The 72,089-nt window shown below is 35.4% G+C and overlaps 1 pseudogene; it reads left to right on the forward strand.

Moving 5' to 3' along the window:
* Positions 1-15,567: 15,567 nt before the first annotated feature.
* Positions 15,568-52,572, forward strand: LOC149569403 (uncharacterized; annotated as a pseudogene).
* The last annotated feature ends 19,517 nt before the right edge of the window (positions 52,573-72,089 follow it).

Consider the following 72,089-nt stretch of genomic DNA (forward strand, 5'->3'; position numbering starts at 1 on the left):
ACAAGCCATGATGCTTTGTGAAGTAACTAAATAGAAGAAGACAACTATTGAAGATAAAGCTATGATAGAAGATGATAAGAGAAACTTTGCCAATAGACTAGAGAAAAAGCCAATTGAGTTTGCAAGAGTTTCCAACATCCAGCTAGACAGCCTAAACCAAATGATGAATTCCCATCATGAGCTGAATGTTAAGGGCATTGAGATCTCCACACTGAAGATGCAAAATGAACAACTGCAAAATGACTTGAGAAGAGAGAAGGAAATTGTAGAAAGCTTCAACAAACCTAATGAAGCTATCAGGTACTTTGAACAGCTACTGAAATCACCAAAATCTAGCAATGAAACTTCAAGACTAGGATACACCAACACTGAAAAAAGAGAGTCATCTAAGACTGCAGAAGAAAGAAGTGACAAAGGTAAGAACTCAAAACCCACTTGTCATTTTTGTGGTAAAAAGGGACATACCTCTAAAATGTGTAGGAGCAAGAATGCCAATCAACATGACAAACCTAAAAACATGGGTCACTATCACAAGTACAATAAGCAAGGTTATCAGACACATGACTGCAAGACTAGAACCACCAGAATACCAAGAATTGAAGGTCACTGCTACAATTGCAAGAAGTATGGACATAGAGAAATTGAATGCAGATCTAATCCTATGTGGACACCAAACCAACCAGCTAAATCAAAAAGTCATGGACATCACTACAATTGGGACTACAACGCTAGGTAGAGTTGTCACTAGTGTCAGGAATATGGACACATTCTAGAAAACTACATAAGAACACACTTTAGTGGCAACTACTATAGGTGGCTAAGTCAAACCACTGATTTCAGATGCCTAGACAGGACACATCAGCAAGTATTGCCCAACAAGATCAAAGGCACCCAACTCTGAGTTCAACAAAGGAAAAGGAAAAGTTGATGTTGAACACATTAGAGGAGAGATGAATAAAAAATGGAAGAAGAAAGATGGAAGCAACACATCCAATGGAGGGATCACTTCACCTAAAAGGTCAAGTGGTCACACTTCATCCAACTAAGCAAAAGAAGGTATTCAAGACTGATATTTAAATATTTTATCATACATCAGTTCCAAGACTAAATCAATATTGAAAAGGATAGATCAGCATAAATAAAGATGCAAAGTTAAAACTTCAAAATTTTCACATTGTTGTCGAGTAAGGAAAGTTGCCTTCAGCTGTTGAGTCGTCTGCCAAAGTCAGTAGAAGCCAAGTTAGTAGTGGATGCTGAGTGAAGGGAAATTCCTGTTAAAGCTGAGTAAGGGAAACTTCAGTGTATGCCAAGTATTGGAAAATCAATGGAAGCCAAATGAAACAAAATTGTATAAGGAACTAAGTGGACAGTTGTATATGCACTAAGCATTAAATGCTATGAAATTAAGGGTATAAGGTTGAGTTTTCAATCATTTTTTCATCATCACAAACATAGAGCAAGAGCAAGAAGAGCGCAGAAAAGGTTTCCAAGCAGAGATTCAAGCTTTTGTGCAGATTCAAGCCAAGATTTAGCATCCTTTCGTCGATTTAAGGTATTTACACTAGTGTCGAGCTATGCAGTTAAGCCATTTTTACATTTTGAAACCCTAGTTTAAAGAAATGGCATCTAGCTCTAGGAAACCCTAGGATAAAGAGTCCTTTGAAGTGCAATTGGTCAGTAATAAAGTGAAACAACTTGACTTTAGACCAATTCCCAAAGTTGCTTATAAGAATGACCCTGTTAGAGCTTTATCTGTGATTCCACCTAAAGTTGTGATTGTGCAAGATGTTAGGAGATGTTATAGCTATTGGTGATATGGAGATTAGGGAAGCATACAATAAACTATGTGAGAATGGAGTTTTGAAGGAAGAATTTCAAATTGTTGAGAAGAACGACTTAACCCGTGCCTTAGATTTCCCTACAGTATTCAAAATGGAATGGGTAAGAATTGTGCTCAGCAAAACCCATGATGGACACTTATGGTTGGAAGATGGACCCATTAAATTGTCTAAAAGAATTATACATAGAGTAATTGGGTTCCCAACCCTAGAATGGCCAAAAACCCTAAGGAGTGATTCTAAAGAGGCCATAGAGAAGAACACTGGTGCAAAGTGGAATAAGAGAGGGATAAAAATTGATACCATCAAGGATCCTCTTGTAGAATTTTCTATTAGAGTCATATCTCATAAATTCTACTAGTCAAGCAGACTCAATAGTGTACCTTGTATTGCAGTAGATGTAAGATACAAAATTGTTAAGAAAGATCATATTTATGATCTAGCTGAACTGCAATTATAACAGATCATGGAGAATTTGGGAGCTATAAGAAGGTCCAAGGGAGCCCAATGCAAATTTGGAGCAATTTTGATATGTTAATTTTTCTATGTTCAGAAAAAATTCCCCTCTTTTGGAAAGGTAAGCTGGAAAACAAATAGGTCAATAGTAGTACAAGTGAATGAATACATAGAATAGATGGGGGCAAATTTTGAAACTATAATGACTAGCTACTTTGAAGATTTTAAAAAGTCAATGAAACAGAGACTCGGAATACCTGTCTCTCTTGTTGAACAACACATCAATGACATATGTTTCTTAGTAAACATTGATTTCACATACATCCAAGTAGCAGTACCAAGGGTCAAATGGCTAAGGCCACTTGGATATGAGATCAATATTGATGAGGCATCAGTAGCAATCACAACATTGCTAGTAGAAGACATTGACAAAAGTGCTCAACCCTTTGGCACTTATGATGTTGTCAAATCAAAGGTGGACATGGAACTGAAACCAGTTTCAATTTTGAAAAAGAAAGATAAACTAGTGAAGAATTTTAAGGCTAAATTTGGTGAAGGCAATACAGAAGGTGTGGAAAATGATGAAGAGGAAGATGAGGAAGAGGAAGAGCAGGATCAATGGCCACTTGCATCAACCCAAGGCATGGGAGAAGATGCAGAAGAGGTAGAAGGTGTCGAGGAGGAAGAGGAAACCAAGGAAGCACCTACCAAACTAGAGGCAAAGAAAAGAAAAGCCACCACCAAACCAGCTGCCAACTCAAGAAGGTTGCCAAGCCTAGCCCAATGAAGCCTACCACAAGGGCCAGTACAAGATCCACATCAAAGAAGGCTAAGGAGAAAGAAAAGAAGAAGGCCATTGAATAGGGAGCTCCAGCCCAAAAGAAGCTGAGAAGAAAATATGTTGCACCCCCTAAATCAGATGAAGAAAGAATAGAATCTGATGATAATGGATAATTCAGAGTGGTAAGTCACACCACTAAATTTGATTTAGAAAACATATGTGATAACATTAGAGATAATGCATATTTGTTAGATTTAAAAAGTATTGATTCTAATAAGTTGAATAGAGAAGAACATAACAAAGTGGAAGAGTTAGTCTACACAATGATGGCCAAGTTCAAGAACACTCCACTTGAACTTGACAATTCAATGCCTAAGGAGTTATATTCAATTATAGAAAATAAACGTCATTATTGCCTCAATATGGAAAAAGAAATAAGACAGTCAACATTGGCTCGAGTAATGCCTGAACTCACTAAAGGGAAAATTAGTAAAGAAAATAAGAAGCATGGGAGAAAACTTGTACCCAAGTATAGAGCTTTTAGTATTCTACAAAATAAAATTGAAGATGTTGTGAAGAAGTCCACTCAAATGTGGAAGTTAATTTATGGCCTCAAAACTATGAAAGAAGGAGAAGCAGATCCCTTTGAGGGAAGAAACAATGAAGAAGAAGAGGACAATGATAAGGAGGAAGAAGGAGAAAAAGAAAAGGAAGATGTTATAGTGGAGAAGGAGACACAAAAATTTGATATGGCAACTGTTGAGGAGCAACAACAAGAATAGAGTGTGCAAGACACACAATTGCCACCACCAAATCCTCCACATGTAACTCCCACACCTGCAGATATAGTAACTATTCAAGATGTTCCTAACAATTCTGGTCAAAACGTAAATCCATTGACTGCAAAGGATCTCAAAAAGATTCTTCACAAGAATACACTACAAGCTCAGTTGTGTACAAATCCAGTCTTGGTGAGTGTGAAAGAACTACAAAAGATTGTAGCTGATATCACAAGGGATAAGGTGAATCCACAAGAACCAGCTCCTCATATCCCAACAGCTACAAGTGGACAACCCCAAGTGCAAATAGTAGTAGACTCATCTACAAAGGTTGAGTCCATTATTCAAGTCTTGACAATTGAACAAAAGACACAAAAGATGGAGGAGACAGAGCCTACAAGGATGCAAATAGGAGAGATAGATACATCTATCTCTATAGCACAAGAACAAGGTGCACCCCCATAAATCACAATAATTGACAAGAAAAGATTTGAAACTGACAAGGAAAGTCCTAACGAGAAGGAGCAAGAGGCAATACAAACATTGATCAATTTGCCTACAATAGGGACTCCAACTACAACAACACAAAAGCTTAGCACTAAGGCAATACCACTGCAAATATTTGCACTAGGTTCGAGCTCTACAAGAGTAGCAAGGGTACTTCACTATGGAGACCCTACACTAGATGAGGACATAGTCATTCCAAAATATGACTATGAAAATATGAACATTGATCAAATAAATGAAGTGCAAGAGGCACTGGAAAAGAAGAAGAAGCAAGAGATACTCAAAAATGAGCATAAAGAAAGGCAAGCTTTGATTGAAATAAAGGACATCTTTATAGATGCATTTAGCTTGCAGGTACCTAATGAAACCAAGCCAATTATGGAGCAATTATCCAATATAGTGGACCAAGTATAGAATGAAGACCTTGATGCAGATGCAAAACTATTAGAATGGTCTGAAAAGAGGTTTTAAACAAAGGTAAATGAAAGAATATCAAGTGAAATAACACTTTCACAAGTTGAGTTGGCAAAGAAGATTGAAAAGGTAAAAGCAATACTTGAGAACATATTCTCACTGTACTCAAAATTGTGTGACCCATCAATTTTCACAAAAGAGACCAGCCAATGAATAATGAGCTTGGAGAGAAACCTTAAGATATCAAGCATGTAGCTACCTAAGGATCCAACTCAGAGTGAGAAGCATTTTCAAACTACGCTTCACACTTAGAAGGAACTAGTTGTGCTCACAATAGATGAGGAAAATACCTGTTGCGCGGTTGTTTTACACGAGGTTAACGACAAGAATCCATTGCACAATTTCTCTCTTGAAAAGCTAATCTTTTTAGGATCAACTCCAAGGTTTAGTATTTGTCTTGCGACATACCAAAATTCACTTAGTTGAAGATAAATGTGATTGTTCACGAGGAGGCCTTTGCTAGTTCTAATTTAAACTTAGAATGAAGTAAATCTATCATCTGTCTCAAAATCACACACAAAAGAACAATATTTTTGTATTTTCTGATTTTTCAATGAATGCAATCTAACAGTGCAACTAAAATGAGTTCCTATTTTAACAAGGGGTTAGAAAATAAAATAACAAAACTAAAAGCAAATAACATGAAATTGAAATCCTAACAGACATAAGCTACAGAAAATAACATGCTGTGAATTAAAATTTCAAAAAAATCAGTAGAAAACCAATGAAAACAGGAGCAGTGCTTCCTAGAATCCACTGATGCAATCGTCGGTGAGAAACTTGAATAATCATATGATATTTCACCTCTCATCAAATTGTAAGGCTACGAAAAGTGCACTCATGCAAGACAAAAGGCTATGCAGACACAATTTGATGATCTCTTCTCAAGCTCGTTATGTTAGCGAAATTCATAAATCTGTAGCAATCACCAAAACTAAAAGATTGCACAACCAGAAACAATGCAATAAACCTTTGGCTCAATCACAGTCTCATGAATAAAATTCACAAAACAATGACAAATTCAGGCAAGAATGACTACACTCCAAATGCGAGCACCAAAAGCATAATTTTATTGCATTATAACGGCGGCCCTTGTTACATTTTACAACGGGGTATTTATAAGAAATTGTCTCCTTAATTTGTGTTGAGAGTGAGAGATATCTTCATGCAATAAAATGCTTTTAAAACATTAAAAAAAACTAATTATATACAAACTAACAATCTAACTGGTACTAAACAGGACTCCATCCATATTCTATTCATTAATTGGATCATGAGCTTTTATATGTTGAAAAACAAAGAATTATGAGAGAAGAAAGAATGAGAAAGCTCTGAGTCAAAGTGGAAGTGTCAGGAAGTGCCAAAAATAGAAGTTGGTCCTTTACTAGGCATGTCTCAAAGTTAAACTGTCGTCAAAAGGCATTCTCGATGCATGGAAGGAGCTATTTTTGGAACTAGCAGCTAACTGTCGGCGCACCTCTGAATTGCGAACCTACATACCTATGGAGCTATGCACCTCAAAAATGTGGAGCTGCGGACCTCTGGATCTGCACACCTCAAAAATGCGAAGCTACGGACGTACGTACCTACAGAGCTGTGCACCTCGATAGCTCAAATCGCCAAAAAATCAAAGTTGTCAATTTTGAAAATGGTTTCTGGGTTATGCTCAAATGGGGTGTTAGATCACTTTTTGCATACATACTTTGCCCCTTTTTGATGATTTATACCCTCTTTATAGCCAATCACTTTCATAAACTTGAACTCCTGCTTCTTCGATCTAAAATCCCAACGCACCTGCGTTGAATCTTGTCATTAATAACTGGATAAGAGGAGGAATCTATTCTGCTTCATGTGTCCAACCTCTGTATCTTTGACCTTTGTCTTCTCTCCAACTGCCCTATCCTTCCTAGCGAGAAACCAAGTGATCCAGATGTTCAAATGTTTGAAACTTTTTCAATTTTTTTTTACAAGTTTTTCTAGTAAATGGCTTTTTCGGAGGTCTTCTACTCAAAATTTCAAGTTCAAACCTTTTTCGGTCCCTAAAATTGGTCAACCAAAGGCTCACTATTTTAGGGACTAAAATTAGATCTTCAATTCTTCTTTGCAACGGTGTAAACGATTCTGAATTATGAGCTCTGAGTCAAAAGTTATGACACTGACAAGTTAAGGATACCTTTTTTACCTACAAAAAAAAGCAAATATTAGTCCGGAGAGATGAAAATGCTTAATTAAGACAAACATCTCTGAAAGAAAAATTTTGGCACCCCTTGCACACCTCGGAGGTGCATTAGGTGCATCCTTTTATTTTATTTTATAAATTTTTTATCATCATTTTTTTTTTGGTTTTTTGAGAAATGTGTAGGTGTGGCACAAAAGCGCATGTGGAGGAGAGCACGGAGCTCATGGAAAAGGCACGCAGTTTGTTATTATGGGCGCATGCACTAGGAGGGCGCACATGGCACCTTGAAGTGGCGTGCGCAGTGCTGCCACAGAGGGCGCACGCGGCGCCTTTCATGAGGGGCATCGCACGGCATGCCTTCATGAGGGGCACACACGGTGCCTCCATGGAGAGCAAGTGCGGAACCACCACATAGGGTGCGTGCAGCACCTTTCATGAGGGGAATGCGTGGCGCCGCCATGGAGGGCACACGGCACAAGAAATAAAAGAAGGGCACAATTATTCAAACGCACCTTGTGTGCGATGAGCGAAAAACCAAAGTGCAATGAGAGTAAAATGAAATGTTAACAGGGGGGAAAGGGTTTTATAGCCCCTCGAGCATGCGGGGTACGCATTGCACCCTTGCGCATGTGTGTGGGTGTGCGATGCACAGCTCGCGGGCCTCATGCACACTTTTTTTTTACTTTTGATTTTTTTGGGTTTTTTTTCTAATTTTTTAATTTTTTGGGTTTTTTAACTTTTTGAGTCTAATGCTTTCTTGGATCCTGAATTGTGAGTTCAAGAGCTCAAAAAAAGAAAAAAAGTAGGGGGTCCTCATTCCTAGTGAGGAATGGGGCGTGTGTTGTGAGACCGCAGCAATACCAAGGCTAAGTTAATACAAATTCAATCTGCCATCACCCCACACATGAAAATTTTGTAGAAAGAACTGGCCTATGCTGAAAATGTTTTAAAGAAAGACCCCAATCTTTCTACATTGGAAGGCCTAGTTCACCTTGCATCAAAGATAGCCATCTAGCTTAAATCATTGGAAATTGCACTAGATAGTTGGGATGTTGCTCTGAGGATAGTAATGGAGGTAAATAAATCCTTTTTGGCTAAGTATTCACTTAATGTATAGAACCCTTTGACATACGTATCAAAAAAGGGGGAGATAATTATAATAAAAAGGGGGAAATAAAACTAAAGGGGGAGATAAGCAGATAAATTTTGAGGAAGAGAAAAGATAAGGCAAAAGGAAATTATAACTGCAAGGGAAGATGTGTGAAAGGGGGAGTAAAACTAGAGCAGGGCAGATAGAATAGAGTAGAAAGAAAAAGAATGGCAAGGTAAAGATAAAGAGTATCCAAATCAGCATGAGACGTTTTGGTGACAGCTAAGGCACATCAACTCAGGGGGAGATACAAATTTTGAGGTATCTTCACAAAATTTTGATCAATTTTTGAAGTTTTGTATCTATGTTGAACAGATGTATATTATACTCAAAAAGATTAGATTCATCATGTGTAGTTAACTGTTTTTGATACTCATGTCAAAGGGGGAGATTGTTGGTCTTAGATTGGTTTTGGCAATTGAGTCATTCAAATGTCGAGCAAGTTTCAACTACCGAGTAACTAATAGATGTCGAGCCAGTATAGGAGCTGAGTAAAATATAGGTGTCGAGCAAGATAGAATTTATATAGGTGCTGAGCAAGATAGAATTTTTATATGTGTCGAGCATCAGTAATCAACATGCAACCAATTAGAAAAATGGAAAGATTTGAGCAGGAAAGATGGATGAATCTCAATCGTAGATTCATACCTAACCCTAAGTCATGAAACCTTTTTAAGGAGGTCGAAACCCCATAATTCAGTAATGAAGGAGAGAGTGTGCAAGAAGAGAATGCATGCAAGGAGAGAATACTAGCGAAGTTTGAAGGTAGTGAAAGGGTTGAAAAGACTTAGAAGATGAAGGACAGCATTGCAGCATCAGTTAACAGAACAGAGCATCAGCACTTCAAATAGAGTCATATTAGATCAAAGAAGGATCAGATCAAATTGAACAGAACAAGGATCTGAAATCAGTAATTGAAGATTGTAAGTTATCAAGTCAACACATTCTACTTTACTTGCTAGCCATTGTATTAGGAGAATGAAAATCCTATGAAGATAGGTTGGTTTAATAGCCATATTGGAAATCCTTTAACAAGGTGACATTCCAAGTGAATGTCTATAAATCCTTTAGACAGGTCACTTTTAACAGGGTGTTAGAGCCTTTAATAAGGTAGGCCTTTCACAAGGCAGACCATTGATGATGGTCAAACTTTGTAACCTTAACAAGTTACATATTATTGAAATGATAAGTTGCGGGTGTCATCCCCACCCAAGTTTTACCTTCTCATTTTGGAGGGTTTTTGGGTGATCAAATATTGTGTTGTCTATTTTCATGCATGCCTTTACTTTCCTGCTAATTAGATATGTTTCATTATTGTATTGATTTTACTTCAAAAATTTATAGCTCAAAGTTTGGTACTTCTAATCCACCCCCTTAGAATTATTCTTCCCACTTGTAAATTCCAACAAAAATTGGCCTAAAAGAGTTTGACAATAATAACAAAATGTAAACTAGGGGCAGGCACTACATCAAACTTGCTTGGAGTGGGTAACTTCAGATCAGTCTAAAAAAGGATTTTGAGGGATGGTCAAATAGTTGTCATCAAGACACTTAATTTTTTGAATGAAGAAGTTGATAAGATCTTTACCAAAGAATGTAAAGTATTAGGAGGGATTCAGCACTGTAACCTCATCAAAGTCATCAGTGCATTTTACTCCCCAAGCTTGAAAGGTTTGGTTCTTCAATATGCATCTAATGGAAGTTTGGAAAAGTGTTTGTATCCTAAAACTGATGATAAAAACACTTGTCAATTGTGATTGAGTGAATATTTGAGAATTGCCATAGATGTAGCCAATGGCATGGAATATCTACATCATGATTTTCCTCTTCAACTTGTTCACTATGATTTAAAACCCAGCTACGTACTCCTAGATGCAGATATGACAGCTCTTGTGATTGATTTTGGTATATCCCATTTAATTGCTACAAACTTCATAGATTCATTAACTACAAAAACATTTTTGCTCAGAGGATCTATTGGCTATATTGCTCCAAGTAATTGTTTTTGAGTCTTTTATATTGGCATTGTCATTTTCCTCAATCAATTCTCATGAATAAATTTGATTGCAGAATATGGATTGGGCGGGAATGTTTCTATAAAAGGAGATTTTTATAGTTTCAAAATCCTGATATTAGAAATGGTTACAAGGAAGAGGTCAAGCAATGAGATGTTTGTGGGAGATATGAACTTGTAGAGGTGGGTAAGGTCAGTTTTTTCAGACAAATTGGCAGACTTTGTTGATGGCAAGCTATTCAAAGGTGTGAATGAAAATGTGGAAGACATCAGATGTCTTCTTTCATTCATTAATGTTGGTTTTCTTTGTAGCGGTGAATCACTAAGAGATCGGCCTTTAATGAAAGATGTGGAAAAGGTATTGGAGAACCTCAAGACATCATTGATAGGAGATGCAGTTGCTTCCAATTTAATGCCAACCATATCAAAACTCCTATGCAATACCAATATCAAAGAAACATTGCCCTCTGACAATCAAAGTTCTACATTCTAGATGCTTGTAAGTTCCATTAAGAAGTATTTGTCTTCTTTCTTGTGAAATTCTTGGATCTCCTTCAGCTAAATTATAGCTATTTGAAATTATAAGCTGATCAAAGTCGTGTATGCATCATGTTAGCTTGAGAAAGTATGTCGTCTATATATAATTGATGAAAAGTTGTAAAATGCATAACAAAAGCAACACCTCTCAATCAATGCAGTTGAAAAGGAATTATTTTCCTTGCTTGTCCTGATATTCATTATTTTTTGAGCTCAAAAACATGAGGAGGGAAAACCATGAATAAGAATTTAAAGTTCATTAATATTCAAAGTTGATGTTAGAATATTTTGTAATTTGTCCAATTTGTTAATCCCTTTACAATAGTTACTTCATCTCTTGGACCCAATAGCAGGAAATGCCAATCTTCCTTTTTATAGGACTCTTTCACTCTATTTTAGGAGTCTCGAGCATCTGTCTGCATGTGATCTTTGAAGGAACTCTGGCTCCTGCAGACTCAGCAGTAGCCATTTTATTAAAATAATCAAGGATGTTGTTGCCTTTTCAACCTAGATTTTAGGAGTTTGGGGTTCTTCATTGTGGTATGTTGTGGTATGGGGTTCTTAAAAAATGGATCATAGAGAGCTAGAGATTGGAATGACCAATTCATCCACCTTTTTGTTATCTTTTTCAATTGTTCTATTTTCCTAGGTCCTATCAGTCGTTTCATTGTTAATGGCCATTGTCATTGTAGCCTCCTTTTGAAACTGATAATTTTTTTTGTCTATAATATCTGTAAGGAATTTCAATCGGGATATAACATAAGACTATCAAATAATTTCACTCATATAGACATAAATCTTATCTATAGAGATAGGTTAAGTGATATTTGAGTCAAAGATGATTTCTTGAGGAATCATCCTCATTCCTTCAAATTGTCTTACTTTCTTTTTTTTTCACTTTCTTATAATCAATCACATGATAACACTAACACTATTTCATGAGTCCACATATTTCTAAAGTATATTTTTTATTAGAGGAAACAATCTATTTGTAATGATTAATCATTATTTAAAATAATAAAAATATTTAAAATAAAAAATTATACTTCTTTTAATATATATTATAAATTTAAACATATTTATATCAAATAATTAAATTGTGTATTATTAATTAAGCAATATAAATATGAATGCAAAGTATTTTTCTTTTATGAAGAAATATTCACCAATCTCTAGTTGTGTGTGGGAAAGCATGATAAAAGTCATTTACCCTCTAGCTAAGTAGAAAGTTCTTGACTAGATGCAAGTTATCATAGTGACTTGATACTCCAAGTAGTATTTACATTACTTTTATGAAAGTTTGAAAATTAAAATCAAGTTTTTGTATGGATATGTGTATCATAATTTACACATATATTTAGTGAACTATCATTGGAAGATCTTAGTGTTCTCACATGTTCATGCTATTACATCAAACAATTTGATAGATAACAAAGATAATTCCTATAATATAGGGAAAAATTTCCAAAACTATTTGTAGGACCTCCATATAAATTAAGAGTAGTATATTTCAACCAATAGCACCATATTGTGATTGTTAAGTTGTTGTGTTGTTGTTTCTATCATCAAGGTTCAAATCCCATTGCAGATGAGGTCCCTCCAAGCATTCTAGAAAACATTTGTTCTTTTTTTTATAAATTATATATTTTTCAATTATTTTAGTTAGTTTTCCATTTCCAATAATTTTTTATTTTAAAAGAAATAGATTTTAATTAGAATATATTAGAAAATGTTAAAACAATAATTTGGAAAACTAAATTACAATTTATTTATTTTAAATAATAATTGTTTTTTAATTATTTTTAGCTAATTATATCAATAATTTTTATTTCCTATAATTTTTTAATTATTTTAATTTAAAAAATTAAAACCAGAGGAAAATGTAGAAAATTTTAAACCTTGCGAAAATTTATTTGGAGTGGTTTATTTTTATAGCTTTTAATTATTGTATTATATGAACTTTAAAATTTATTTTTAAAAATATAAATATATTTTTATTTCTTAAATATGTACTTATTGTCTCTTAGACACACACATGCATACTCAATCTCTCTTTTCCCCTTAAGACTCTCTCTCTTTCTAACCCTTAAGACTCTATCAAACCCCTACTTCTCTCTCTCTCTCTCTCTCTCTCTCTCTCTCTCTCTCTCTCTCTCTCTCTCTCTCTCTCTCTCTCTCTCTCTCTCTCTCTCTCTCTCTCTCTCTCTCTCACACACACACACACACACACACACGCACACACACATTTCCTTAACTCTGTCTAACCCCCTTAAGACTCTCTATGTACTCACATTATCGTATGAATTTCCCTTAGTTGTACTATAATGTTAATTGTGTTTGGTTTCACTAATACATGCTTGCATCATCATCACCATACTCCTTATATGTATATAGTGACATTTACATTTGCATCATCATATGAGATCATCATCTCTATATTCATTCACCATATAGAACTGTATTATCATGTTACCATATTCATTATCATTTGCATATAAATTTTAGGATATCATGAATATGTATTCACATCTCATATAAATGTATTCTCAACCATAATATCCTTCATTGTCATATTGTTGTTAAACATCACCTTATGCATAACCAATGCATTGTGCATCACACATGTTATAAACATATCATGATCATAAATGTGTCCTATCATACATCACACATATGCTTGTTTCACAATGATACATTTAAATCATCTCTTCTTATTTCCTTAACTCTCTTACCTGCACTCACCCACCTCTCACCCCCACCCTTCTTATCACTCTCCCCTTTTCCTTCTCATTCTCCTCCATATTTCTTATTCTTTCTTAATCCCATTAAGGCTCTCCTTCGATACCCCCCTTCTTATTTTCTTAACTCTCTCTCACTCACTCTTTGCCTTTTTCTCCATATATCTATCATTTTTATATATACCATTTATAATTATACATGTATAATTTTAGATTTTAATATTAATCTATAGTTAGTGCCATGGTTTTATATCATTTTTTTCCTATTTTGCATGTAGTTGTAATGTGTTTTCTTAATTTTTAACATTTAACACATGTTACCCCTAGATGGCCACACATAATTGGGATGAGCTACCTTAGGGTGATTCAACTCATGGTCACACACCTGATGTCGGCACACACCCTAATTTGGATTGCATTCCAGATATTATTACCATATTTTAGTTCACTACCATAGAAATAAGTCAATTTTGAGATTCTGTTAGTATATCTCAAGAAGTTATGTACATAGATATATGTACAACTATACTAAGGAGTCTCAAGGAGTTGAGTGCATGGATGAGATCTCATAGTTCATTTTAATACCAAGTCATAGATGATATTTATTGACAATTGAGGTCTCTAGTGATGTGTCCTAAGAGATGGTCCAAAGTCATGTATGTAAGAATTTTATCAAATAAGAGGTCTTATCATATTATGAGGGGAAGATCATTGTGAGTGTATATTAGGCCACACAGTGCATATTTTTGAGATAGCATCCAAGATATACCCTTGATTCCTTGTAGCCCATGGTCATTATCCTAATAATGACTAGATTCCTTTATATTTTTCATAAAAGTTGTACACTAAGATCATTTTCGATCTCAACATTAACTATCTAGATCTTATTGGTTATTTTGGTCAAGAGCTCAGTATATTTTCCAATCACAGTTTGTATTGTAGCTTTGATTGAGTTGTACCTTCCCATAGACATTTGGTTGAGGAAAGGATTTTGAAAGTGGCACCATTGATATTTTCTACTATTGATAAAGTTACTATTTCATGCCAGAGGGAAATAGTCTACAGGGTAGGCTAGATTAAGCATCTACTACCACCATCAATACATCTTGACAGATATATTTTGACTAGACCGAGATGACCCAAATCATCTTCTAAGGTATCATCTAGTATTGCAAGCTCGATCAATCAACCATATAGAGTTATTGGTTTTCCTACCTTAAATTATTTACAAGATGTTTTAAGATAGAAAATTCCCTTGGATTTGGCACTTTAGTTTTTGGAGGACTTGCTATTGTCATATTCATATATTACAAATAACTAGAGGATATGAGTATATATTATTAGAGATGTGGTTAAAGTCTCGCAAGGACTTTTAATCCCACCATCCCAAGGCATGCAATTTATTTATACACGTTGTAGTTCATAGTACTATGTGCAACATGACCCACCCATATATCCTTCCTAGCCACAAAGGAAGCGATATGAGTTGTCGATGGTTGCATCACAGTTGAGGGCCTACAGGAATTTGAGGAGCACATGCAAGGTTGAGGAAGGTGGATATTGAAAATCATATAGGATCATAAATGAATATGTTTTTGTATTCAAGTTTGGACTCTAGACCACTCCCCTTCTAACTACACACCCCTCTGCACACCTCATTACTAGAGATGTTTGGGGTTAGAGATGGTGTGGGTGATGGAGCTTATGTGAATGATACAATAGTGTGTGTTGATGATCCTCCTACTCCTAAGACCCAAGTATTTAATTTGATTCATTTTTAACATCAATGTACACTAATTCAATTTTTAGCTTATATAAAGTCCATATTCACATACTATGACTAATATTATTATATTATTAATAAACAAGGTGATTCATAATATATTAAAATAAAAAGAGAAGAAACAATCATTTATTAACTATTCAAAGTATGTAAAGATATACTAACTAAGAAGATTAATTTTTATATAATTGATACTTCCATAATATTGTTGTCCTGAATGAACTTGCATGGCACCATCTCTCTTGTAGTAGGGAATCTATATTCTGTCCACTCCATTAGTCGCTCCAATAATGACCTCATTGGGACATTTCCCCTTCAACTCAGTCACCTATCATGTCTATAGAAACTATGGTTACACCACAATCAATTACAAGGAACAATTCCCACTTCTCTTTCTGTTACAACTTGTATGACCTGGCACTCTCTTACAACCAACTACATGGAAAAATTCCACCCCAGCTTGGTCTCCTATCAATCTTAAATTTCCTATATTTGTGAGAAAACAATCTCACTATTACCATTCCCACCTCTTTGGGAAATCCGTCTACCTTGATTGATTTAGAATTGGGAAAAAATGATATGAGAGGTACCAGTCCCCCTTAATTGGGCATGCTCACTCACATGTGGATGCTTTACCTTTGGGGGAATTTTTGGAAATATAAGAGAAGTAACTAAGAGGGGAGGAGTGAACCAGTTCCCACTAAAAAAATTCCAAATCCCTTAGATGTCAATACAAACTTCCTTTAAACTCACAGCTCGGTTAGAACTAGATATTCATTGTAACATGGTTAACAAAGAAATCTTAAGATAATGATGTGTATTAACCTTTACTAACTTAGTTGCAAAAAGATAATAAGAAAATAAAATGAATGCATGTGACAGCAAGATTTAACATGGAAACCCAATTTGGGAAAACCACCAATGCAAGTAGATACAACTTTTGACTCTTCTGAAGTGAGCCTTGTTAGGAGCCAACCCTATTAAAGGTTACAAAACACATTGACCTCGTTAAAGGATTTAAATCATCCTATTAGGAGTGGCCTTGTTAGAGGTCTTAAGACACTTCAATCTAGAAATGCCACCTAGTTAGAGGATTTACAAAATTACTATTAAGTCAACTTTGTTAAGAGATTTCTTCACTACTACAATTATTAAAGAGTAACAATGATTGACCTAATTAATGAAGTAACTAGATTATAGATTTAGATCATTGTTATGGCTTATCCTCTAGATCCTTCCTGATTAGAATATTCTTTGTAGCTCCTTGGATACTCTACTCTTAATCAGGTATCCTTCTCTATTCGCATCTAATCTTCTTTACCACTTTCTCATCTTCAATCCACAACTTTCCCTTTCATATATATGAAACCCAATGTCAATTTGGCTTGAATACCCTTTCAAACAAACAAATAACATCCACTGAGTCAGCTTCCATAAACCAACTAATAGATAAAACTAATCTACTGAAGGTTGGCTAAAACTGAGTCACTTGGTTACCACTAAGTTACTTGGTAACCAACCTGACTCGGTCTACGCTAAACTCCTTTGGTAACTAACCTAACTTGGTTTACATAGGAATTCCTAAACTTTCTTAGCTGATACTAGAGTCTTTTGAACTCAGTTCCAACTGGCAATGCTTGATTAGAGTATAAAATTTGTGTAACATCAATGATAATATACAATTGAATAATTGTTATCAATAATCTCCCTCTTTGGCATTGATGGCAACACCACATGTCATTAAGCAAAGAAAACTTAGAGATATCAAATGATTTATAAGATTTTATAATATCCTTAGTTTCATTCTGATTCTTTATCCATCCATGAGAACTCCCTATGAGATTCTCCCTCTGCCATCTTATCTTCAGACTCCATCCGATCAAGTTCTCCCTCTTGCAAATTATTACCTCTAATTCTTCTTTGATTACACTAATCTCTTTCAATGAATATATGACATGATTCTCTCCCTCTTTGAAATTAAATGCCAAAGAATTCACATTGTTCTCTTACAATGTACCTAATGTACTGATTCATATGCAATGAGCTTTGACTTATTTGCATCAACTTGATAGATCTTCAAAGTAGATTGGTTAATGCATCACTAATCTATACTCTAGTGAGCCTCACATAGAGGAATGACCCCTAGCTTTCCTCTAAGATACAAAAATGCATCCTTAGGTAATGGTTTGGTAAATATGTCAGCAAACTGCTCCTTTGTGTTAACATATTCCAATCTAACCTCTTTATCTTAAAATAGTTCTCTTAGAAAATGATACTTGATTGCAATATGTTTTGTCTTGGTGTGCATCACTAGATTTTTAGATATATTGATTGCACTTGTGTTATCACAATAGATAACCACTGGATCCTTGATTTCTTCTTTCATTTTTATAACAGTTACTTGAACCACATTATGTTGGAGAAATTAACTGCTGCAACAACATGTTTTCCCTCTATTGTAGATTGAGAGATGCAATTTTACTTCTTGCTTGTCCAAGATACTCACCTCTTTCCAAGAAAGAATGCTTCTCCACTGGTGCTCTTCCTATCATCAATACTTCCAACCTAATCAGCATCAATAAAGGATTTCAACTTGAAGTTCCCTCCCTTCTTGTACCATAGACCATAGTCTTGAGTGCCTCTTAGATATTTCATAATTCTTTTGATTGCCATCACATGATTTTCTTTGGTATTTGTAGAAAATATTGTAACTATACCAACTACTAATGCAATATCAAGTCTTTTATGAACAACATACTGAAGTTTCCCAATCATAGATCTATAGGTAGTCTGATTTACCTCTTTTAAATCATCATTCTTGGATAACTTATGTCTAGTAGACATAGGTGTTCCAACTAGTCAGGAATCTTTCGTTCCAAAGGTCTTCAATATCTACTTGACATATTTTGACTGAGTAATGTAAATGTCATCCTTCATTTGATGAACTTGTAAACCAACAAATAGTTTTATTTCTCCAAACATTGACATTTCAAACTCTTTCCTCATTTCTTCAGAGAATGACTTGTATAAGTCATCATGACCTATGAATAGGATATCATCCAAAAATATTTTTGCTAACGAAATCTTGTTTTGTGATCCCTCTTTAATATACAAACTATTGTTATCATTGATTCTTTGAAAACCAATCTTTACCAGATATCCATGAAGTCTCGCATACCATGCTCTAGGAGCTTTCTTTAAACCATATAAAGCTTTGTGTAACTTATAGACCATGTCTCTTTTGTTTGGATCGATGAAACCTTCAGGCTGATCAATGTAGACTTCTTCTTCTAGAGTTTCATTCAAGAAAGATGATTTTACATCCATTTGATACACTTTGAATCCTTTAAATGCAGCATATGCAAGTAGTGTTCTAACTCCTTCAAGTCTATCAATAGGAGCATGTGTTTCTTCATAGTCTATTCCTTCTTGAGCATATCCTTTGCACACTAGCCTTGCCTTATTCCTTGATACTTCGCCATTTTCATTCAATTTGTTTCTGAATACCCACTTTGTACCAATTATATTTTTATCCTTGGGTCTAGGAATAAGAGTCCAACTATTGCTCCTTTCAATTTTCTCAATCTCCTCATCCATTGCCTCTATCCAACTTTCATTTCTCAATGCATCATTAATAGTTCTAGGTTCAAATTCAGTAAGCAAAAATGTACCTTTTAGTTTCTTCCTTGTCATTGTGCCTCCTGTCTAATCTCCAATTATTTTCATAGGTCCATGATACCTTTTGTCATATCTATCAAGTATAGGAATCTTACTTCTAGATTCTGGATTGGATTCACTTGGTTCACCATGCTCAAAGGTTCTATGAATTTTCAAATTTTGCTTTGTTTCTGATGTCTGAGATTCAGTACCCACAGACTGTGAGTTGGGTTCCTCTGTCTAAGACTCAGTTTCCTCATTTTGTGCTAGAAAGCATGTAGTTTTAGTGAAGTCTATTTGGTAAAACAAATTACCTTTTGTCTGATTACCGGTTCCAACTAGGTTTCCTTTACCATCTAGAAGCCTGGCCTTCTCATTCATGAATTCTACCTTGAATCTAATGTTGTTCAAATGTGCCACACTCAGAATATTGTGCCTCAGTCCTTCAACCTAGTAGGCATTATCACATATGATTCCATCAATAAATGCAATGCAGCATTTTCCCTACACATAACATGGTTCATTTTTCCCAAATTTAACACTTCCACCATCATAGTGCTCCAAGTGTTCAAACTTAGTTTTATCACCAATCATGTGATGAGAACAACCACTATCTATTATCCATGTGTCATTCTTGCTAACATGAGAAATAAGTGTCATCTTTTCATTATCCTCATCCTCTTATTCATCTTTAATAGCAATATATACCATTTCATCTTCATTATCATTGTCAAAATCTTTAGCAATATAACAAGATTTCTTATCTTTGTCTTTGTAGTCTTTGTAGCTCTTGAAATATTTGAACTTGTTGGATTTTCTGTCATCTTTACTTTCCTTATTTGGACACCTTGCAACAATGTGACCAACTTCTTCACAAGAAAAATAAATCAATGGAATTTTGTCTTTATATTTACCTTTGCCTTTTGGTAACCTCCTTGCAAGTAGGGCTTCAATGGCTTCAAGATCATCATCAGATTCTTCTTCTCGTCTTCACTGTCAGATGATTTTTCTTTGAATGCAGATTCTATGTTGCAAGATTCAGGAAGATTGTTATCAAAGTTATCCAACTTAAAATTTGTTAACCTTACCACTAGTGCATCCAAAGTTATATCACTTTTGGGATCACATCTCATTTCTTGAATAGCTGAAACTCTAATTGCATAAATAGGAAGAAGAGTTCTTAATACCTTCTTGACTATTATTTCATCTTCTATTTTTCCTCCTGAAGCTTTGATTGCACTCACACTTGCTTTGATTCTCTCCATGTATTTTGCAATATTTTCATCTTTTCTCATCTTCATCTAATCAAATTGACCTCTTAAACTTTTTTCTTTGGCTCTCCTCACATTGTCATCTCCTCCATAGATCTTTTGCAGCTTGTTTTACATTTTATGAGCAATGGGACAATCTTTGACTTCATCAAATTTAGCATAATTGAGAGTAGAAACAATGTCAATCATCATTGTGTTGTGACTTTTTTTATCTATCATCTGATCCACAGTCAAAGGATCAGGAGGTGACACATAATGGTTCTCTAGGAATTTTAGGCTTTTGTCTCCAATGGTTCCCAAATGCAGCTTCATGAGATCTTATCATGCTTTGAAGTTATCTTTGTTCAACTTGGGAATATCTCTTCTGTAAGACATCTTGATCTTTAGCTTAAGTCCTTGAAACCTTTTCTGCAAGCACCAACAGCTCTGATTCCAATTGTTGGAAATATAAGAGGATTAACTAAGAGAGGAGGGTTGAATCAATTACCACTAAAAAAATTTCAAATCCCTTATATGTCAATAAAAACTTCCTTTAAACTCACTATTCAGTTAGAACTAGATATTCATTGTAACTCAGTTAACAAAGAAATCTTAAGATAATGATGTGCATTAACCTTTAGTAACTTAGTTGCAAAAAGATAAAGCAATAAGCAAATAACATTAACACATGAGACACCACTCTTTAACATGGAAACCCAATTGGGGAAAACCACCAATACAACTAGTTACAACTTTTCGCTCTTCTTAAGTGAGTCATGTTAGGAGCCAACCTAGTTAAAGGTTACAAATCAAATTTTTAGCTGTAACCCCGTTAAAGGATTTAAATCACCCTATTAGGAGTGGTCTTGCTAGAGGTCTTAAGACATTTCAATCTAGAAATGCCACCTAGTTAGAGGATTTACAAAATGATTGTTAAGTCAACTCTGTTAAGAGATTTCTTCACTGCTACAATTGTTAGAGAGTAACAATGATTGACCTGATTAATGAAGCAACCAAATTAGATTTAGATCATTTTTCCGGCTTATCCTTTGGATCCTTCCTTATCATAATATTCTTTGCAACACCTTAGATACTTTTCTCTTAATCAGATATCCTTCTTTATTCGCATCTTATCTTCTTCACCACTTTCTCATCTTCAATCCACAACTTGATCTTTCATATATATGAGATCCAATGTCAAGTCGGCTTGAATATCCTTTCAAACAAATAAATAACATCCACTAAGTCAGCTTGCACAAACCAACTAATAGATAAAACTAATTTGTTGAAGGTCGGCTAAAATTGGCTCACTCGGTTACCACTGAATTCCTTGGTAACCGATCGAACTTGGTTTACAGTGAACTCCTTTAGTAATCGACTTCACTTGGTTTACAAATGAGGAATCCCTGAACTTGCTTGGCTAATACTGGAATCTTCTAAACTCGATTCCAACTAGCAATGCTCAATTAAAGCATTAAATTTCTGTAACATCAATGATAATACACAATTGAATAATTGTTATCAACATAAATAACTTATCAAGTACCATTCCCAATTCTTTAGGAAATCTATCTTCCTTGACCATGTTAGATTTGTCCGAAAATAGTGTTAGTGGACATATCCCATGGGAAATTTGTACCAAGCTATCCAATTTGCAAAATATCAGTTTATATGAAAGCCATCTTAGTGGAAGCATACCGAGTTCCCTAGGAAGTTGCTCCAATCTAAAAATACTTTATTTAAATAATAACCAACTCACTAGAATAGTTCCAATGGAGTTGGGAATGTTGAAACTTCTTAACTGGCTTTATCTACACACCAATAAACTTGTTGGTGATAGCAGTAACACATTGGCCTTTCTCATTGCTCTCACTAACTACTCCTACTTGCGGTGTCCTATAACCATCTAACTGGTACTTTGCCTCCATCCATAGGTCAACTATACTCTGATCTATATAATTTGGATTCATCAAACAACACGATAAGAGGAAGCATACCACAGCAGATTACCAGTCTAACAAACTTAACATACTTGGATTTAGGCAATAATATTTTCAGCATCACTATTTTGTCTAGAGTAAAATGATTGCATAAGTTGGAAAGATTGTATATGGGTGGTAATAAATTAGAGGGAAATATTCCAAGTGAGATAGGTCAAATGGAACATCTTGGGCTATTAAACCTTAGTGACAACCACTTATCTAGAAAAATACTAGATTCTCTTGGTAGCATCCAGCAGCTACAATATCTTTATCTTCACCACAACTTATCAGGGGAGATCCTTGTTAGATTAGTGGGATGTCAGAAGTTGGAGCTCCTTGACTTGGCTTATAATAAACAAGATGGAAGGATACCCCATCAAGTAGTTGTCAGCCTTAGAAACTTGCAATTCGACCTCAATCTTTCATGAAATTCTCTGGAAGGATCCTTGCCACATGAGATGAATAAGATCATATTGGGTCAAGCCATTGACATCTCGAGAAACTAACTTACCGAAGTGATTCCATATTCTCTGGGAGAGAGCACAAATTTATAGCATCTAAATCTGCCCCACAATAGCTTTAAAGGTCCAATGCCAAATTCACTTTCCAAATTACAAAATCTCCTAGAAATGGATCTATCTACCAATTTTTTGTCGAGTTCAATACCAATGCCCCTTCAAATTCTAAAACTACTTAACTACATGAATGTTTCTTTCAATAATTTTTCTAGACAGATTCCAGAGGGAGGTTTCTTTCCAAATAGAAGTGTTATAACATTGTTTGAGGGCAACCTTGGTCTCTATGGCCCCAAAAATTGGTCTTATCGGTTGGTGGAAAAGTTACATTTTTCGTATGCTCCATCATTATAGGAATGTTATGGCAAAAAAAACTTTCAAAATAATCATTCTATCCTTCAAACATCATTTTCCAAATGTTCATCTATCCAAGGTTTTCTTATGAGGATCTTGTCATTACAACAGGTGAATTTGATGAGTTAGACTTGGTAGGAGTGGGTAGACTTGGACCTATCTACAAAGGCATTTTGAGGGATGGTCAGATGGTTGCAGTCAAGACACTTAATTTTCTAAATGAAGAAGCTGATAAGAGATTTACCAGAGAATGCAAAGTGTTAGGGAGGATTCAACACCGTAATCTCATCAAGATCTAAAGTGCATTTTACTTCCCTGACTTGAAAGGTTTGGTTCTTCAATTTGTATCTAATGGAAGCTTGAAAGGCATTTGTACCCTGAAATAGGTGATCAAAATGCTTGTCAATTAGGATTCAGTGAATGTTTGAGCATCACCATAGGTGTAGCACATGGCATTGAATATTGACATCATGATTGTCCAATGCAGCTTTCTCACTATGATTTAAAACTTAGCAATGTGCTCCTAGATGTCGACATGACAACCCTTGTGACTGATTTTGGTATATCTCATTTAATTATTGCAAATCCGAAAGATTCACTGAGTACAACAAAATTTGCACTCAGAGTATCTATAAGATATATTTCTCCAAGGAATTATTTTTTAGTATCTTTTATATTGTTATTGTCAGTTCTCTTAATAGATTTTCATGAATAAATTTGATTATAGACTATGGTTTGGGCGGGAATGTTTCTATAAAAGGAGATGTTTATAGTTTCAGAATCCTGACATTAGAGATGGTTAGAAGGAGGAGGCTAAGCGATGAATTTTTTTGGGAGATATTGTTGTGACATTCTATCTCAATATCGCCCATTTCCATGGGGTCCCTCCACCAATTTGTGCACAACAGAACAGAGATCGTGAAATAGGGTTTGTGGTGAATCTCCCACCCACCAACTGCGTTGTGCATTCTATTTGGAGTACCCCAAACAAAACAGTCCATAGTGGAATTTGGCCAAATCAAACAAGGCGCATTTGGAGCCCGATCATCACTCTCACCCAATCACCTTGGAGCACAGTTCAATGCTTGTCATGGAGAAAGAAATGGTCAACACAATCCACAACCCACCCAAAAGTGTGCTTTCCATACTTTCTGGAGCACGGTTACACTCTCGTTGTGGATTGTTTCCATCACAAAAATTCCGCGATTCCTCCCAAATTGCGCTCTCCACTTTTTTCGGGGCGCACTTTCAAGCCCATGATAACAGAGCGCACTTTCCTCCATTTCAAGGAAAATGTGGTGTGGATGAAAAATCCACAAGTTTATTAAGAATGCACTCTCCACATTTATAACATTGTCCAAGGAATGGTCAAACATGGATAATCCTCCACACCATCTAAAGCGCACTCACCTAGGCGCAATTTTGAGATTATTGTGGAATTTTTCCAATGTATGAAATTCCATGACATTACTAAAACTGTGCTCTTCGCGGCTTGTGGAGCGCAAATCAACCCTACTACGAATTTTGTTCATCAAAGAAGAATCCTTCACTACCTAGAATGTGCACTCTTTGTGTTTCTCAGGTTGGGATTCTCAGCACATCGTGGATTATGTCCAAAGGAGGATGTGATCAAGAAAGTTATAATCTTTCCAATGTGGAGTGGATCATAGCTGAAAATATGAAAACTTTGAAAACTTTAAATTTTGGAGAAATCCAAAAAATTGGAAAATTTGGATGAATCTGAGAGGAAGCCTAAAATTTGGAAAAATTTTGAAGTTGAAATTTTTAAAACTCTCGAATAATTGAAAAGGTTGTGAAAAATCTAAAAGATGGGAATTTGGAAAAAAAAAATTCAAAAAATTTGCAAAATTTGGAAAGAAATCCATCGAAATCGGAAAAAGCAAAAAGTTGGAAAATTCCTTAAGGATGGAAAGCGGATCTTTAAAAAAAAGAAAATCAAAGTGAATTTTTGTAAATAATTTTGGATTTACATAAAATGAATTAAATATTATTTCTTATTAATATTGAATTCAATGATTTTTCAAAAATACTCCAAAAAAAAAAAGTATTCAAAGAAATTGAAAAGAGATTAGGTTTTTTTTCAGTAAAACATGAAAATTAATTAAATGTTGATATTTTTAACTAATATTTAATTAACTAATTTCTCAAAAATCAAAGTGGGATAAATGAAGGCTAAGCTTCATCTGAAAGCTAAAAACATCAAACTGGAAATTTCTTGAAAAAAAGGGAAAAAGCAACAAGTGGCACAGAAGTGGGAATCTTGGTGGCTAAGTAAAGCAGTTGCCTAATTTTAGGCTACAGCTTTGAAGGCATCATATCTGAAGGACGATTTATATAAGAAACCCTTTCATTCATTCCCTCTCACACTCAAAAATTTGAAGAACGAATTGAGAATAGGAGTAAAATTCAAAGAGTTTGTCAGAAGGGAGATTTTTTGAAGAAATTTTCAAGATCATTGAGGAAATGGTGCAGTAAGATTTTGAATTAAATCATAAGGAAATATTTTAGTGAGTTGGAGAAATCTTCGTGAATCCTGAGAAAAAACTAGAAATTTTGACAAAATTCCAAAATCTTTGTCCTCGGGAGAAATTATCTTTGGTTTTTTATGTTTTTTTTCGCATATTCTTACGTAAGAGCATTTTTTGTTTGTAGGAAGGAAGAATGGCAGAACCTCAAGGAATAGGAGAAATGCACATAAAATTGATAAAGAATGAAAGGAGAGGTTTTTATCCCGAATCCAAAATTATGTCAAAGTGAGCAAAAATCGGAGATACAAGCCTTGGCGGCCTTGATTTGAATGAATTCAATCGAAGAAGAATACAATGACCATCATCTAATGCACCAGGATACGAGAATTATGAGAAGTTGAATTGTTGCTGCAGTTGGTTTCCCTCCTTTTCAACATCCGGAGTTGATTATGGAATGTACCAAACACTATAGTCTCAGGGACAAGACTATCAAGGATTCTAAACAAAATATCCTCATAGATTTTTCTCCAACATCCATATTTGAAGCATTTGGGATTACTTCTCACTTGGGGATGGTCACAAGAACATAGGAGCGGACACTTAGAATCTACACCTCTGTAGTCGATTTCTGTGAGGAAATAATCAACAAATGATGGTTGAAAAAGAGTAGATCACACCATTCCAAGATTCCTAAGGAAATAACATGGCTCAACTTGTAGCGGGAGTATAGCGATATGATAATGATGCTAATTTGCATATTTGGCATGCCTCATTCTTATAGATTTGAATCTTGGATGTGTACTTTGTTGAGTAGGTGACAGGATAGATTGGGTTGATGAATCTAGAGCATACAAGGAGATCTTACATGAGCTCTTATGTCATCTACATGCTAGCACGGAGGATGAATTATGATGGAATACAATGCAAAGGACTGATTAGAAGTGGAACCCAACACTTGAAAGTTCATGAATGTTACTCACAATTGCACTTATATTCCAAGGATGATTACATACAGATTAATGATGCCTTTTTCATGTGCATAGTGAGAACATTGCAAAAGAGGCTACATATGAGATTGTTAGTTGGTGTGATGAAGTTGCTAGAAGATTACGATGCTTGGTTCATTCAGTTTCCTACCTTTTCATACATTTGAGTTTAGAGATTCTTCATGGAGCCATACAAACTTCTTAGGTACCCAACAAATAAGATGGTCTTGTTAGAGCTTACTCAACAACTTACAACATATGAAAAGATCTAGAAAGGGAAGAAGAATTTGGGATTGCAATTCCCAATTTCTATGGGAGAAGGAAAAAATGAGGTATGCCTATGTTTGAAGGCTGTAGAGAGATCATCATATGAGCTCCACTTCTTCCATATTTTTTTTATATGGAAAGGCCTAATTTTGATCCCTACAATAAGAACACATCAGTAGCAGGATCAAACTACCAACACAAAGTTCACCTTGAAATTTTTTTGGAATTGTTGCAGATGAGATGAGATTAGAAACAAGATGCATTCAAGATTACCACTGAACATTATTAGAACATGCAACATATTTCAGGTTCCTAATCAAATGGAGGAGGATCCAAGTGTGATGTGAAAAAGATTCAATCTAGAAATGATAGTTCAACCATATGATTGGAAAAGTAAAGAGGTTACAAATCAGGAAGCTCTTTCAAAGCCAGTATTGGATTTTACAAAGTGATGGATATAGCATAAGCTTGGGAAACTAGTTGTACCAGTAAATGGATTCACCTATAGAAATATTGGTCACCGATTGCTTAGGGATGAAAGACTAGACAAATATATAAGGGAATCGATTGTTGAAGAAAGAGGACCTCCATTAAAAGGTGTAGAAACTAGGACAGGGAAAGAGATAGCTCGAGAAAAATAACCTAGGAGTGGGATAGATATCCAAGAGCCTCAATAGAAGAAGAAAAAATTTGGAAATGCCCCCTCTTCTCTGAGTCACATTCTGACCGTTCAAGAGATAGAAACATTTGAAAGGAAGGAAGTAGAGACAAGCATAAGGAAAATTGAGCAAGAAGAAAATTTGGATAGGCCAATGCATGATAGACTGAGAATAAATGCCTATGAAAAAGCTATGCAAGAAAGAGGAAGAGATCAAGATATAGATATAGAAGAAATTCTTGCTACAATCTTGGAGCAAGAAATTATGGAGGCCGATGATAGTCTAGTAGAGGAAGAGACTCCTATAGTAGCAATGCATCTTCCAAATTTTGAAGCCATAATTCTTGAAGTAACGGTGGATGGTCTAGGAGATTAAGAGGAGATCGACATTTGAGAAGTCCAAAGGAAAGAGAAATTGGTGATTCCAGGGGACCAGAGTATACCCATTCCAAAATGGTTGAAGAAAAAAATTTATAAGAGTCAACAAAGGCAGGTTGATCTGGCAATTGAATTATAGAAAATTTTAGATCGAGAAAACTAATCAGAAGAACAAGGGAAAGAAAAAAGATTCTCTAAGGTTGTTAGAGGAGAATTGGGGTCTAGAATCTTGTAGATTGTGACTCTTGTGGTCGATGAGAGCAAAAATCAGATTGGTCCAGATGAATACCATGTTACATAAATAAATTTTGGTCATGTGTCCTAGGAGAAAATATTAGAAGAATTTGATGACTCTACACAGGATTTGAAGGATAGACTGAAGTAAGTGGAAGAAGGGTACAAGAAATAGAAAAAGATAAATTAGAGCCTTGTGTTAGTCCATCAATGGCTTGCCTCATCCTATAAGAGAGGAAGGTCCATCGTTTGTCTCTTTGTTAAGTGTTTCCACTTAAGTGGTAGATGACATTGATAGGATCAAGTGGACTGCTCAAGGTGCAAAGATTTGGGCCTTCAAACATGTAGAAGAATTAGTTAAAGTGCATAGTGGGGCATTCATTTTACTATCTAGGATCTAGTGCATGGAGGAATCATGGGAGGATGAACATATTTACAAAGATGAAGTGATCTCCAACATTCAAAATCTAATGGAGACCCCAAAGAAAGCATTGATCGATGGTTAAGTTATCAGTGAGGGGGGTCTCTATAATTTTCTTTGATGTTACAGTGCAGTGATCACAGCTAACTAAATGCATGAGAGCTTCACCAAGGAATCCGCTCAATGGAAAAGGATGATTGACAACATCAAACAATGGGTATCCAATATAGTCACATCCTTGTTGTCACAAAGATTGGTGGAAGATGAAGTGACAACTTGTAATTTGAAAGTCACGTTAGAAGAATTATTTCAACTCAATTTTTATGAAAGAGATGATTTTGAAAACATATCCATCTTCTCGAGTACAATGCACACAACTCAAGACTTACTACCAAATTGGGAGGAAAGCTTGGGAAAAGCAGAAAGAGCAATTGCAGTTCTAGAATTCAAGCAAGAATCTGCATCAAGCATCACTACAAAGGAGTTGGAAATAGTGTTGGATCGGTTCCATGCCTTCAAGTGCAAGAATCAAGGATAGATTCATTTAATGCATAGTGGGTGTTCTTAAGTGGTCATTTATTACAACCCACTCCCTTCGTAGATAAGCATGCATAGTGGGTACTTATTACCCACTATAGTAGTGGATTCCTTATTGCATTATTTTAGATTCCTTTTCTTTGCCCTAATCCTAATTAAGGATGATGTGGCATGATATGGGCCATTGGTTATTGTGATCATCCGGGCCACCCATAATAATCGAGGACCTATATAAAGGCCTTAGCTCTTATTTATAAAAGGAGGATTTTCTAAGATTGTTTCTATGAGCTATTGAGATAATAAAGTTTTCATTGAATCTTGGTGAATACTTGATGTGTATTAGTGCTTGCGTGTTCTCTTAAATTCCCTCATTTAGATTGAGTTTAGTTTATTTAGAGTGTTGTGATTGCAATGAAGAATATGATGGTCTATTGATGGATTCCTTTGGTTCATACTTTTGACATTTAGTGATTCTAAATCATTGTACAAAGTTAGCATGAACCCCTTTCATACATATATTTCACTTCTATCTTTCATATACATTGTTCTTTATGATGGTTTATGTGGTGGTATGAAAATATTTTGCATAACCCTTGAAGATTGCACCAGTTCACAAGTAGTTGTAGTATAACTTGGTGAAGTGGAGCTTGGTAAATTGAGGAATTTGTCCACTTGAGTACCATTTATTGTCAACACTATCCTTAGGATTAGAATAGAATTCCTAAACCCTATCCTATTTCATTTCTACATATTTTCTGAAAACCCAAAAAAGCACTTCATTGCAAAAACTTAAGAGAGCTCCCACATCCAATATGGCTTGAAATAAATCTGAGTAAATACATAAGATCCCTTATGATCATCAGAAAATCACATCAACCACCAAGCTTATCCACAATCAAGACCTGACATTGAAGGAACCTTGGAGTCATTGTACGATCTTCTAGCAATCTTAGCATACATGAGACTTTGTTCAAGAAGGGATAAGATATTTTGGTATTTTGTTATATTGTTTGGTGGGTCATAAAACACACATCAACATATATGAACTTGCAGAGGTGGGTAAGGTCAGGTTTTCTAGACACATTAGCAGACTTTGTTCATCGTGAGCAATTCAAAGATGTGAATAAAAATATGGAAGATAAAAGATGTCTTCTTTCATCCATTAATGTTGGTTTATTGCATAGTAGTGAATCACCAAGAGAATGACCTTCAATGAGAGATGTTATCAAGGTTTTAGACAATCTCAAGAAATCTTTAATGAAAGGTGTAACTTCTATCAATTTAACACCAACCATATCAGAACTCTTACATAATACGAATGTTAGGGAATCATTGGCCTCTAGCAGTCAAAGTTATACCTTCAGATATTTGTAAGTTTCTTTAAGAAGCTTTTGTCTTCTTTCATGTAAATTTTTTCTGAGACTAAATTATAGTTGTTTGAAATTGTAAGCTGATCAAAGTCATGTGAATGTAGTATCCTAGCTTGAGAAACTATATTGTTGTCTATATATACTTGTTGAAAGCAATATCTCTCATACCATGTAGCTTAAAAAGAATTATACATTATTTTCTAAGCTCAAAAACATGACAGGGAAAGAAAAGCATGACTAAGAACTTAAAGGTCATTAATATTTGAACTTTTTATTAGAATATTTAGTAATTCACCCAATTTTTTCGTAATACCCCAAGGCTTGGACCCAATAGCAGGAAATACTAATCTCATATTGACGATTGGGCTTTTGTCCATAGAAGGATAAGCCAATTTCCCTATTTAATTTCCCTATGTACATAACACTTCTAGTCCATTTCAGGAGTCTCGAGCTTAGTGAAAATATGTATTGCAGATGAGATTGCACTTATCCATGGTATTGTCCATAGAGTGCTTTGCCTCTTGATGACTCAGTAGCAGCCATTTAATTAAAATTATCAAAGATGTTGTTGCCCTTTTTCTTTTTAGGAGTTTGGGGTTCTTCATTGTAGTATGTCATGTAATTATAATCACTGAGGGTCTGTTTGGTTCATGGAATTAGACATGAAGTGGCTTTTGCAAAAATTGTGTTTGGAAAATTTTACATTTGTGTCTAAAATTAATATATGGAATTAGAATTGTAAAAAATCTAATTTTACCTCAAAACTAGGTTATTGAACTTCCCACTAGCTACTTAGAATTGAAAATCAAAACGTGGTTACACTTTTGAGGAGTGTAAATAATTTAGATTGAACCTCTTTTTTTGGTCTGTCAGTAGCAACAATATTGTTTACAAGTGCCCATACAAAATGGGTGGGAGCTTTGAAGTGAAAAATTGAGGTTTTGGGGACCCATTTGTAGTTGTTCGTTGAGTTCTTTCTATTGAAGGACATAAATATGGGATCCATAGGTAAAGAGGATTAGACATAGTTCATGAGCATAGTGAGGTAAAGATCAAAATTATAGTGGCCATGTTGTGCATCATGCTAGATTTTCCTCCCCTCACCACATGCACCCTATACCACAGTCATCAAAAGAAGAAGAGAAATAGTAGACCAGTGTCATCATCAGTGTTACAATCCAACCACATTCTTCTCCATTATGTACTCAGTTGTGGTGTGCTTGTATCCTTAATGGGTAAACCTTCCACCACCACCACTACTATAGGGTTTAGATCTGTCCTTGCCTCTGTAACTTCATATGTAGAACTACCTTGTTAACAACCCTATTGTCTATGTCCAAAGAATTAGTTATGATCATGCCTTAACCATTCAACGATGTCATATCGTAGCCATGGTATGATAGTAATCCACCACCACCACCACTTTGTTTCAACTGCATTTATAAACCAAAGAATCATTAACAGGATTTTAACTATAAACCTCACTCTTGTTTCCCTAACAATGGAAAGGTGGCCTCTGTGATTGCAAGGGAATGCAACAAGGTCCATGGTTGCATTATGAAGCATACCAATGCCCATACAAATTGGATTGCAAAAATATTCCAGTGCTCATGCAAAAAAAAAAACCTAATTCTAATTCTAATTTGAAGAACCAAACACAAAAATGTAATCTTATCACTCATCTTCTTGATGAACCAAAGGATTCCACTAAAATTGCAAAAATCATTTTCAAGATTTGCAAAACCTTGATTTGGTTAAATCAAGATTTGTATGAATCTCGATTTCTACAATTCCACGAACCAAATGGACCCTAAGAGTTCAAAATTGGAATGGTCATTTCATCCACTCATCTGTTGTCATTTTCTAACTTCTATTCTTTCCTAATGGCCCTTGTCACTGTAGCCTACCTCTAGAACCAATAAACAATTTGACTATAATATATCAAAATATAACATAAGACTTTGAAATAATGTCTCTGATACATAAACAAATCTTAAGAGAGCTTTACATGTAGGCAATTTTTTCATCTTTATATGATAGTTAAGTCACACTTGAAATAAGTCAATTATAAGGATTTGTCCTTTTTTTTCAATTATCATAATTTAGTTGTTACACTATTTGTGGTAATATGTTAATTTCATTTCTTCTTTTTTGAGTAATATGTTATTTTATTTTTCCCTTTTTTTTCCTCTATATCTATTGTGCACTATTTTTTCTCATTATTTTATTATTTCTCTTATTAAAATTGAATATAAATAAATTATATTTCTTATTCTATTAAAAATAGAAGTTAATTTTTTTACATTCATTTATATAAAATATAATTTTATTATCAAACTCATCCTTGTGTAATTGCTAATGTATATTAGTTTTCACTTTTTAGTTCCTGTCATTAAGAGAGGAGACTAAAGTTTTCACTTGCCTGTTTACATAAATTTATACTTGAGAATCACCCAACTTCCATTTATCTTATAGTTTGTGTAAAGTTTTCTACTAAATCTAAAAACACGTAAAGTTATCTACTAAATCTTAAATTTCATGAATACACTTAAAGTTTTCTACTAAATTATCTTCTCAAACATCCATTTTTCTTACAAAATTAAGTGAAATTTAAGATAGATGTTTGAGAAGATTAGAAAATTAAAAATAACATTGGACATTTTGGAAATACCTCCATACTTGGAATTTCATAAAGACTTCATGTATGTTGTCCTTGTTTCCACAGTTTGCATACGTTGCATATCAGAGCAATTGCATATTGGAGGAGTGATGTTTGGTGTTAATTTCTACATTCACAGTGATTTTGAATCTATAAACAAGAACAAATTATTTCATCATGTTGATGCATAAAAATATATGATACTTTCCTTACAATTATGACTTTCACTCATTCTCACCTTTCACAAAATATTTGTCACTACCCTCAACATATCTATTTTGTTGGCTCTTTATGCCCTAAAAATAGTTGGACTTCCTTGCACTATTATTTTATCCAATATGACATATGATTACTTAGATTTATTATATATAGAAATTGTTCTAGAAAAAATTATTATGCCATGGTATTTATTTAAGACATACAAAATTGTTATGCCTAAGTCATTGATTTGATGTGATTTAAATATAAGACTTTTATGTTTCTATTTTGTTTGTCCCTCTTTTCATTTTTTTATCACTTATTATTGTTTGCATTTTATAGTTTATTCAGAAAATATTTTGGGTCTCCTTTTCATTTTTTATCACTTGTTATTATTTTCATTTTATAGTTCATTATGAAAATATTTTGGGCTTCGCATATGAAGCCTAGTATATGAAGTTTTGTGTTTTCTTATCTATTTATTGTGATTGTATTCTTTATCGATTTGATGTTATTTTTCTGTTAGGGATGTATCCATTTGTGTATCCTTTCCTTCATAAGAGTTTGGTTTTGTTCTATGAGTATTGTCTCAAACAAGGCTTCACAGAAGTTGCTGACTATTCTTGTTTATGTATTTGTTTCCTCTATGTTAATTTTGTTAATTCATGTCTCCCTAGAAGATCCAACCATGATAATTACTCTACCAGCAAACATCACGCCCCCTGTACATTTCTCCCTTTCCATATTGTTCTTTCTACTGGAGCTTTTACCAACTAAATGAACATGAGATTCTCATTCTTATTCTTATTTCTTGAGCAAGTTATATATCCTTGGTCTTATCCTTTTGACACCCTTTCACATCTTCATTAATGCATATTGTCTATAAATATCATTTTTTGAAGCTATCATCCTCTCATTTGAACAAATTAGTCTTAGGACCCGTAGAGACGTATGTTGTCATTGAATGGTTTGAAAGGGGTCATAGGATACCCTATGACCCCTTTTCACCCATTTGAACAAATATAATATGCCCCTAGGGGTCCTAGGACCCCTAGCAACATATGTTGTCGTCGAATAGTTCAAAAGGGATTGTAGGATACCCTATGATCCCTTTTGACCCATTTGAACAAATATAATGTCCTTAGGGGTCCTAAGATCTCTAGAGGCATGTTGTCATGTAATGGGTCATAAGATACCCTATGACCCCTCCTATTACCACTTTTGACCAATTGAAACAAGGGGTCATAAGACCCCAAGGGACGTATGTTGTCATTGAATAGGTAGAATTAGAGGAATTGAAATATAAGATCAATATTTAAAGGGAATGAGATTTTCTAATGAAATGGGGTGGTGGGTGGTTTTCACCTATTAGGATCTATAAATGTTGGATCTCATTATTCCATCAAGTCTCTATCGAACTATTTTTTACCCGATGATCGCAGGCAGCACACGAGAGAATTAGAGGGTACTCAATAATAGGCCCTCCATAATGGGAGGGATAAGGTTTTTTTATTAGAGATTGGAAGCCAAATTTCAATCATATCCATAGAGTCCTGATTTAGGTAAAGATTATGTAATCTTCCACACGAATATTGAAATGAGTAGAAAACCAAATTGATATCACATAAGTTGGGTAAGTATATCAAATTAGATGAGGACGTTGAAAAATTGGACCATAGCACGTATATAAGTATATGTATTACATGATGCTCACAACTTACTCTTCTTCCTACCATAGGAATTTGGTCAAGTGAAGGATTCTAGTGGCTAGAAATTAGAGTTGAAGAAAAATTGAACAATGCAAGAAATACATAGAATGGGGACATAGTATGGAAGAGAGCTCAGTAGATAAGAAAGGTAAGGTTTTAGAGAAAAATGTGTTACAAGAAAAGCTTTTGGCTATGAAAATGTGGTAGTGTAGCCGGAGGAACTAGGCAAGGGAAATGGACAAGAGGAAGATAGGCAGCACAGGTGAACGAATGTGTATCAGAGATTTCATTTTTTTTAAAGACCAGAGACCAAAGTTGAGTAAGAACAGAACAAATATCTCTAGAAAAGAGGGATTAGGTGAAGCATGCCTTTATTCAAGACTGTAGAGTTGGGCTATCTTATAGGAGGGACCATGGGAATTTTTGGGTCTAGGTGACATGAAAATAGGTAATTGTGATCTTAAACAACTTCACATTATGGGTACCTTGAGTGATCAAGGTCACCAGATTGATTGTGTAGGGGAAGGTTCTATAGGAGAGAAGCTTTGTGAAGAGGTAGAAAAAAGTAAGAGATGAAAATAGAAAAGAAAAAATTCAAGGGGAGCCCTCAAATACATTCAAACACATCTAAATGTTTCCAATAAGGGAGAAGAACGATCAGGTAAAGGTAGGTTTGGATGAGGAAGGACATCTCCCTCCAAATGATGAAGAGAACTTGTTGGGAATGACAGGAGAGGTGGATCTCATTGAAAATAGAACTATAAGGTAGTCTAAATCAAAACTTAAGAAGCCAAATACTGTTATTGAAAATAATCAAGGTAGGAAGTTTTCCCAAACTCTATTAGATATGGCAGGGAACACAAAGGACCATAATATGTTGAAATCCAACAGGGACTTGTTCTTTCCTAGGCACCCATGAAATTCTTTATATGGAATGTCAAGGGATGAAATGGCCCCTGATAGGCATCTCTTCATCAAACGATGTCTCAATAAAGAGATTGCACATGTGGTACAATTACACAAAACAAAACTAAAATAGGAGGAGGGAAAGGCACTTTTTGTAGCGATCAAGTATAGGAAGAGCCCTTTGTTAGATCAGTAGGTGCTTCTAGTGGCTTAGGAATTTTCTGGAATTCTATATCAATTAATAATATAGTAGTTTCATAGGCAAACAATTGGCAGTGAAGCTGTTTTTTTTATAAATTTATATGGTTGTCTAGATCTGTTGGCAAGCGAGTTGTATGGAGTGAAATTCCATGTGTTTTAGGGAGTGAAACAGATGTTATTTTTTTTATAGGAGGATATTTTAATTCCACATTGGCAATTGATGAGAACAAATGTGGGAAAGGTGAACTTAGTGGTGTGCAAAGAGGGAGTTCTCATCCTTTGTTTCAAATAATAGTTTATGAGAGATTAAAATTAAAGAAAAATAAAATACATGCCTTCATAGGGATAGTGGAGATGCTCAATCATTTTTGGGTTTTTAGTGCATGGGATTCTTCAAGAGTGGTGTTTGAGTAAATAATTTTATCCTTTTGCAGGCTCTAACCACTATTTGTTGGAAAGAGATGTTGTACCAATGAGATGTCCACTTAATTCTGACAAAATGTGGTTAAGGGATGTAATGAACCTGGATTAATATATATTTTCCTTGTTTAGATTCAAATATTTAAAAATTGTTTCAATCAAATTGCAATAAATATGACTTTAATTATTATGGTGCTACTTTAAAATTGTTTCAAATATTATCCTCATTATTTCCAAGATCCTCTGTGAACATTCATATATTGTTATTCCATAATACATTAATATATACATCTATTATTATAACTGTTATCAATATCCAAATAAACCTAAACCTAATTTAATTGTTAGAAATCATCCTTTTAAACTTTAATTTACTAATTATTATTAATCTGATGCTTACATCTGATTACAAAAATTGATTACATAAATGTAATTAAAGCTGACTACATAAATATAAACAAATATCGTTTTGTGAAAGGCACGTCTTCTCCATCATGTCTACCGAGTACATATGAATACTCGTTCCCGCATTAGGGTTAGGTATGTGAAGGAAAAAAAAAAAAGATGAATCAGCAGTCGAATAAAAACTAAACACACAATAACAATATTCATTTTCGGTGTATGTAATATGGAGCACGTATTCACCTTCAAGCGTACGATACAGTAAACTCCATCTACAGCATAGCGCTGTCAAGACGTCATCTCTGCATTCCAAAGACCAGTACGTTTACCTCCACTATATTTTACAATACAACTGTATTCAAAGAATTACATATAATAATCACTGCATTTTAAATTATGACAGTAATTTGTAGGTTACGTAGGATATTAAGTTTAAGATTTCAAAAATACGTGATTCCCAAATACCATAACTAGCAAAGATTAAGTATTTCGCATGAAGTATTAATAGGTAACTCAATACGGTTTCTTTAATAAATCGGTAAAGATTATTGCATGGCATTGAAGTCACAGATTTCAATGAGTATTATATGTTATTGAAACATTCACAATACTATTATAATTATTTATATATATATATATGTGTGTAATGATGATATATATTTCAATTAGATATCAATACATAATCTACCAACAAATATTGCAATTAAATATATAGGTATAATACATTGATATCTAAAAGACTTTTAATAACATTATGAAGTATTTTGAATTATAGTGTTAAAGGATTGTATCTTTCTCTGAGCTATAAAATTTTGAGATAGGGAGGTTGTGGGAGGAAAGGCGGAGTAATTTTGAGGACTTGTCGGATACGCTTGGACCTTGTTTCACGTGCCTCCGCACCGTCATTCTACCTTCTCGGAATAATCATAGTGAGGAAGAAATATTGCCTGACACTATGAGAAGAAATCTTCTTTGAAATCCCTAATTTAGTGTTAATGTTCAAACTCCTCAAACATCTAAAAAGTAGAAAGGATCCTAGGCTAATTTAAATTGATGATTTCCTAATTTATACTTTAAATTGATTATCAAGTTAAAATTTTGAAAAGGGGTCATCAGAATTGGTATCAGAGCCTGATCCTGCCATCTTGAAAATATAGTATATGACAAGAGGAGCAAAAATGAGTGAGCAATTATCGAATGAAATTAGAAATCTTATGGAACAGACAAACCAAACCTTAGCAGAAAAAATAGAAAGATCAAATCAAGCACTTCTTCAAGCTCTGCAAAACATGGGAAATTCCATAAACAATCTTAAAAATAATAATTCTGGTGGAAGGGACATAAGTTCAAACCATTCAGCAAATAATGGAGCTTCACCACCTCAAGTACCCAAACCTACCTTCTTACCTAGGGAAGGGCCCTCAATGGAAGAAGAGGGACAGACAACCAATACTGCTATCGAGAATGCTAGAGCTTATGCCAACCTTGAACCAGAAATTAGAGAGTTAATATCATTCAGAGAATTTTGTGAAGCCAACAGACATGAAACACATAAGAGAGAAAGAAGCCATCAAAACCAAGACTTTAGAAGTAAAGTAAATAAAGTGACACTTCCAAATTTTGATGGGTCAGAAAAATTCACTGCACGTGCCTGGTTACAAAAATTAAACACCTATTTGACCCTTAGTCCAATGACAGAAGAAGATGCACTCCAATTTGCAATTCTCCACCTAGAAGGAACAGCACATGATTGGTGGCACCACGGTCTTATTACTCAAGGGCACCAAAGTATTACCTCCTATGAAGAATTTTCTCAAAAACTCATTAAGAGATTTGATAGGAAGCATCCTCAAGAAAACTTTAAGAAATTAACTCAAATAAGACAGCAAGGAACAGTAGAGGATTATATTAAGGAATTCCAAAAGATCTCGATCCAGGTCACAGGAGTAGATGATGAACGCTCTACTTACTTGTTCATAGAAGGATTAAGAGATTCACTAAAAGGTCTAGTAAGTGCCTTGAAACCTTCATCTCTAGATGATGCCTTTGAAATAGCACTCAAATTGGAAGTTTCAAATACAAATAACAAATCTTGGAATAAACCAAATACAAAAAATCAAAAAAATAATAAATTCCACAAAAAGTTCATCCCTACAAAGGATCAATAAGAACTTAAGAAGAAAAATGTATGCTTTAAATACCAAAAGCCATGGGAACCAGGCCATAGCTACAGCAGAAAAAGAAACACTTGTCACCATTGTGGAATAGATTGGGTACCAGGACATAGATGTGAAAAAAGAGGTCGCATCCAAAGAATAGAAGAAGACCTAGAGGAAGATGAGGTCAACAAAAAGGAAAAATGTGACCAAGGTAATGGAGAAGAGGGAGAAGAATATGGGGTGATAGCTACTGTGACTCAACCCTCAAAAAATTGAGTCTTGAGAATTAGATGCACTCTTAAGGGACAAAAAGTTATTGCATTAGTCGATAGTGGAGCATCCCATAACTACATTGATGAAAAACTTGTCAACAAAATGAAATTAAAAACTAAGAAGTTCAAAGGTTTCACTGCCATTCAAGCCACAAGATCATTAGTACAATGTACAAAGGTAATTCCACAACAGGAAATCACTTTGGGAAAGAAGCACACCATCAGAGAAGATCTACATGTGGTTCCACTAGATTCAAATATAATTCTAGGAGGACCATGGATATTTTCTACCTTCCAAACTTAAAAATCCACTTTGAGCACAAGGGTGAAGAAATAACATTGGAAGGGATACCTGATGGTTCGGCAAAATTGGTCTCATGTAAAAGAATAGAAAGAACATTGCGGCATGGTCGAGGAGAGTGGGTTGCATAATGTTTGGTATTGAATAAATCCACACCTCAGGAATCAGCTATTCATATAGATATTGAACCTATCCTTAAAAAACATGGGAGGGTATTTGAAGAAATTCCACCAAGATTGCCACCTAAAAGAGGATTTGAACACATTATAAAATTGGAAAAGGATGCTAAACCAGTAATCACCACCCCTTACCGACATCCTCAAAAGTACAAAGATGAAATTGAAAAAGCCATCTGAGAGCTCTTAGCCATGGGGCATATTCAACCTAGTTCCAGTCCTTTTGCATCTCCAGTAGTACTAGTGAAAAAGAAAGATGGAACAATGAGAATGTGTATAGATTATCGGGCACTAAATAAGAAAACTATAAAAAATTGGTATCCCGTTCCCAGGGTGGATGAACTTATTGATGAACTTCATGGAGCAGTATATTTTTCTAAAATTGATTTATGTTCCAGATACCATCAAATTAGAATGAGGGAGGAGGATGTTCCCAAGACAGCATTCAAATGCCATTATGGACATTTTGAATTTTTGGAACTACCTTTTGGTCTCACTAATGCTTCGGCCACTTTCCAGTCATGTATGAATCATATCTTCTGAAAACAACTTAGGAAATTCCTCATTATTTTCTTTGATGACCTTCTCATCTATAGCAAGTCATGGGAAGAACACCTTCAACATATTGAAGAAGTACTAAGCATATTAGAATCTGAATCACTATTTTCAAAGACATCAAAATATGAATTTGGATTAGAAGTGATTCTTTATCTCGGCCATAAAATTAGTGCCAAGGGTGTAAGCGTGGATGAAGAAAAAGTCAAAGCAATCAAGGAATGGCCAAAACCCAAAACCCTAACTCAACTTAGAGGATTCTTGGGTTTATGCAGCTATTACATGCGGTTTGTGAAGAACTTCTCCAAATTAGCAACTCCTTTAACAGACTTGACAAAAAAGGAAAATTTTGTATGGAATGAGGCAGCACAAAAAGCCTTTGAAGAATTAAAAGAGACAATGAGTTCTTGTCCAGTCTTAATTGTTCCTAATTTTTCACAACCCTTTGAACTACAGTGTGATGCTTCTGGTGAAGGAATTGGGGCTGTACTTATGCAAAACAAACACCCTATTGCTTTTGAGAGCAGGAAACTATCAAAAATTGAACGACACTATTCAATTTATGATAAAGAAATGTTGGCTATCATGCACGCATTGGCAAAATTTTGACAGTACCTAGTATGTGGAAGGTTCAACATTAAAACGGACCATAATAGTCTGAGATTCTTCATGAATCAAAAGGATCTTAATGATAGCCAGCAAAAATGGGTAAGTAAAATCCAAGCATATAATTTTGATATTGAATACGTTAAAGGAACCCATAATGTAGTAGTAGATGCTCTATCTAAGAAGGGTCAATTGAATACCCTTACTAGCATCATAGGCGATTGGAAAGATGAAATTGCTGCAGAATATGCCAAGGATCCAAGGACTAAAGAAATCATGGAAGGTGACATAACTAATGATGAAATCAAAATTTTTGAAGAACTCATACTATTTAGGGGAAGGATACTACTTGCAGCAAATTCCAAAGTTAAAGGGAAGGTTATGAAGGAATATCATGAAAACCCTCTATCTGCACACACTGGATTCTACAAAACCTACAAGAAGATAAGGGAGAGATACTCTTGGAAAGGCCAAAAGAAGGATATTATGAAACATGTCCAGAAATGTATAATATGCCAAAAGAATAAAGCTAAACAAAATTTTTCAGCTGGCCTATTACAACCATTACCCATCCCAAATAAAAAATGGGAAAGCATTACTATGGATTTCATTACAAGGTTACCTAAGGTACAAGACAGAGATTCCATTCTGGTAGTGGTAGATAGACTAACCAAATATGCACATTTCCTTCCTATATCTATAAATTATAAAGCACCACAAATAGCAGAATTATTCTTTAGAGAGGTTTTCAGATTACATGGATTGCCTAAGAATATCATTAGTGATAGAGATAGCAAATTTCTTAGTTTGTTTTGGAAGGAACTATTTAGATTAGCAGGAACTGAATTAACTCCCAACACCAGTTATCATCCCCAAACAGATGGACAAACTGAAATTGTTAACAAATGGGTAGAAGGCTACCTTAGAAACTATGTGACCGGGCAACAAAATGCATGGATCAAATGGCTATACTTGGGAGAATATTGTTAAAATAATACCCATCACATGTCAATTGGAATGAGTCCATTCAAAGCATTATATGGATATGATGCCACTACATTTGGAGATCTAATCAATTAGGAGAGCAAAGTACCTGGAGCCCAAGATTTTATCCAACAAAGCCTTGACGTTATGAAAACTCTCAAGGATAATCTCCACCATGCTCAAAACCAACAGAAGATATATGCTGACCGAAAACGGGTGGAAAGTGTAGACACCTAAAAACTTTTAGAAAATAAAGTATTTTTATTTTTTGAAAAATTCCTAATGACATCATCATTTATTAATTAATTAATTATTTAATTTATTTATTTATTTTTATGCCATTAAATCCCTTTATCTTAATTAAAAATATTTAATTAAGGAATCCCTCCCAAAAATGTTTAAATCTTATTTAAACATTATTTCCTTATTTATTAATTATTTAATTAATAAATTGACCAAAAAACCCAAAATAAATAAAAAATTTATTTTTTCCCCAAAACTTGGCCAATTTTCTTAAGACCACTAACCTCTTCCAAAATCTTCTAATCCTTCTTTAATTTTGATTAAAGGCTAATCTCATCATTTCCTACCCCTAATCCCAACTCAAAATATTTAATTAAGATTAAATATTAATCCTCATGTTTATTAAAAAAAAGTTTTAATAAATATCTCCTCAACCCAAACCCTTGAAATAAATAAAACTTTATTTATTTCCTAAAATCTAATTTATCCTCATCCTAAGAAGTTCTAGACTCTTCTAGAAAGTCTTCATCCTCATCCTAGGAAATTCTAGACTATTCTAGAAAGTCTTTATCCTCATCCAAAGTCTAGGCTCTTCTAGAAGATGTATTTAAACCTAATCTTAATCCCCTCCTAACCTTGTCACATTCTCTAAACATGGGTTAAGACTTACTAATCCAAGCCAAAGTTAACAAATATCTCCTCTTTCACCCACCCTCATTAAATGCCATCCACTTGCCTATCCCTAAGCTAATCCTAAACCATCCTAATCCATCCTCTAATCATTTGCACAATCCTAAGCAAGCTTAAAACCCTCCTAATCAAGCCCAAGTCGAAATTGCTCTCATCTCCCTCAAAATATCTCAACCATAAAACTTTATGAAGCCCACTAGGCCATAAATGACTCTTCCAAAGCCCTTTTATTGCTCTTACAAGCCATTATGAGGGTTTTTATGAAGATTTTATCCCTTGAGCCTCCTTTGTTGACTCATCCTTCCCCTTTCCTCCATCCTCTCACCCTGTGACATGTGTCACTCCCTGATTCGCTGTAAGAAAGCACAATCCATGTGCTCTCCTCTCATGCAATCTGAGCCCTCCATGAGCTTTTTCCCATCCTTGCATCTTAGCCCTCAATCCCTCAAGCCTCTTGCCTATAAATTGGATCCTTCCCCTTTGCAAAATAACACAATCCATGAAGTAAAGTCATAATGCCATTTTAAGAAGCTATTTTACATCAAAACCATACACTCACACCCAAATTCCAACTTCATTTGAAGTCCTTTTTGAAGCATAAAGCTTGAGCATACATCTTATCTATTTAGACAAAGCTACTCAACAAGAGAGCTTCTCATTGAGAGAGCCCATTAATGGCTCATATTCTCAATTGAGAGCTCATCTTAGTCTATCTTGAAGTTTATGAATTTTGTTTAGTTTGTAGAAGCTTTATTTAAATTTGGTTTCTATTAGCATACTAACATTGCTCATATACATTTTGGCACGCCCGGTGGGACCCTGCATGGGTCATCTTCATTAGCTTTTTTAGTCAAGTTTTGTATGTCATTTTCTAATTTTGGTTAATTTTGCTTGTTTTTGTGATTGGTAGGATTGTATAAATTAGTTTTGTAGGTCCACATGAGCATGAAGAAGACAAAGGAACTCATAATCTATCTCATAGTATTTGCAGATTTTTCAAGCTTATAGGTGGACAAAGCACTTGGAATTCTTCTTCCTCTTCTTGTCTATATTCTTCTTATTCCATCTACTTCTTCTTCTTCTTGTGGGAGATCTTGGCCATTTTTTTTTTTAAGGAAGCAAAATCATACACACTTCTTTTTAGTGCTTAAAATAAACCCCTAAATCATACTTAAATCCATTAAAAACTAAAAATTTGCAAAAAAAAAAAAAAAAAAAAGCCTTTTAACTAGTGAAACTAAACCAATTCAATCATTTGCATCCTTGCAACATCAACGTTTTAGATGCATTCATGCAAAGTTAGGAACACTTCATTTTTGGAAATTTAAAAAGAACTTCAAGTTTCCATTTCAAAAGGTTCAAAATCAACACTAAGTGCACACTAAAATCTAAATCAAACTCAAAGCATCAATCAAGGATAAAATGAACCTCATTTGCAAATATTTTAAAGTTCTTTTAAAAATCTCATGAAAACTAAAAGTCCTAAATGGTTGCCAAAAATTGTCCTAAAAGCTTTGTTATTTGTTCCAAACAAATGTCTTGTTGCAAAATCTTGAATGTTTCTTAGGTTTTTCATGCATCAAAACAATCGAGGAATATCATTTTTGGGCTTAAAATATGCAAACTAGAACACAAAATTTTGAATGAAAACCAAAGTCCAAAGAGTCATTTTCACTTTTGAGTCTAAAACAATCTTGAATGATCTAAGGTTAAAACAAAGCACTTCAAAGTTCTTAAAACAACACACAAAATCTCAATCTTGAATGCTCAAAGAAAAAAACTTGAATGTTTAATCACTTGTCTTTGAATGCATGTTGCTAAAATCACTCTTGAGTACCATGGATTAAAATCAAGTTTGTTTTTTTTATGAATGCATGATTAAAACAACAAATCCAATCTTGAATGCCATAGATCAAATAATCATCTTTTGGGGCATAAAAAGAATCCACATTTTTGAAATCTTCTAAGTTATAAAAACTAATAAAGACGCTTTGAGTAAGTTTGTAGTTGGACTCACCCTCTTTAATCATCCATCAATTTAACCATTGGTTGCAATATCAGCACCATCTATGGGGATGGGTCTACCTAAGAGGGTGTTAAGTGCTCCACAAAGATCAAACTCCACTCACTTGGGTCTTTAGTGGTTTTTCTAAGTTAGAAAATTTTTTGAATGCGCATTAATCTCGCTCACACTTCATTTGGGCATAAAAATTAGACAAATCTTGACGTGGAGGGCCTCCGGGCGCGCGCTTGGCAATCGAGTTTCACACATCTTTGTTTTGGGCTTAAAACAAACTCACACTCAATCTTGAATGCCTAACAATCAATGAAAATTGCATGGTTTGGACGCAGTTTCAATGATGCTCACATTTCTTATGTTGACGATCTCTCGACTTTCATTATGCTGACGATGCTGTCAAATTGGAATGAACATTGTATGCCATAATCACAAGTGTCTTCAATCATAGCTTACAAAATCTAAATCATCAATTGGAATCAACACGTGTCTTTTAAAGCCGAAGATCATGTATGTGGTCTTCTTTTACACTTTTTAGGAGGCCTGCTTGGGGATTTCATCACCCTTTGGGACAACCTCAACTCCAGCGTTCCGATGGAGTATAAAAATCGGGAGGTGAATCCAAAGACACCTCTCTTGAAATCAAAATTTTGTCACTCAGGCTAAGCCTCAAGGAACTTTATACCCTTGAGAAGTGAAAGAGGAGAAGTGGGTTACCGCTCCTCTCGGTTGTGTGACATATTTTTGGTTTCATCTATAGATTTGGGCCTCACGTACCTTTCGTATATCGAGGACTCCCTAGCTATAACAAATTTCATCCTTGTAGAAAGCTTCATAGGATGTTGGTGTGTTTGACGTGCTTGTTCCAAAATTTTGTCTGCTTGTTTGTTCATAGCTTTTGAATGAATGTTTGCCAACTTTGGTCAAAATCCCAAAAAAGCAGAAATCTCCTAGCTCAAGGCATACTTAGCGTAGTCACTGCCTCATCAAAAAATCATCCAAGCTCCCCCGCTGCAACCGAATCTATCTAGTTCCTTGCTTTAGAACAATCCAAAATCCAAAGTCTCTCCAAATCATCCCCCCCAACCAACTAGCAACCCAATCCAAAATCACACCTAAGCCTTTAGAGAGTTGTCATTCTGCTAGAATTTTCTATCCAATCAATTCGACCAATCCACCAACCTCACCAAGGTTATCCCTTTGACAGAGCTTTGTCTAGGGTAATCTAGCTTTGTCACTTGTTATCCCTCATCACCTTGTGCTAAAGATTGGGATTCACAAGTGGTCAATCTCGTGTCATGCCCATAGGATCATTAGTCTATCCTTAAGTTGACACAATCTCTACCAATCCAGCGCATAGGAAAGAAAAACTCTCACTTTTTGACAGCATGCCCTTGAAGTCTTCCATCCACAGGAAAGCCAAAAATCTCCAGCCAATCCTCTTTAGGTCTGTCATACAGCTTTGACTCTCCCTAGGAAATCCTTCATCAGCCAATCCAAAATCTGTGCTTAATCCAAATCCAACCATGAGCTTATGTGTTCATCCATATGCAAGACCCCATCCCCATCCGACTCATGATCAAAACATGAAATCCCAAACCTATCATGATGTGTTCGGTCGTATTGTCCTTGCTCCCGCCACCTCCTATTCCAATGATGATGAAAATCTTGTTGACTATGATGGGTATATTGAAAGCCTTAGAAACATTCCCCCAAGCATCTCACAAAATCCATGCATTCTTCCAAACTATCTAGTCATGCCATCTGATATCCCAGCTTCTCCTCCATCACCCAATCAACCAAGCTTCCAATCTTCCACCCCCATCACACTAGCCATTCCTGTCAATCCACCTCCACCTCCGACACATGAGTCTCCAAGGAATCTCCTAGACGAAATACAAGAAAAGCCACCTCCAATAGTCGATAAGCCATGTCATTTAATCCAAACATGTGAAGTAGTCAATGATGAAGCTTCCCCATCTATAATATCACCTCCATCTCCCAAAGCTATCATCCCCATACCATCCATCAAATTGCTTAAAATCCTTCCACTTCCTGCAAGCATCAAAATCCCACCACTTGTCAAATCCCTCCAAATCCTATCCACATCACCTCCAAGTATTTCCCAAATCTCCCGTAATGACCCTTATGCATCCATCTTCTACTCATCCATCTCCACTACCAAATCTTCCATCTATCCATCCACTGCCTTTGAAGAATCCATCCCTTCACCTCCTATCGCACCATCCACTCCAAACCAATCCTATCAGGATCCTGCCCAAAAGCATGTTGACATCCCCCAAAGCATAAATAAAGATATCATCATACCATGTCTTCCATCCATATTGCAGTCGCCATCCCCTCCATCTCCAAAACCTCAAGTCATAACTCCTCTACTGCAAGATATCTTTTCATCCCATCAGCTAAATCAAGATCCTATCCTACCATCTCCTCCACTCCATGCTTCCATCTTACCACCTATCCAAGCTATTCCACCATCTATAATCTACCCTCTTGGTTCACTTACATTCATCCATAGTGGCCTCCTCTCAACAGAAGAATTAAGAATAGTATCTCCCTATTGCAGTACATCTGATAAAGCACTTCCACCATTTTCTGCAAGCAAAAAGTATCCTCAACTAGTTCAAATGCACAATCGATGGCATTATCAAGGTCAAGGTTTAGGACCATAAGAGCAAGGAATCAGAAAGCCTATTATTGCACAAAAAAATCTAGGATTTCATGGTCTTGGATACGTATCCAAAGGCTCACCATCTAAAGGTGTTGGTATAGCACACCCCCGAACCAAGCCTATCTCCAAACCCCCCATGCCAGCCTCCCATCACTCCTTCAAGAAATATTATGTCATCCCCCCTCCACCATCTTTGCAAACTAAAACAACCTACCATATCCCCCCTTCATCCGCTAAATCCATTTTGGGTCCCTATGTCCCAAAATCTACCATCCTCCATCCTCCTATCAGCCATCATTCAAATCCTATTCCCTCCATTCCTATGCAAGATCAGCAAAGGCACATATCGAGGCACATCATCCATCATCATCCCCCTACACGCTCTCCCATATCCTTTCCATCTCACAAAGCTTCTCCTAACCATCTTCCCAAAGCTTACCACAGCAATGTAAATGCCAACTTCAAAATGCATAAAGCTAAAAATCTACATCCTAGGCAGTCATATGTCTATTCTAAAAGACATACTCCAAAAAGGAAAAATCCAATCAAAGAATGCAAAATAATGCAAAAGCCTATGAAAAGAAAATCCAAAACCATGTGGATCCCAAAGAAAAAAGTTGAAACCCAATGCATAATGGCATCCACCATTGCTAATCCTTCATCCAGTGACTCATGTCCCCCATCTCCTAACTCCATCTTGGGTGCCTATATCCCCAAGCACGCTTCCAAAAATCCTCCATCACGCTCGCATCTACCATCTATCCCCCATATGCTCTTTTAACACCCATCCCAACATGTGCCAATGTTGCTCTTGCAAGCATCCCCATCTCATGCTCCTTTCCAACCTTTTCATCCCTCCATCTCCTACCATCAATCCCATCTAATCCAATCTATTGCATAAATCACACATCCAGTGTACCAACAGCTAGCAACAAAATTTTGAACATTCCAACTGCTAGTGAAAAATCCCAAAAAAGCCAAAATAGCTGAAGAAAGCCAAAATCATTCCAGCTAAGTTCAAAGTCAAAAAGTCAAAAAAAAATAAAGAAAAATAAAGCGTCCACTGGTGAAAACTTGGCAATTCAAGCGCCTTGGACAAGTACCATGATGAAAACTTGGCAAACAAGCGTCATGCGTAATCCCGCCATCCCCAGCTTAGCCTATCACCCTCATGCTTTTGGTCATCTCTTGACATCCAACTCCATCTTCCAATCTATCCACCTATCCTCCACCCTCCATCTTCCATCTCACACCATCCACTTATCTCCTGCAGCTTCATCCAACCATCCCAACTATCATCCATCTCCCTAGCCCCTTCAGCTTTTTCCATCCTAGCTTCAATCCTATCACATCCATCATAAGACCTCCTTCTACATGTTATCTTCTGATTGGGGGCACTATATTCCTTGGAGATCTTGTCTTGTCCATCCTCCCTTGTCATTGGTATCTAGCTCTAGGCTATCCTCGTGCAAACCCAATGTCACCTCTTTATATCCATCATAATCCTAGCTATCTACCATCCTATCCAGCCATCTCATCCTGCTCCTCTAGCTATCCTTGGTCACAAAATATCTCATCATCATTGAATGCATCCTGCCAAATCCATATCTTTCGCTATCACCCCACCCTTAGCTTTCCCATCTTGCACAACATCGAACCATCCCGCTATCCTATCATCCTGAGCTTTTGCCTACTTGTAACTATCTTGGTCAGCTTCAGCTTGTAAATATGTTGGTCCATCAGCTTGTACATCCTCTTTAGCTTAGTACCATTGTATCTATCCAGGTTTTCTGTCAGTTCCACCTTGATCAGCATCTTGCACACATCGCACATCTTGGTTAGCTATTCCAATGCATCCTTTAGCTAGATTTCCTGTCACCAAAGTGTTATCTTTCTTAGTTCATCTTGCCAGACGCATAAATCATCCAAATCCACCAGCTTAGGTGCTCTCTGATAGGTCCTTGCAGGATATAGCTTTCCTCATGTCTGATCTTGGTCTGTTAGTACCTCGTCCTACCCATCTCGTTGGCAAACGGTTCTCTTTTGAATTTTTGCTTTCTTTAGATTTGGACTCTTCCCTGTTGGGTCTTGAAATATCTTTTCCAAGCAATCTCCTTGTTCCCTCCTCAAGGTTGCCACGATCTTCCATATCATGGTATACTGCGAATAGGGCAATTAGAGCATAAGGTCTTGATCATGTCTTTTGCTTGTTTTCTTTTCTACTTGTGGGTTACCCAGTGTTGTTTCCACACTGTTTCCTCTGGGATTCATGTGTGATACTGGGGCAATCCTTGCGTGTTTGTTTTGAGTCAGTTCGTCATTCCTCTAAACAGTTGGTGAAAAGGCCTTGATGTTTTTGGTAACCTTGGCAATTAACCAACAGTCCTATAGCAAATCTAGTGCTCAACTACATGGTGGTACTTCTCTTTGAAGTATCCCCCTGCTCAAAAAGCTTCAATGGTTTCCCTTCATCTCCATTACCCCCCATCCATATCCAACATCCATCTCTGCTACCCCAGCTTATGCATCAGTATCTCTTTGAATCACTACTCACCTTTAGCTTTAGTGATCCACAATCCTAGTCTTAGGGATCCACCAATCCAAATTAATCCACCAAGCCTCATCTTTCGAGATCCACAATCCTAGTCCTAGGGATCTTTGAAACCCATCTTCCGTCAGTCTGACTCTTTGAAATCCTATTGCATCAGCTTTATAATCCCCTCATCCATCTCTCTATCCTGAATTCCTTTTTATAGTGCTCCGCTCCTTCATCCTCCACCTTCCCTAAAGTCTTAAGCTTGCTTCCTCTTGTGCATCTGATTCTCCTTTATCATTCTCCCATAGTGAGAGTTTGAGCTAATTCAGCCCCTTCTCTTTGCCAATCTGAATCTTCTTGCTCATCTCAGATTCTTGTACTTTTCAAAAAGTTGTCGAGCCTCGCTTTCTCTCCCCACCGCCTTCTTGAGGGGGCATCTTGCAGTCCATTCTCTCCTCTTCTACTCTAGCCTTGGGCATCTTATTTTCTTATCTTTGATGTCATGCCACTTGCGGCATCACATCAAAGAGGGGCAAAATGTAGACACCTAAAAACTTTTTAAAAATAAAGTATTTTTATTTTCTGAAAAATTTCTGATGATGTCATCATTTATTTATTAATTAATTATTTTATTTATTTATTTATTTTTATGCCATTAAATCCCTTTATCTTAATTAAAAATATTTAATTAAGGAATCCCTCCCAAAAATGTTTAAATCTTATTTAAACATTATTTCCTTATTTATTAATTATTTAATTAATAAATTGACCAAAAAACCTAAAATAAATAATAATAAAAATTTTTGCCCAAAACTTGGCCAATTTCCTTAAGACCACTAACCTCTTCCACAATCTTCTAATCCTTCTTTAATTTTGATTAAAGGCTAATCTCATCATTTCCTACTCCTAATCCCAACTCAAAATATTTAATTAAGATTAAATATTAATCCTCATGTTTATTAAAAAAAAGTTTTAATAAATATCTCCTCAACCCAAACCCTTGAAATAAATAAAACTTTATTTATTTCCTAAAATCTAATTTATCCTCATCCTAAGAAGTTCTAAACTCTTCTAGAAAGTCTTCATCCTCATCCTAGGAAATTCTAGACTATTCTAGAAAGCCTTTATCCTCATCCAAAGTCTAGACTCTTCTAGAAGATGTCTTTAAACCTAATCCTAATCTCCTCCTAACCTTGTCACATTCTCTAAACATGGGTTAAGACTTACTAACCCAAGCCAAAGTTAACAAATATCTCCTCCTTCACCCACCCTCATTAAATGCCATCCACTTGCCTATCCCTAAGCTAATCCTAAACCATCCTAATCCATCCTCTAATCATTTGCACAATTATAAGCAAGCTTAAAACCCTCCTAATCAAGCTCAAGTCGAAATTGCTCTCATCTCCCTCAAAATATCTCAACCATAAAACTTTATGAAGCCCACTAGGCCATAAATGACTCTTCCAAAGCCCTTTTATTGCTCTTACAAGCCATTATGAGGGTCTTTATGAAGATTTTATCCCTTGAGCCTCCTTTGTTGACTCATCCTTCCCCTTTCCTCCATCCTCTCACCCTGTGACATGTGTCACTCCCTGATTGGCTGTAAGGAAGCACAATCCATGTGCTCTCCTCTCATGCAATTTGAGCCCTCCATGAGCTTTTTCCCATCCTTGCATCTTAGCCCTCAATCCCTCAAGCCTCTTGCCTATAAATTGGATCCTTCCCCTTTGCAAAATAACACAATCCATGAAGTAAAGTCATAATGCCATTTTAAGAAGCCATTTTACATCAAAACCATACACTCACACGCAAATTCCAACTCCATTTGAAGCCCTTTTTGAAGCATAAAGCTTGAGCATACATCTTATCTATTTAGACAAAGCTACTCAACAAGAGAGCTTCTCATTGAGAGAACCCATTAATAGCTCATATTCTCAATTGAGAGCTCATCTTAGTCTATCTTAAAGTTTATGAATTTTGTTTAGTTTGTAGAAGCTTTATTTAAATTTGGTTTCTATTAGCATACTAACATTGCTCATATACAGAAAGGTCTTTCCAAATTGGAGATTTGGTATTCTTAAGACTTCAACCCTACAAACAATCTTCACTCAAGAATAATGGAGCAGAAATACTAAAACCACGTTTCTATGGACCATACAAGATCCTAAGAAGAATAGGAGAGGTAGCATATGAAATCAAATTGCCTAAAAATAGCAAGATCCATAATGTCTTCCATGTATCCAGGCTTAAAAAGGTTCTTGGGAAACATATAGTCCCATGTGGTGATCTTCCACCATTTGACAATGAAGGGAAGTTGATATTGGAACCTGAGATTATTCTTGACAGGCGTGAACGAAGACTAAGGAATCGGACTATTCCAGAATACTTAATTAAGTGGAAAAGTCTTCCCAGAGAGGATGCTTCATGGGTTGGAGAAGAGGCCCTTTCTCAGTCAGCCTTGCTTGGGGACAAGCAAAATCAGGAAGGGGGGATTGTAATGAACCTGGATTAATATATATTTTCCTTGTTTAGATTCAAATATTTAAAAATTGTTTCAATCAAATTGCAATAAATATGATTTTAATTATTATCGTGCTACTTTAAGATTGTTTCAAATATTATCCTCATTATTTCCAAGATCCTCTGTGAACATTCATATATTGTTATTCTATAATACATTAATATATACATCTATTATTATAACTGTTATCAATATCCAAATAAACCTAAACCTAATTTAATTGTTAGAAATCATCCTTTTAAACTTTAATTTACTAATTATTATTAATCTGATGCTTACATCTGATTACAAAAATTGATTACATAAATGTAATTAAAGCTGACTACATAAATGTAAACAAATATCGTATTGTGAAAGGCACGTCTTCTCCATCGTGTCTACCAAGTACATATGAATACCCGTTCCCACATTAGGGATAGGTATGTGAAGGAAAAAAAAAACACGAATCAGCAGTCGAATAAAAACTAAACACACAATAACAATATTCATTTTCGGTGTATGTAATATGGAGCACGTATTCACCTTCAAGCGTACGATACAGTAAACTCCATCTACAGCATAGCGCTGTCAAGACGTCATCTCTGCATTCCGAAGACCGGTACGTTGACCTCCACTATATTTTACAATACAACTGTATTCAAAGAATTACATATAATAATCACTGCATTTTAAATTATGACAGTAATTTCTAAGTTACGTAGGATATTAAGTTTAAGATTTCAAAAATACGTGATTCCCAAATACCATAACTAGCAAAGATTAAGTATTTCGCATGAACTATTAATAGGTAACTCAATATGATTTCTTTAATAAATCGGTAAAGATTATTGCATGGCATTGAAGTCACAGATTTCAATGAGTATTATATGTTATTGAAACATTCACAATACTATTATAATTTTATATATATATATATATGTGTGTATGTATATATATATGTGTGTATATATATATAATGATGATATATATTTCAATTAGATATCAATACATAATCTACCAACAAATATTGCAATTAAATATATAGGTATAATACATTGATATCTAAAAGACTTTTAATAACATTATGAAGTATTTTTTGGGTTTCAGGACCCCTTAAAACCTGTTTACCTTATCAAAAACATTATGAAGTATTTTGAATTATAGCGTGAAAGGATTGTATCTTTCTCTGAGCTATAAAATTCTAAGATAGGGAGTTGGTGGGAGGAAAGGCGGAGTAATTTCGAGGACTTGTCGGATACGCTTGGACCTTGTTTCATGCGCCTCCGCACCGTCATTCTACCGTCTCGAAATAATCATAGTGAGGAAGAAAGATTGACTGACACTATGAGAAGAAATCTTCTTTGAAATCCCTAATTTAGTATTAATGTTCAAACTCCTCAAACATCTCAATAGTAGAAAGGATCCTAGGCTAATTTAAATTGATGATTTCCTAATTTATACTTTAAATTGATTATCAGGTTAAAATTTTGAAAAGGGGTCATCACAAGGGAGCACAACTTTGTCCAAATGGTGGAAGATCAGTGGACAAATGCACCTCTGCATAGTGTTAACAAGGGTTAACACTAAAGGTGAGGAACAAACAACATTATAAGTAAATTTTTTAGGGGAAAGGGACTTTAGAAAACTAGTTAGAGGCTGTCAACAACAAAGTAATAAGGTAAGTTAAAGAACTAGTTGATTTTCATAATGAAGGAGACCTCTAGTGCAAGAGCACCTAGGGTTACTCTAAAACCCTTAGTTAATTTGGCTTGGAAATGACCTTAGCCAAGTCATTGATAGAATAAGGATTACAAAAGGGTCTAAGAGAGTGCTTACATAGGTTTGGGGAGTTATTGTGTGTGTTTGGGCATAAGTTTCCAAAAGTTGCCAACTGTTGCAAAAATATTACCAAAGTGGGCCAAATCAGGCATATTATGCCAAAGAACCCCAAAAAAAAAAAAATTAAATGATTGGAAAGGGTGTAGAATGATCTCATGTATCCAAGGAAGGAATTTTCAATCAATTTATGGTGATAGTGCAGTGATATAGATAAAAATTTCTCAAAAGCTGAAAAGTTGTCAATGAGAACATTTTAACTTTGCAATGTTGTCATGAAAACATTTGGGCAGAAAATGAAAGATTGCAAAAATATAGTAAGGGGTAACCATGGAATTGTGGAGGGTTTTTTTGAGTTTTGGTTGAATTTCAATAGCAAATAGAGTGCAATTTCAAGACAGTTGATCACAGTTTACCTTGCAACTCGAGTATCTCCACCTTAATGGATTGAATTTATTATTTTCTTATTGTAGATGGTTAGGCATATTTGATTCCTTTCTATATGTACATTGGTTCTAGTTTTGGTTGATTCTTTAAGTCTATCAAAAATTCAAACCCATTGGCATGTGCATTGCCAGAACTAGGGTTTGGTCAATAAAATGGTATTTTCTTGAAATCTCATTATGGCCTATTTATGGCTCTTTGGGATATGAATGTACCCTTACTGTATAAGTTATTATATCAAACTTAGGGTGAGAGATTGGATTTTTCTATTTTTTATGTCCTTCCCTAGGCGAGCCTATTGCGACTCGGCAAGGAGCAAGACAATGATAGACTAAGTTTTCATCCACAAATTGATTGGCAAAAATGTTTAGGTGTGATGATAGTGTGGATTAGAGTCTAAAGAAACCCTAGAGTGCATAACAAGGAGTGTTTACTCCATTTGAGTTAGGTTTTGTCAAGAAACCAATTGTTAGTTAAAATATTTGGTAAATAAGCCCATACTGAGAAAGGAGGTGTATGGACAACTTGGGCACCCAAGACCCTAAAAAATATTTTAGAGAATTTGAAAGGGTGTATTGATCAAGAGATAGATTTGGGGCTTCTTTGTAAATTTTTTGAATTATTATCTAAAAACCATAGTTTAAGACCTAAAAGGCTACTAGCCCTTAAATATAGGGTTTCATGAGATTAGTAAGAAAAGTGATGCAAAGAGCACAAATAAGAAGCTTCAAATGGGCTTCCCACTCTTGAAATCAACCAACTGACTATCAACTCTTCAACCTTCTTACAAGGTTTCAGCACACTTCAATCCTCCAATGGATCAAAGAAACACACTCTCCAACTTCACCAAGAATCCAAGGACAAAGAACCAATCTTGCCCACTTTATGGGTTTTGCACCAATCTCCCATAACTAGGTCAATACTAGGAAAACACCCTAGAAGTTTGTCCCAAGGGTTCTAATATTTTTAATGATCTTAGGGCACCTATTTAACACATACTACACCATTGGTTTGAATCATACACTTGCACAAAGCCTCAAACCCCAATTTGGCCTAGTAGCCCTACGAGCCCCTTTTAGCCCTCCTGAAATGGCTTTTTGAATCTAACTTCACAAAGTTTCAAACAAGGCCCAAAAAATATTAGATTTTTGAATACCCTTTTCAAATTTGATTCAAACCCCAAAGCATCAAGTTCTAGCCCCACTCAAGCATTCCCTTTCCTTCACAAAGCAACACAGACCTACGTGATCAAGTTAGGCTTGGCTTACAAATAAACCAATAGGAAAGGGGGTCATGGAAATGAACTCAATACTCAAGAATGACCAAAAACACTAAAATAACTTATTTCCAAATGCTCAGCCCTTCACCAAGTCTCAAACTCCTTCCATTCACAAATCAACACACTACAAGAGGTCAAAGCCTTCATGGCACTTGACCTAGGGCTTGGTTGGAAAAATCACAAAACACATCCTCCAGTTTTGGAACCCTAGAATATTAAAGAGGACCCTACTAACTACCATTTACCAAGTGGACATGAACTTCCAACCAAGGAAATTGCAGTTAGAGGCCCATCTTTGCTGAATACACCAAAATGCTGTCCTAAAAACCTAGTTTCACTAAAAAGCAATAACTTGAACAAGAAAACACTTAGAACAATGAGACCAGAACAAAATGAAAGATGATTCAAATCTCTATCTCAAACATCCATCAGATCTGGTCTGACAATACATGTAGCATGCAAACAACAGTAAAACCGACACCAAAACTAAATTTTCTTCTTTGCAACTTCTTCCAATCCATACATTAATGCCCTACAAGCCTCACAAATGAGGTATACATCTCTCATATGTCTAATTCAATGGTTACAACCAATATTTTAATGGTTATAACCCTTTTCCCATTAAGTTTCAATTTTAAGCAACTTTTATAATTTTCCAACTATGTAACTATGCACAAAAAGTGCAATTTTTGCATTTTTCATTTGATTTCATTTCTAGAACTTGGAAAAGGCTCCAACATAGAACACCTAATCCTAGTATTTCTTTACCAAAAACACTAAAAGACAAAAAAATTCCTAATAAGCAACTTTTTCTTATAAATTGCATAAAGTGCCTTAAGCATACAAAATGGTGTCTTACTTTGACAACCATGAAATTTTCATCCAAGGTTTGTTTATTCTAGCCTAAGTAGGTGAAAACAAACATAAAAACCAAAATCTAAACCAAGTGCCTTGGTGCTTGACACCAAAAAGTAATACAAGAATGTTCAAAATGACACCAGGAATAGGTGAAATAGGTTGTATAGGAGTTCAACATCACTGCACAGTAGTTGGTGTGGCCATTTTGAGGAGTGAGGATAACTTACACTTGTGAGTTCTAGGTGTTTGGTTGAGTTTCAATTGGTAGAGAGAACCTAGGAAGTGGGGAAGACTATAGGAATTCTCCAAGGGGTAAGGGTTGAAGGGTGAACCCTAGAAGGCCTAGTAAGCAGTCTTGAGACAGAGTCTAGGTGACTCAAAGAGAATATATCCCTATTAAATTAGTAACAAAGCCCTAAAAGACTTTGGAAAGGACATAGTATATGTCAAGATAAGTTGGAGAAATAGCTATGGTGAAAATTTTGGAATTGGCCAATATGGTCCAAGAACACAAGTTGGAAAATAGGATCTTGAAAGAGAAGTTGGCAGCTATTGGAAGTAAGCTAGAAGAAGTTGAAATAGATACTGAAGAATTCAGTGAGAAGGTGAAATATATAGGGGAGAAAGGAAAGATAGTGGCTATTATAGATGAAGTTCCTAAACCTGATCCACCATTGCAAGAAAAACCATTCCTCAAAGCCATTAAATCCCTAGGAGGGAAGGAACTTGAAGGTATACCACTATTCAATGGAAAAATGGAACTAGATTTGGTCATGGAATGGAAAGAGAGGATGAAAAATCATTATGAATGTTACGGCATCAGTGAGGCCCAAAAAGTGAGGGTTGCAAAATCAAGAATGTGAGGACCAACCTTAACATGGTGAAGTTTGTATAGACAAAAAGGAAGAATGAAGGCAAGAAACCTATTGCCACATAGAAGGCCATGGTAGAAAAAACTAAATAAACTTATATGCCAGAAATACAACTTCACAAGAAGAGGCAAAATCTAAGCCAGAAAGAGTTAGATGTATGTGCCTCTACTAAGAAATTTCAAAAGTTGAGCCTAAGATCTAAAGAGAAAGAAGATAAGAGAATAAGTGTTGCCAGTGTTTAAATGGGTTAAGGTGGAATATCCAAGAAGAAATCAGCCTTTTGAGCCCTACTATTGTTCACTAATGTTACCAGTTGTCTTGTAAAGTAGAAAAGAAGAATAGGAAAAAATAAGATTCAAACACTAGGGGTAGAGGAAGAGACAGAGACTCGAATGGCCATAGAGGAGGATATAGTGGTAGAGGAGGTGAAACACGATCTCAAGGAGGGTCAAGATTGATAGAGAAGACTAATGAGTCAAGCAACAGAGGTATTCCAAGTAGATGAAGAAGTTTTAACAAAATCATATTTGATGGCTCTAGTAGAGGGTCACACTTTAAAAACATGAAATGCTACAATTGTGGTCAGTTAGGTCATCTAGCCTATAGGTTCTCTAAGAAGGCATCATCGTCTCAATCACAAAAAACGGTCAACTATGTCCAAGAGGATGCAACTAATGTTATGTCTCCTAAACTAAACGTTGACTCAGAGAGAGATAAAACTTTATATTTAGGAGAATATTAATTTAAAAACTAGTTAAAGGGGGACCTAAGCAAAGGAGGGTGTTGTTTAGGGTTAGATGTAAGATTCTTGTTTAAGTGTGCAAGGTGATAATAGACTCAAGGTCTACTAACAATATCATATTAGAGGAGGAAGTTGATAAGATGGGACTAATCATATTACCTCACCTTCATCATTACAAAGTTACCTAGTTGAAAAAGGGGCAGAATGATCTAGTCAATGAACAAGCATGGGTTGAGTTCTCAATAGGATGGTATGGTAACAAAATATTGCGTGATATATTGCCCATGGATGCTTGTTATTTGTTATTAGGAAAACCATGGCAGCTTGATAGGAAAGAGATGCATAATGGAGATAACTCCTACTACTTTCAAAAGGATGAAGTGACCTATAATATTCCATCTCTTCTATAGGAAATTCATGCACAATTCCATAGGAAATTCATTAGAGGGTTTAGTGAAATTTGTGATACTGTACTAGATACCAAAAAGGGTAGTTTGAAGACTAAGTTCAAGTGGACTAAAGATGATGATAGGGGGTTTGAAGTGTTAAAGAAGAAGGTAGCCACCTAACCCATCTTTGGTTTTCCTAGTTTTGAAAAGTTGTTTACCTTGGAATGTGATGCAAGTATTATGGCAATAGGAGAAATCCTCAATCAAGATGGCAGACTCGTAGCTTTCTATAGTGAAAAAGTTAAATGAGGCTAAGAAAAAGTATTCATCATATGATCTAAGATCTATGCATTAGTTCGGCCCCTTAGAAATTGGAGGCACTATCTATTGCCCAAGGAGTTTGTGGTATTTATCGACAACCAAGAATTCACTTTTACGAACACTCAAGATGGGCTTAGCCAAGGGCACATCAAGTGGATGGAGTTATTTTAGGATTACACCTTCACAATCAAGCTTAAGAGGGGTCAAAAAAACAAGGTTGTTGATGCACAAAGTAGGAGGCTTCTTTCTGTCCTAGTAGTATAGTTGCAGATCATGGGAGTTGAGAGTTTCAAGGATCTTTACAAAGAGGATGAGGACTTTTCAAAGGCATACAAGGTATGTAGTGACTTTAACAACCATTTCCATACTCAATCTTCAAATTACACATTAAAAATGGGTTATTGTTCAAGGGATCAGGTTAGGTACATGTACCTAGGAGGTCCATCAGGGAAAATATCATACAAGAGAAACATAATGGAAGCCTCAATGGTCATTTTAGTTTGAATAAAATACTTGATTTGGTCGAGAGATTCTACTTCTAGCATAAGATGCAAAGGGATGTAAGAAGGTATGTAGAACAATGTATTGTGTGCAAAAAAGAAAAAGACATTGCTTCAAATGTCTGACTTATCAGCCACTACCTATTCACAATAAGCCATGGGAGTGCAATAGTATAGATTTCATAGTTGGCCTACCAAGGACTAACATTGGTTTGGATAGTGCATTTGTAGTTGTTGATTGGTTCAGTAAGATGAGTCATTTTATCCCATGCAAGACAACTCATGATGCCAGCTACATTTTCCATTTTTTCTTCAAGGAGGGGGTAAGACTACATGGTTTTACATTAAGTATTGTGCCTTACGGGGATGTTAAATTCATGGGTCATTTTTGGAAAACACTATGGAAGAGGCTAGGAACTAGCTTGCCATTTGGAGATGTGGGATCGGGTATTATCCCAAGCTGAATTTTCTTACAATGATAGTGTTAACAGATCTACTAGAAAGAGCCCCTCTAGAGTGGTCTAATTCATACAATAGGTGTATGTGAGCTAAAAGAGATTGGAAGTATGGAAGGAAAAAGTGGGCATGCTAAAGACTCTACCCAATCAATGAAGGAAATACATGATTAGGTGGAGAAGTCACTTATTGAAGTCACCCAAAGATTGAAATCCAAAGTTGATGACAAGAAAAGAGAGGTGTAATTTGAGGTTGGGGACTTAGTCATGGTCCATCTCAACAAAGAAAGACTTCAGAAGGGTATCCATACTAAACTATAGATCAGGAGGATAGGTTCTTGTAAAATATGGGCCAAATATGGTCAAAATGCTTACAAGGTTTACTTACCTCTAGATTTAGCTATTTCTCCAGTATTCGGTGTACAAGAATTGGTAAGGTACAAAGGTCATGTTATAGTAAAGAAAGAACAAGCTATACAGGTTGACAAGGACATCACTGAGGTGTTTATACAACCCAAGGATAGGCCATAGGCTAAGATAGTCCTAGAGTCAAGGGTTCAAGAAGAAAATAAGGCACGGGGTATACCTGGAACACCTCATCAAATGGAGACACCTTCCTAAATCAAAATCCATTTGGGTTGTAAAGAATGAGTTCAAGAAGTTTGAAATCGATACAAAATTCCTATCACCAAGTGTGACATAGCTTCTTTGTATTGGGAGGAGAATGGTGCAAGAGAACCTAGGGTTAGGCTAAAACCGTTAGTTTTTTTGGCTTATAAATGACCTTAGCCATATCATTGATATAATAAGGACTCCAAGAGGGTCTAAGAGTGTGCTTAAATAGGTTTGGGGAGTTATTGTTTGATTTTGGGCACAAGTTGCCAAAAAATGTCTAAGTGTTACCAAAAGTTTTCCAAAATGAGCATATTATGCCAAATGATCCCGCAAAGCTTGTATATGAGTGGAAAGGGTGTAGACATGTCTCATGTAGCCAAGGAAGGCATTATGCATCAATTTATGGTGATAGTAGAGTAATATAGGTAAAAATTTCTCAAAAGTTGAAAAGTTGTCAATGACAACATTGCAACTTTGTAATGTTGTCATGACAACATTTGGGCAACATATGCAAGATTGCACAAATATAGTTAGGAGTAAGTTCCAATAGTTGGAAAAAAAAAATGGTTTATATAAGACCAACCATGGCATTGTGGAGGGTTTGGTTGAAGTTTTGGTTAAATTTCAATAGCAAACAAAGTGCAATTTCAAGACAGTTAATCATAGTTTACCTTGCAACTCAAGCAACTCCACCTTAATGGATTGAATTTACCTTTTCCTTGTTCTAGATGGTTCCTTGCTATGTCTACATTGGGTCTAGTTTTGGTTGAGTTTTGTTTAGTCTATCAGAAATTCAAGCTCATTGGCATGTACATTACCAAAACCAGGGTTTTATCAATAAAATAGTATTTTCTTGAAATCCCACAATGGGCTTTTCACAGATCTTTGGGATATGAATGTACCCTCATTATACAATGCATTATATGAAACTTAGGGTGAGAGCATGAAGTTTTCTATTTTTAATATCTTTCCCTAGGCAAGCCTATTACAACTCGACAAGGAGCAAGACAATGACAGACTAAGTTTTCATGTAGGGACTGATTGGCAGAAATTGTTAAGTGTGATGGTAGTGTGGATTGGAGTCTTAAGAATCCCTGGAATGCATGACAAGGAGTGTTGAATCCATCTGTGTGATATTTTCTCAAGAAACTAGTTGTTAGTTCAAACCTTTGGTAAATATGCTCATACTCAAAAAGGAGATGTAAGGACACCTTGACACTCAAGACCCTAAAAATATTTTAGAGAATCCAAACAAGTATCCTGGTCAAAAGTTAAAGTTGGGGCTTCTTTGCAAAAAAAATGAATTATTAGCCAAGAACTAGATATTAAGGCCTAATTAGGCCAAAAAGGCTACTAGCCCTTAAATATAGGGTTTCATGAGATTGATAATAAAAGTAATGCAAGAATGTTCAAAATGACACCAAGAATAGGTGAAATAAGCAGTATAGGAGTCTCACATCCCTTCATAGTAGTTGGTGTAGCCATTGTGCGAAGTGAGGAGAACTTACAATTGTGAGTTCTAGGTGCTTGGTTGAGATTCAAATTGGTACAAAGGTCTTAGGGAGTGTGGAGGATTGTAGGAATTCTCCAAGGAGTAAGGGTTCAAGAGAGAATCCTAGAAGACCTAGTGAGAGAACCTCCAAAGCAAATATTCAAAGATCTGGAGAATTGGTTGAAAGATAAAAATTATTATACAAAACTTTTACATTGCTCAATAAAAACTACAAAATCTCTTAGCAAAATTCCCTCTATTGTTAATTCGCAAGGGGAGTGGTTTTTAGCATGGAAGATATAAACAAGGAGGGAGTTGATTTTTTTCGAAGTTTATGGTCTAACAAATTACGTATTGGTGAAGCGACAAATGAGATTATTCCTAGTTTGATTTTTAAGGAGGATAATAAATAGTTGATTGAGAAAGTTTGGAGGTAAATTTTATTGTCTTTGGCCTTGATGGTGACAAGGCAAGGCCTCAAGCTTGGACGACCTCCAATCCTTTTTCTATCAATAATTCTAGGAAGTTACAGAGGAGTTGTGGAAAGTGGTGGAATAAACTAGGTAGAATCGATTTATGCTCAAAGACTTCAATGATACTTTGATAGATTTGGTTCCCAAAAATTAAAATTGGATGCAAGAAAGGTGTATGATAGGGATAATAGGAACTTCCTCCTTAATGTGTTGACAAATTTTAACTTTTGTGAGTAATGGATAACCTGGTTACTAGTTTTATTAGGAATCCTAGAGCCTTTATTTTAGGAAATGATAATATGCAAGGATTTTTTGAAATGACTCTAGGTTGCCTAAAGAATCTATTGTCTCACTTCATGTTTCTATTATAATGGTGGAATCACTTGGGAGGTTGATTTCAAAGCGTTGAAGGGAAAGGTGTTTCAATTGTGCAAGGTGTAAATCCCTCTTCTCATCTATAGTTTGCATACGATACCTTGAGTGGGGGAGGCCTTTTTGAGGGAAGCTTGAGTGATTAAAAGAGTTTAGTTTTTCTTCTTTAACACAAGGCCAGACATTCAAAGAGATATTTTAAAGATTTTTAGAGTTCGAGAGGGTTTTCTTACAAAAAGGTTTTGAGGGATTCCTTTGTTTGAAGGGCCAAAAAATCAATATTGTATAACAGACTAATAAACAATTTTTTTAGAAAATTGGAAGCTGGAAAAGCAAGTAGTCAACATTAGCCAAGAAGATTTTGATGCTTAAAACTATCTTAACTACAATGCCTTAATTTTCAAGGCATGTCTCAAGATCCCATCGAAAATCATTAGAGTAGTGGAGCTAAAGATGAGAAGATTTATGTCGAATGAGAAGCAAGATCATGATAAGATACCCTTGTTGGCCTAGGAGCAAGTTTGTAAACCAAAAGAGGTGGGAGGAGCAGGATTGAGAAGCTGAAAAAAATTTAACGAGGAAAGATGGTGTTATGCATCAAATAAGTTGATCAAAATATCTTACACATTGATACAAAGTACTATACTTTAGGAGGTGCCTAAGGTAGTAAAGAAGAAGAAGAAGACCATAATGATAAAACAATCATATACAAATGACAAATGAAGAATTTTGATCTATTAAGTGAAGTTGAATGGTTCACAAAGAGCCAAGAAGTTAGAAGAGGCCACGCATAAAACTAAATGTTTAAAAAGAAAAAATAGAAATTGTATAATGTACTTAGGATTTTTTTAAATTCTAAAAATTTATTGTATAAAATGCTTTGAGTTATAACATTGTATTGAATAAATTAATATTATAAAATTGATTAAATTTTAAAATTATATCAATTTATTTTTTATTTTTTTGACAAGTAAAGAAAATAAACAAGTTTCTATTATATTTCTATATATTCAATATTTAAGTTTTAACAAAAAAAAATTAATGACAAAATTGTCGACTAGATTATTTTTTATTGTTATTATGTATATCTATTAAGTTTGAGTAGATTTGAACCCAAGACCTCCCACATAAGAGGCTCACAAATTACCATTGTGGCATGGGTTCTTACCTTTTCTAAATGTGTGTTCTATTTATATGTTTATTCAATGAAAGGTGAATTGATCTTTGAGTGACATAATGATTTTATTGTGAATAGCACCTAAAAATCAAGTCAATGAGCTATTAGATTTATTATGGTTTTTATATTGTATTAAGAGCAATACTATATCTAGGCAAGAGCCTACAACACAATGGTAAATTGTGACCCTCTTATCGAAGAGGTCTTGGGTTCGAATCTACTCGCGATCACACTTAATAAATTATAATAATAATAATTAATTACAACACATAATAATTAATCTTGGCTTCGACCTCTTACCCATCTTTTAAAAAAAAAAAAAAAGAGCAATACTATATCTAACGACTAAAACATCACACATTAAGGCTTGATTTCTAGGCTAAAAGTGCTAAATAGTCGAAGTTGACTTATTTTTTCAAGCTTAATTTATTCGTAATTGTGTGATGTTTAAAGGTGTCCCTAATATATTATCATCATGATAGTGTTGTTTTATCATCAATTTTGTATTGTAGAACTGGTCAATCATACTATTTTTTATTTCAATTTAGCAAACTTTTTTTCTTTTTGAAAAGTTTTACCTGAAGAAGCTCTTGGGGTCTTCTAATCATATTTAGTTGAATATTTCTTGTCATATTCTATAATGAGTTTAAGATTGGATAGAAACAAAATATTCTAAAAATTATCCTCTGATTATTTTTAAAAATTTCGATGTGTTTTATAATATACTCATCATTTCAGATGAAATGAAATCATTATCAAACACATGATTATTCCAACTATGTTTCCATCCTCTCTAGGCTTACAAACTCTTTTTTTCAAATGAATTTTCCTTTTCAAGATATTTCTTGAAGCTATTGTAAAGATTGAACTTCTAACACTAATTCCACATCAACCAAATCTATAAGTGTAAAAGTGTTAGGATTAACCACAGATAGAAATAAACAATTACATGCAAATATAACCAATATCAGAAAATTAATAAATCGCACAAAAGAGAACACAAGACACTAAGATTTGACGTGGTTCACCCAATCCTTGGGCTACATCCACCATACAACAAGTACAATATTATTATTATTCAGTGCTTACAATCTGTAATACCTTACAACTCAATACCACCGCAAAAAGCAATTATCACATCACATTTTTTTTTAATGAAATTCTTAACACTAAGCCATTTTATACAAGTATTTTGGTTGCTTTAAGGTTAAATTTGTTACAACATGTTGGCCTGAACATGCCAATAAAATAGCCCCCAAAAAAATTATCTCTCGAGGAATTATAGTGTACGGTGTACAATACTTCCCTAATCATTCACCACAAACTAACAATCTCCCACTTGGGAACTGATCCAGCTCCACACTAAGCAACAATCTTCCACTTGGAGAATGATCATGTAACAATGTTGCTACAACATAAGGCTCTCGCTGGATCAAACCACCTTGGACTCAGTTGTACCTTTATTTTGTTCAATCGAGAAGATCAACTGAAGCTAAAGAGGAGTTGAGCTTCTCCCTTGTTACTACCTTTGTAAATATATATGTTGAATTATCATCTATATGTATCTTGTCCAACTTTAATTGTCCATCATCCAAAACTGACCAAATGAAATGGTACCGCAACTATATGTGTTTTTTGATTTATGCTTCTAGTGAGATTGTGTTAGTTTATGAGCATCAACGTTTCAGATCATACTCAATGATCCATCATCAGGATGAGAGAGCTAAGAAAAATGCAGAACATAACAGAATTTAGAAAAAAATTCTTTGCAAGATGAATGGCACTCTAGCTATCTATAAACAAATAATTATCTCTCTATGGGTGTCCCCATTCTTCCAGGAAGAACTAAACCCATATTGTCTCCTTGGTTGCCTTTGTAGAAGAAATATACTCTACCTCTATAGTTGATAAAGCATTCACCTTCTGTAATCGAGAAGCCTAGCTCACTGTTGCCCTGCCAACAGAAATAGATAACTTGTACTACTCTGCCTAGTGCCAATATTCCCTGCCGAATCTGAGTCAACATAGTCATGTAAGTCAGTAAGAGAGCCCCCAAAATGTAAACAGTTATTGTATGTTCCTCTCAAATATCTAAGAATCTATTTAATTGCATTCCAATGCTCAATATTAAGATGACTCATATACTTGCTAACGACTCCCACTACATGTGCAATATCTAGCCTTGTACATACCATAATATACATAAAGCTTCCTCCAGCTGAAGCATAAGGTATTGTGGACATCTTATCCTCCTCTTCTTGTGTCCTTAGGCACATCTCCTTGGTCAACTTCAAATGACTAGGTAAAGGTGTGCTGACAACTTTAGCATTCTTCATAGAGAAATGTTGCAACACCTTTCCAATATAATCAACCTAAGATATTGTCAATTTTTGTTCTTCCTATCTCTCCAAATTTGTATGCCAAGGATTTGTTTTGTTGTCCCCAAATCCTTCATAGAAAATAAATGTGCTAACTGTTATTTTAAGCCCTTAATGTGATTCATGTTAGACCTAGCTACAAGCATGTTATCCACATATAAACATAAAATAATGTAACTATCATCATCCAACCTCTTAGAATAAACACAGTGATCTAAATGACACCTATTGTATCCATGCTCATGCATAAAACTTTCAAATTTCAAATATCATTGCTGAGGTGCTTGCTTCAAGCCATATAAACTTTTCTTCAATCTGCATACTAAGTTCTCCTTACCTTTGAATTCAAATTCATGTGGATGTGTCATATATATCTCTTCATCCAAATCACCATGAAGAAAGGTTCTTTTAACATCAAGATGCTCTAAATGCAAATCTTCAGTAGCCACAATACTAAAAGCAATGCAAATAGAAGTCATTTTAACAACATAAGATAATATCTCATCAAAGTCAATGCCCTTTTTCTATACATATACTTTTACAACTAACCTGGCTTTAAATCTTGTCTTACCTCCATCCTCTTATTTCAACCGATAAACCCATTTATTCTGTAAAGCCCTTTTACCTACAGGCAACTTACATAAATCTCAAGTCTTATTTTTCAATAAAGAGTCTATTTCTTCTATCATCACAGACTCCCACTACATCTTGGTATCCACCTGCACAACTTCATCATAACATTCAGGTTCACTAGTATCAATTAGTAAAATAGTGTAGAAAGAGGGAGAAAAACCTTATGGAGGTCCACTTAGCGTTGTGGACCGTCTAACATTCACTGGGGTGGTATTTTTTGTTGTGATTGTTGTAGAACATGAGGAATTGCTGGAACATCATCTTTTGGAGTATCATCGAGTACTACATAATCATTTTCTTTCTTCTCATGCTACTACAACGTATCTTTGTACAACACTTTCTAATTGAATATGACATCTTTGTTTCTTAAAATTTTATGATTTTCAAAATCTCAAATATTATAACCAAATTCATCAATGTCAAATCCAACAGATACACATTTCTTTGACTTAGCTTCCAACTTGGTTCTATTTTCAGAATCTATATATGCAAATGCTTCACAACCGAAGGTTTTGAAAAAAGAATAACTCACCTTCTTACCAGTCCATGCTTCCTCTAGAATACCACAGTCCAAAGGAGTACAGAGACCTTTATTAATCAAATATACAATAGTATTGACAGCCTATGCCCACATGTTTAAGGGCAGCCCGAGATGCAACCTCATGCTCCTTGCACGCTTCATTATTGTTCTGTTCATGCGTTTAGCCACTCCATTTTCCTGTGGAGTCCTTGGAATAGTTTTTTGTCTACGAATACCATTAGTGGAGCAATAATCTTCAAATTCATGACTACTATATTCGCCACCACTATCAAATCTGAGACATTTTAGCCTTTTACCAGTTTCATTTTCAACCATGCATTTTCATTTCTTAAAAGTTAAAAATACATCATATTTTTGTCCAAGAAAATAAACTCATACTTTTATTGTTGCGTCATCAATAAATGTAACATAATAATGAGAGCCACCAAAAGAAGATACTTGAGTTGGTCCCCATACATCTGTATGCACAAGCTCTAGTTTCTCATTTATCTTTTCCTTCCCACTCTTCACAAAACTCATCTCTTTTGTTATCCATACACAACTTTCATAGAAATCCATATTAAAACATTCCAGACCTAGCAAAACTTTCTTTGAATGAAGTAATTTCATACCTTTCTTACTCATGTGCCCAAGTCTATTGTGCCATAGCGTTGTGTCATAATTTACAACAATTTTTTATTCTTCCTGCTCAACTGCAACAACTATTTATGAACATTCATAAATGCTTCTCTGCACTCGCCCACTGCCCTAGCCGCGGCTGCAAGCTCCATGCGCACGCCTATGTCCCTATTCGTGCTCTTGTTCCTACTCTCCTATTGTTGTGTGCAGGGGTCGATGATGCTCTTTTGCTGAATGCCCCTATAATCTATGCCCTAACTGCCATTGAGCCCAATTTCTGGAAAACCTTCGGAATCCAGTTGTTCGCGTGTTTAGGTTGTCGTGAGCTTTTTCTCCTTTTGTTGTGCATTAGGGTCATTGGTTGCTGGTTCTACGCCTTATGCCGCTATTTCATTTGGATTTGGGTCGGCTTCTCCTATGCCTTCAGGGGGCAGGGCCACCTCTTATGTCAATGTGGCTGCATTCAAAGCGAGTCTTCATGGTGTTGTTCGAGCTGCTCATGCTGGGCTTTCTCGTCCCCATGAAGTCTCCCCTGTAAGTGTATCAAACCCTATAAGGGTACCTTTAGATCCAGATATTGTTGATGATATTTACAATACGGCTGAAGAGCTCTCTACCTTCATTGCTATTTTTCGATTCTGAGGTTATTGGCCCTCTTTAGCTAACCTTCATGCATGGATCACAAAGCATTGGGAACCAATTTTAGACCATGATGTCCACATTTTTCCGATGGCTAAAAGATTTTTCATAGTAAAGTTTAAAACTATTAAAGACAGGAAGACTATGTTGTGTGATAATAGTTTTTCATGGGAGGACAAATATCCACTTATGGCCAAACCATGGCATATGGATTTTGATCCACTTATTAAATCTTTTAAAAGGATCCCTGTCTGGGTCCAAATTCCAAATCTCCTGATGCATCTCTGGCTAGATTCTATTTACGAAGCTATTGGGGATGCTATTGGTGATTTTTTATATGTGGACTCAGATACTTCGAATATTCTTCATTCGACATGTGCACGAATTCTTGTAGAGATGGATATTTCAAAGGGCCTCCCAAAGAAGGTTTGTTTGGAATCCTTGAGGGGCTCTTGGACCCAAATATTGGATTATGAAGGTATCCCTTTTCGATGTAGAAAATGCCATAAGACAAGTCACATTGCTGCTCGTCGTGTTGTTGTGAAGACTAAATCAAGGAGACCACCTTCCTGGTGGTCAGGGGCATCTTCTAAGCACTACACGATGGTTAAGTCCATGGATGCGCCTCTGAATTTTGAGAATGAGGATGATCCCTCTGCAGATGGTCAGTCGGTGCCGGTGTTAGCAGATGATGCCCAAACTCCTAGTCTAGTCCCTATTCCTTCTCCTGTCCCTGCCCCTGTATTGGATGCTCCTCCTAGTCCTATCAAGGGCCAGGACCTTGCCCCCTTTCCTGCCCCTATCCCTATAGCAGATGTTCCTCCTGGTCTTGTTGGGGGCTAGCTGGCTTCGAACTCTTTTAGGGAGATTGTTGTTACTTCTGATTCCACTGGGCCTCATTGTTCAGTTTCTTCTCGGGATTGGATTACTGAGGCAGCTAAGGTGGAGGATGGTTGAACTGTGGTAAAAGGAAAGAAAACTAAGCCATCTGCTCCTCCTTTAGAAATGAACCTTTGACTGTGTAAGCGAGGATCTAAAACTAAGGGCAAATCATGAGCTCCGTTGTAGTATCTAGCTCATAGTTCGGTCTCTTGCCATCTTGCTGGGTATTAGTTTTTGGTTGGTGATAGGGCTTTTATGTCACCTTGGTAACCCTTAGTTTGGAGAGTGACCAATTTCTCGTTTGTCAATTGTTCTTTTACTTCTATACTTATTGAAAATCTTTAGACTTGTACAAGGTTTCAAAACCTATTTTTCTTAATCAAAAACTATTTATGAACATTCATTTTTCTTTGAAACAATTAAAGTAGAAGAAACAGTATAACCTATATAAAGATATAAGGTGCCTACTTTCACACATTTTGCTACTACAAGGGAACCTTTATCATTAAAAGTAACTACACAACTCTCATCACCGAGTTGCTCTGCTGAAATTAAATTCCTACTCAGTCTTAGAACGTGTCTTACCTCATGTAGTAGCCAATGATTCTCATTCTGCAACTTATTCTTAAATTTTTCCTTTCCAATTGATTCCCTTCCAATTTTTATCATTAAAAGTAACTACACAACCCTCATCACTAAGTTGCCCTACTGAAATTAAATTCTTACTCAGCCTTGGAACATGTCTTGCCTCATGTAATAGCCAATGATTCTCATTCTACAACTTATTCTTAAATTTTTCCTTTCTAACAAGATGACAGGGTTCATTATCCCCCAAATAAACAAGCTCAAAATCCCCTTCGACATAATCAATAAAATAACCTCTATGGGGAGTAGGACGAAATGAAGCCCCATAATCTAAAACCCTAAAATCATCAACATTTTCTAAAGAAAGAAGCAAAACATCCTCTTCAGATTTGTTACTTACCACGTTTGTCTCCTTGTTCCCTTCTAATTTATCTGCTTCATAGTTATTTCGAGTCCAACAATCTTTCTTTGTATGCCCTGGTTTTTCACAGTACTAGCAATCTCTTGATCCTGATTGAGATATTTTCCCCTTTGATTTTCCACGATTTTCAAAATTACTTCCTCTCAATCGTTTTGCCCCTACTTTATGTGTTTAAAGCACTTCCTAATGTAGATCCACCTCCTCACTTGAAATAACACCAATCACATCATCAAATTTTAGGGTATTAGATCTAGAAACATAATTACTCACAATTATTACCGTGTCATTCCAACTTTCAGGCAAAGAAAACAAAATCAAAAGAGCCCTAATTTCATCATCAAAAATAACATTTACACAAGATAATTCGTTAGTAACTGTATTAAACTCATGTAAATGATCTACAACAAATCCATCTTCTGTCATCTTCATATTAAATAAACATTTCATAAGAAATACTTTGTTTGAAGTAGAGGGTTTTTCATACAATTTCACTATAGTTTGCATCAACTCTTTCGTTGTCTTCACTTTTATAATATTAATGTCCCCAATTCTGTCAAGCATAATCGAATACTTTCAAGTGTCTTTCTCTCCAAAAAAAAATCAATCTTCAATTATAGTTCCTTGTTTCTTGGTTTTTCCTTCCAATCGCTTTCATAAATCATTCTAATAAAGATAGTCATCCATTTGCATTTTCCATTACTAGAAGTTCTGCCCATCAAACTTCTCAACCTTCAGCTTACCCTTGTTTGTCATTGCTCCCACTCAAGCGTGAGATTCACTCAACTGTGAGACTTTAACCTCACATTGATATTTGTTAGGATCAACCATAGACAAAAATGACAATTACATGCAAATATAACCAATATCAGATAAATAATAAATTGCACATAAGTGAACACAAGACACCAAGATTTACCGTTGTTCACCCAATCCTTGGGCTATGTCCACCATATAGTGAGTCTAATATTATTGTTATTTAGTGATTACAATCTGTAATCCTTTACAGC

The sequence above is a fragment of the Cupressus sempervirens genome, chromosome 3, assembly GCF_028749045.1.
Source record: "Cupressus sempervirens isolate cs-2001-9-10 chromosome 3, ASM2874904v1, whole genome shotgun sequence".
Taxonomy (NCBI): domain Eukaryota; kingdom Viridiplantae; phylum Streptophyta; class Pinopsida; order Cupressales; family Cupressaceae; genus Cupressus; species Cupressus sempervirens.